Below are 72,089 nucleotides of genomic sequence, written 5' to 3'. Positions count from 1 at the left end.
TCATGTGTGTCTGTAGGGAAAAAATTTGCGTGTGGATCAGTGTCCTTATTCCCCCCTTCAGACTCGAGAGGTAGCAGTGTAGCTATATTGAGAGTCTGAAGCCTAGCAAATGTGATAGTAGAGGGGAGCAACAAAGAACACTGTAGCCGCAAATGTCTGGCCATGGAAATGTGTTTTGGTTGGACCTGGTTTAATATCCCATAAACATCATGTGTAGTTTGAACTGTGAGTGGATACTCTAGGACAATTTCTGATGCTTTGTCCAACAATAGTGAGACAGCAACAACTACACGTACACAGGTTGGCGCTGCTCTAGCTATGGGATCTAACCTTGCTGAAAGATATGCAATTGGTCTTTGTTTCCCTGCATGCTTCTGGGTAAGAACTCCTGTAGCATGGGAATCAACTTCTGCAGCCATAAGCTGAAACGGTTTGGTGTAGTCTGGTAGCCCTAACGCTGGAGCTGAAACAAGGGCATCTTTTAATTGTTGGAACAAAATCTGACCTTCTTTTGTCAACAAATAAGGTTCACTTTTTACACAGTCATACAGTGGTTGCATTAGTTGACTGGCATGTATAATCCATTGTCTACAATGAGACACTATTCCTAAAAATGCTCGTAGCTGTTTATGATTTCTAGGCTCATTCATCTGTCTTATTGCTTCAGTTCTTTGTGGTGTAAGATGCTTTTTACCTTGAGAAATGCAATGACCTAGAAAGACCACTTTGGTCTGACAAACTTGTAGCTTTTGTCTATTCACTTTACACCCTTCTTTTTCTAAAAAACATAGTAAACTCACGGTGGACCTTTCTGCAGTTTCTAGATCTGGGCAGCAAAGTAGTAGGTCATCCACATACTGCAAAATTACTACCTGTGGTTCGGGTTCAAACCTCTGAAGGACTGTTTGTAGGGCATTTGAATAAAGAGTAGGGGAGTGTATCATTCCCTGTGGAAGGCGTGTCCACGCCAACTGTTTGCCCTTAAATGTAAATGCAAACAAATGCCAACTATCTTGGTGTAAAGGAACCGAGAAAAATGCATTTGAAAGATCTATTACAGTAAATACTTGAGAACTGGCTGGTATCTGTGATAGTAACGTATGAGGATTGGGTACAACTGGGGTGATTGGATCTAGAACTTTGTTTATTTCTCTTAAATCATGTACCATACGATATTTGGGCATAGAACTCTTATCAAGAGTTCTCTTTTTGACTGGATACAGAGGAGTGTTAGCAGGTGATTGTATCTCTACCAAAACTCCTTTCTCTTTATATCCCTCTATCTGTTTTGTAATCGCTAGTTCCTGCTGGGCACTCACAGGGTATTGTCTGAGCTGTGGGAGAACAGTTCCTGGTTGCACAGATAGTTTTACAGGAGAGATATGCAATAGTCCCACATCGGTGTCACCCTGTGCCCACAGTGTTTCTGGGACCATTGAGAGGTCTAGATCTGTGGTGTACTCTTTTTCTTCAGCATAATCCTCAAAAGCCTGAATTCTAACATATTGTTCTAATGTTTCTGCATCATCAGGGATAGTCAGTATAACTGTGCCATCTTCCCTAAAATTGATGTTAGCTTCTAATTTCTTTAGGACATCAGTTCCTAACAAACATGTTGGGGCACCTCTGGCATACAAAAATCTGGATGCAAAACATTTAGGTCCTAATGAGACCTCTAGGGGCACAGTATATGGCAGTGTTCGAATTACCCCATCATAACCCTCAGCAAAAGTTGTTTGTTCTGAAATATCTTCCGGATTCGGAAGAAAATCTTGATTCAAAATTGAGGAAGTTGCACCTGTATCTATCAAAAATGGAATCTCTCTCCCCCCCACATTCACCTGTATCATAGGTCTTCTAGCTGGTAGGGAAGTTTGTAACACATCGAGTCAATCTGAATCTGGTATGGGACCATCTATGATGGTAGATTTCTGCTGGTTGTCCGTTTGGGGAGGGTTATTTCTGGGAACAAATTTGCCTGACTTTATATCTGCCAACTTCTTCCTGCACTCTCTTTGGAAATGACCTGGCTTTTTACAGTAGTGGCAAGGAAAGTTGTGTCTCACTCTTCCTCCTGTATTAGCTTGTGCTATTCTAACAGGCTTACGATTCTCTCTCATATCCATGACTATTCCTAAACATCGTTGTTTCACAATATTTGGTTGTTCAATTGTTCTCCAATCTGGAGTAGAGGATTTAAATTTTTCTCTGATTTTCGGATCTAGCCCCTCTATTAATTGTTTTGTAAAAAGTCTCCTTACTGAAGCATCAGTCAAATCCAATCCTTCATCCCTAAAGCTATTTTCTAATTCTTGACTATATTCTTCAATACTTTGCCCAAATTTCTGCATAATCACACCCGTAGATCCCCTTTCCCTCTGTTTTTCTCTCATGAAAATTATTAATGCCTCTGTGAACTGGGTACCTGATGCTTCTGTCTGTAAGGCACCCCCTTCTGCCACTGGTCTATTGGGCTGTAGGTGTGTCAATAATTCCTGAAAAAGTCCGGGGGACATTTTCATTCTACATAATTCTTCCCCGTCCGCCCAGACCCCAGCATGAGTCTGCATGATTTGTTGTATGTATTGTGCAAATCGGATGGGATATTGAGTGGGATCAGGCGCATTATGCAGGAGGGACATACCTTCAGCAGGGGACCAAGGAAAATACTGTCGGGTCTGGTGATATCTAGTTCCCATTACCCCGTCAGCACCAGGTTCCCTAAAGGGTCTTGGTACTACCCTAACAGGGGCAAGTACAGCGCCATGTCTAGGTGTACCACAGACTAGGCAATCATTTCTCCAATCTGGATTTTGTTGTCCACAGTGTGAACATACCCATCCTCCTACCCCACCAAGATTGGGATACAAGGCTGGAAATTGTTTTCCTCCTTCTGCTCCTCCAGATGGTACAAATGATTGGGCTTTTGGATCTAGGTAAGGTGGTGGGATTATGTCACAACTTTTTCCCTTCCCCATAATCCATTTGGAAGTGTCTGGATCATACTTCCAATTCTCCTCTTTAGCTGTTTTTGAGACCTCTATCATACAGTGTATGATTTCTTCCCACCCATTGTCTTTGATAATTCCACCTCGTTCTTTACTGTTTTTCCCATTCTGTACTGAACATAAGTGCTTCTGAAATTCCCAATTTTTCTCTTACCCTTCTAATCTGACTTCTGACTGTCTTCCCACATCTTTCCTGTATGATATCTGCTGCTTCCACTTGTCCTAAGACGGTTTTTGTCTGTTTATTTCCCATTTTTCTTTTTTTTTTTTTTTTCTTTCAATATTAGCTATTTCTACCCCAGGTGACGTTTGGACAATCACTTATCCTAGGTGATGTCTCGTTGCCTTCTCTCCTAGGGAGCTAAAATATTGAAGGGCTGATCTGCTCCATTCTTTCTAATGTGCAGAATGTACTTAAGTGCTATTATGCACGCAAACAGACCCAGCAACACCATACAGATCACAAAACTTTCTGTGTCAGTTAGCATACTTGTCCCAGGCTCATGGACCCGCGTCCTGGGCTCATTCTATCAAACCTTATCCAGAAATGAAGGAGGTTAAGCACTTAAATGAGAGTCAAGCATGGGCGGAGGTCTCCCCGAAAGGACGCAACCACATGACCCAGTTAGGCTGACTTCCGTGTATAAGGCTTATACCCCAACTATTTCGGCTTATTTTTCTACGCACTTTTGCTCTTCTTTCACAACATACCACAACCTTCACACTGTTCACACACTGCCAGGGACAGGACTCATAAATCTATACAATATAGTAACCCGAGTTTTATAGGTATCTACTCACTACTAGACTAACCCAGCGTGACACGGCTCATAGAGATCTTTCGGATAATACAAGGCAAATAAAAGAGAACTAATAATGTCTCTTACCTGGCCAGGTTTTTCAGTTCATTTGCCGTCCATTATCCCAGATTTCCATTGTCCGTATCTGCAGGTGAATCTCGAGCAAATACTCTCATCTCGGGTCCCTGTTCGGTGCGCCAAAGAAATGTTAAGTCCTTCTCAGTCCCTGGCTTACTAGAGGTAGGGATCCTGAGTAAATGACACGCAAACAAGGTATTGTGTGATCATATACAGGGGAAGCCCAGGAGCACATCTCTCTCTCTGGGCTTTGCCCTTCCTTTATATAGAAAAGAATTATTCTTTTACAGACATGCGCACAAGCGCTCATATTTCACTATCTCTTACATAAACAATCTATACCAGTCTTTATCAGTAGAAAGTTACATCATCTGGAAGGTGAATGAAAGGCTGCTATTGAAAGAAGGAATGCACACATGATTACTTCCATAAAAGGAAATGTCAAGTCAGCAGAAATGTATCTTGTTGTAAGCGAGATTTCTCAGGAAGAAGACAAGATGGATTCCTTTAGTTCAGTCTGATCTCCACACCGGCATGGAATCAGAAAAGGGTGTGTGGAGAGAACCCCACGCGTATCGCCGCCGTAGCGGCTTTGTCAGGGGAAGTAAAAATTGCCCACACAGAAAATTAACGACAAGATTATTAAGAACAGTTTATTAAGGAGGTCTAATAACAACTATAACTTCGATTTTTTAAGCAATCATTGTACACCTGGAAATAATTCGCCACCTTCTGATAGTCCTGAACAGGAACAGTTTATTAAAGAGGTCTAATAACAATAATAACTCCGGATTAGTAAACAATCACTGCATAGCTGCAAATTAGCCATTTTACTGCAAATTAGCTATTCTACTTAAGTACTTTAGTTTATCTTGAACCTGGGGGTGGTCCTGTACAGACATTGCCACCATATGATACAGCGCCTCATACGTCCTCTTTTTTATCTCAAGGCAACCCGCCTGTGCATTAGCCAACCCGCCTGTGCATTAGCCAACCCGCCTGTGCATTAGCCAGTGTTCATTTGTGGCGAGCCAGGTCCTTCTGCAATCCATCAAAGAGAAACCACAAGCCGGGATGACTGCAGTGGAACATGGAATTAAGAGCATTGTGAAATCCATTGGTGACTGTTCCAGGGCTGCATCATGATGATTCCATATTCTTATAGGAAACTGAGGATCTCTACCAGCTGCACCCTCAATATATGTAGAAAAAAAAGTATGTGAGCACCTCATTATAGCATTCTTCATCTGGGAATGTGGCAGCAAGCTTATCAAAAACACATCTCACATCTTCAATTGGAATTAGATTCATATTCTGTTTTCAAACCAACATTTTTTATTTTTCTAATGAGACTCTGACAAAGATGAAAATACTGACCAAATACTGCTAGTCTGACGGCAGCCTAACACTGACATTCTGTTTTTTGTGTGTTTTTATTTTAACACATTAGTAGTGCGGTGTATTCTCTAAGGATTGCATGACTAATGAATATTGTAAAAAAAAAAAAAATGTAACTTACAATTAAAAAACACCTTATTTTGTATCACCGTTTCCATAATGACGCGTATAAAATGACTTAATTATTTATGCTGCAAAGTGAATGTCATAAAAAAAGAAACTCTTTTAGGATACTTTTTTTGTTTCTCCCTACTCACATAAAATGAAATCAAATGTTGCATGTACCCCAAAGTATTAGGCTGCCGTCACACTAGCAGTATTTGTTCTGTATTTTACCTCAGTATTTGTAAGCCAAAACCAGGAGTGGGTGATAAATACAGAAGTGGTGCATATGTTTCTATTAAACTTTCCTCTAATTGTTCCACTCCTGGTTTTGGCTTACAAATACTGATGTAAAATACTGACCAAATACTGCTAGTGTGACGGCAGCCTTAGAACTACAGGACTTTCCAGAAAAAAATTCTCCATCTCAAAATATGTTGACTCTCCTTCAGGCCCTGGGATCCATATTAATGTGTAAAATAAAGACTTAAAATAAAAAATATTGATATATTCACCTCTCCGGCGGCCCCTGGACATCACCGCGGGTAACCGGCAGGCTTCTTTGTTTAAAATGAGCGCGTTTAGGACCTGAGGAATGACGTCACGGCTTCTGATTGGTCGCGTGCAGCTCATGTGACCGCCACGCGACCAATCAGAAGCCGCGACGTCATTCGCAGGTCCTAAGTTCCTAGAATGAGGAGTTTAGTGCCTGAGAATGACGTCGCGGCTTGTGATTGGTCGCGTGGCGGTCACATGAGCGGCACGCGACCAATCAGAAGCCGCGACGTCATTCTCAGGTCCTAAACGCGCTCATTTTAGACAAAGAAGCCTGCCGGTTACCCGCGGTGATGTCCAGGGGCCGCCGGAGAGGTGAATATATCAATATTTTTTATTTTAATTCTTTATTTTACACATCACTATGGATCCGATACCGATTCCCGATACCACAAAAGTATTGGAACTCGGTATCGGAATTCCGATACCACAAGTATCGGCCGATACCCGATACTTGCGGTATCGGAATGCTCAACACTAATTAGAGGTTATGTTTTGCTGTTTTCACTTGGTGGTGTACAGAAGTCTTGCCCAATCCAGCACTTATCTGTTATAATTCCACCAGTGGCACTAAAAACCCACTCTGACAGAACTCTAGCAGCAGGGCAGGCCAGGACCTCCAAGGGGTAGAGCCAGTTCATGCCACGTGTCCAGCTTGGATACCCAATAATTAAAAGTCACAGAGGAATCCCGGAGGACGTTTGTATGATCTGCAAGGTACTCCCTCAGCATCTTCCCAAAAATTGCACTTCTTGTGACAGCACACCTTGCCTCTGTGCCGGCACGATGGGAAGGTCTGAGTAAACTGTCAAAGAACTTTGCCACTGTTCCCCTGCCTGAGCTGGATTGTACCTTTGTCTCTCTTACTTGGACTCCTTGGTTGTACAACAAACTCTGATATCTGCTGCCAGTGTTCTCACATGGGAATTTTTTAAGTAATTCCGCTACAAAGGCCCTTTGGTACTGCAACATTTGAATACACCTCTCTGCCTCTGGCAGAAGAGACTGAAAGTTCTCCTTGTAGCGTGGGTCTAGAAGTGTCACAAACCAGTAATGAGTGTCACCAAAAATTTTTATAAAGCAAGGGTCACGTGAAGCGCAACATAAAGTCAGCCATGCAAGACTTCCGTGTCCTCACCAACAGGATGACTGACCATGCTGTCCTCCTCCTCCTCCTCCTCCCTGTCCTCAGGCCATCCCCGCTGAACAGGCAGTATAATAGCTGTGCTTGTAGTACCGTCTATAGCGCATGAAAGTAGCTCCTGCTCTTCCTCCTCCTCTTCATTGCCTAGCAGTCCACGTTGGGAAGACATGAGGCTGGGCTGAGGGTAATCCCCCTGTATGGTTCCTTGCTCCATGTCCTTGTGCTCTGCCTGCAATGCATCCTCTTTCATTGTGAGCAGAGAGGTTTTCAGAATGCAGAGAAGCGGAATGGTGACGCCAATTATGGCATCATCGCCGTTCACCATCTTGGTACAGTCCTCAAAGTTTTGGAGGATAGTACATATGTCTGACATCCATGTCTACTCCTGAGGTCTTATGTCTGAACTGAATATCAATGGCCTTGTTGATGCTGGTAGTCAACAACTGCCCTCTTCTGCTCACAAGTCCTTTCCAACATATGCAGTGTAGAGTTCCAATGCGCGGGGACATCACACACCAGTCGGTGAGCCGGAAGCTGCAAACGCTGCTGATGCAGAGCAAGGACAGCTGAAGCTGTAACTGACTTTCTAAAATAGGCAGACAGATTGCAGACTTTCACTAGCAGATACAGAAGCTCCGGGTAGCTTTTCAGAAAATGTTGAACCACGAGGTTAAGCACATGGGCCAGGCAAGGTACATGTGTGTGCTCACCACCAGGATACAGCGATTGTCACACACGACCATGCCTGGCTCTAGGTTCAGTGGTGTCATCCAAATATCTGACTGATCTTTCAGCGCTGTCCACAACTCTTCAGCATTATGCGGTTTGTCACCTAAGCAGATTAGCTTCAGCACAGCCTGTTGCCGCTTGGCTGAGGCAGTGCTGCAAAACTTCCAGCTCCTGACTGATGTGTTCATTTCACAGACGGAGGCTGAAAAGGAGGTGGTGCAGGAGCAGGAGCTGTAGACTGTGTGGGCAACCCTGATTGACATAGTGCCCGCAATCCTCGGCATGGGGAGGATGTGGTCCATCCCAAGGTCCTACTGGGTCCCAGCTTCCACTATGTTAACCCAGTGTGCCGTCAGTGAGATGTACCATCCCTGCCCACAAGCACTTGTCCCCATGTCTGTCATTAGGTAGACTTTCCAAGTAACAGCATTGTTGAGGGTACGGGTAATGTTGTGGGACACATGCTGGTGTAATACCGGTACGGCACACTGGGAGAAATAGTGGTGACTGGGGACCGAGTACCTTGGGACGACGGCCGCCATCAGGTTGCGGAAAGCTTCCATCTCAATGAACCTAAAAGGCAACATTTCGAGAGCAAGTAGACAAATGTTAGAATTTAGTACTATGTCCTGTGGGGCGATGGCTGAGTATTTCCGCTTGCGTTCCAATGACTGTGGTATAGACAACTGAAGGCTCTGCTGGGACAAGGATGTGGACGGGCTTGGTGATGGTGCTGCTTGACTGTGGGCAACAACAGGTGCAGGGGTAGAGGCATCTTCACATGCACGGTGGACTGGGGATTGGCTTCTACGCAAAACAGTGGAAGAAGCAGTAGTGTCACCTGCAGACAGTGTTCCTGGAGCCTGGGGTTCAGCCCACAAAGTCGGGTGCTTTACTGCCATGTGCCTGATCATGCTGGTGGTGGTCAGGCTGGTAGTCTTGCTACCCCTGCTGATGTGGGCATGGCAGGTGCTGCAAATGGCCTGTTTGGAGTTATCGGCAGAGTCTTTAAAAAATAACCAGACTGGAGAAGATCTAACAGTTGGAATGGCAACTTCCCTCATGTTGGTGTTACGGGGAACAGATGCACGCCTTCTGTCTGTGGCCACTAGACTGCTTCTTCCTGCCTGTTAGGGTGATATGCCTCCTTCCCCATGTGTGCTGCTGTCCTCACTCTGCATGTCCTCCTGCCAGGTTTGGTTCAGTCACTATGTCATCCATCACTTCGTCTTCCACATCCGCACCCTGCTCCTCCTCCTGACTTTCTGGCAATTGTGTCTCATCATCATCCACCTCTTGTGACGTGTGACCATGGCTGTTCAATAATTTGGGCATCGCTACTTGCGATCTCATCTGGCCCCACTTCAAGTTGACCAGCCGAGAGTCCGGAGTCTTGAAAGGGAAAAGTGAACAGCTCTTTGGAGTGTCCAAGTGTGGGATCATTTGTCTCAGGGCACTCGGCATGGTGGGAGGAAGGAGGATTATAGTGAGGAATATCCGGTCCACACTCACGGCTACTCAGACTTGACCGTGTAGAAGACATGGTGGTGGTGGCTAAGTGACTGGAAGCATTATCTGCTATTTAACAAACAACCGTTTCACACTGCTCTGGCTTCAAAAGTAGTGTGCTGCGGTCCCCTAGAAACTGGGACAGGAAGGTCGAGTGAGAAGATGTGAATCTTTGCTGTGGCCCACTTTTAACTTGTCCATGGCCTCTTCCTCTGCATGCACCATCAGCATCACATCCACTTCCTCGTCCCTTGCCTTGCCCATTTTAAATGGATTGCTGAACTATTTCAAAAGCTCAAGACAAATGTATTTATTTGGAGAAAAATTATTTGTGATCAGTATGCCTGCGAAGCTACCATTTTTCCACCACAGATACACCAGGCCTCAGCCTGACCTTACAGACTGTATAAATTTGTTTTCGGTTTTTGGTGATTTTTGAAAAAAAAAAAAAAATGAGTTGAACAAGGCTAGCAGACAGAACTATGCAACTTATGCCTACTAAGCTATGATTTTTCCACCACAGATACACCAGGCCTCAGTCTGACATAACAGACTGTATAAAGTATTTTTTTAGTTTTTCGTGAATTTTGGAAAAAAAATAAAAAATTGTAGAACAAGACTAGCAGACAGAACTATGCTACGAATGCCTGCCAAGCTATGATTTTTCTACCATAGATACACCAGGCCTCAGCCTGACAATACAGACTGTATATATTTGTTTTTGGTGATTGTCGGTAAAAAAATAAAAATGAGTTGAACAAGGCTAGCAGACAGAACTACGCAACTTATGACTGCTAATATACGATTTTTCCACCACAGATACACCAGGCCTCAGCCTGACATAACAGACTGTATAAAGTTTTTATTGTTTTTTGTGAATTTTGGAAAAAAAAATAAAAAATTGTAGAACAAGACTAGCAGACAGAACTATGCTACGAATGCCTGCTAAGCTATGATTTTTCTACCATAGATACACCAGGTCTCAGCCTGACATAACAGACTGTATACATTTGTTTTTGGATTTTGGTGATTTTTGGAAAAAAAATAAAAATGAGTTGAATAAGGCTATCAGACAGAACTATGCAACTTATGCCTGCAAAGCTACGATTTTTCCACCACAGATACACCAGCCGTCAGCCTGAGATAACAGACTGATCTAAATGTGGCCTTGATTTTTTTGGGCACAACAAAATTGTGTCAACAAGTTGGCTATAACACACGCAAAAAAATAATTTTTGGCACACTCACATCTGATGCCTGGGACAAAAAAAATTAGATTTGCACGATGTTCGATTACAATGGCCTGGCTGTAGTGTGCAGCGTGACCAAGCAGATGAATGTAGAAATAAGGGGCTATGGATTGCTTTAGGGTATGTTCACACGTTCCTGATTTCCATCCTTTTTTTTTCAGGACTGAAACCGCAGCTCTTGGCAGAAAATGCAGGTCCTTTTTTGGTCCTTTTTTGTGCTTTTTTGGTGTGTTTTTTGATGCGTTTTTTGATCCTTTTTTTATGCAGTTTTCTATGCAGAGTCTGTGTGTTTTCTAGGAAGTTTTTTAGGGTTAAAATGGCTGAAAATACCCTAACCCTAACCCTACCCCTAACCCTACCCCTAACCCTACCCCTAACCCTAACCCTAACCCTAACCCTACCCCTAACCCTAACCCTACCCCTAACTCTACCCCTAACCCTACCCCTAACCCTATTCTAACCTTAGTGGAAAAAAAAAAAAATTCTTAATTTTTTTATTGTCCCTACCTATGGGGGTGACAAAGGGGGGGGGTGTCATTTACTATTTTTTTATTTTGATCACTGAGATAGGTTATATCTCAGTGATCAAAATGCACTTTGGAACGAATCTGCCGGCCGGCAGATTCGGCGGGCGCACTGCACATGCGCCCGCCATTTTGCAAGATGGCGGCGCCCAGGGAGAAGACGGCCGGACGGACACCGGGAGGCCGGGTAAGTATAAGGGGGGGAGATTAGGGCACGGGGGGGCATCGGAGCACGGGGGGGGGCATCGGAGCACGGGGGGGCATCGGGGCAGCCACACTCCGCCCACGCACTTCCGCCCGCTTCCCCGCACTTCCTGCTGCAGCGGTTCGGCACCACAAACCGCAATAAAACCCGCAGATATATTTTTGATCTGCGGGTTTTACTGCGGGTTTGACCTCACAATGGAGGTCTATGGGTGCAGAACCGCTGCGGCTCCGAAAAAAGAAGTGACATGCTCCTTCTTTTTTCCCGCAGCTATTCAGCGCGGCTTTTTTTTTTAAATTCAGGATCATGTGCACAGCGGTTCCTGTTTTCCATAGGGTACATTGTACTGTACCCTGCATGGAAAACAGCTGCGGAACCGCAGCGGCAAAAACGCTGCGGTTCCGCAGTAAAAAACGCACTGTGTGAACATGGCCTTAGAATAAAAGGAGCAGGTATAAGTTGAAAAAAAATTGCCACAGATAACTGCTGCTAGGTATATATTAAATAAGCAGCAGCAGACAGTAATGGAGCTTTTGGAGGTATGCAGTGAGAGCTATGTACTCACATACAGTGCCTGCAGGCCTTGCACTGATGTGGATATGCGCACATAGACTCCCTTGCCTACCTAGTGCTGCAATTTCTGGACCCCCGGATTAGCCCTAAAAAGGACTGTTGGTTTCTCAGGAGTTGTGGACTGAACAGTTGCAGACCTACATTAACTATTAAAAGGATAATTCTGACCCTATCTCAGCAGCAGCTCTCCCTACACTCGCTAAGTCCGGAGCAGAATGCGGCGATCAGGGCGGCGCAAGGTCTTTTATAGACCTGATGATTCTGTGCGGCCAGCCAATCACTATAATACCACAACAAAGATGACTGCGGCATTATAGTGCAAGGCTGACAATCCCTGAATTGTCATTGGCGCTCTAAAGAACACAAGAATTGCAGGGCGGGGACCCAAAATCCCGCCAAATAATCCCGGAAATACTCGGTGCTCGCCGAGTACACCGAGCATAGTGATACTCGGGCGAAAACCGAGTAGTGGTGAGCACGTTGGCTCATCATTTTTATTTATCTCCAGTATGTGGATTTTAATACTTATGGAATAGAATTTGAAGATTTTATCTATTTCTTTGATGTGCCGATCAACTTTATTTTTCTTTGCCCAAGATGGTCAGAAGATTTGAAATGGCACCTATTGCATACAAAGGTCAGATTTGGTCAGTCACTGCATGGTGAGCGACTTATTCCCTACTTTTTTAAATACTTTATTCTGCTCAATATTAAGTGATAAAAATATTAATGAGGATTATTAAGGTCGGCCCATCATTTCGGCCCTCCACAACAGTCACAGTGTCTCATGTGGCTCCTTGTGAAAATGTATTGGCCACACCTACTTTGGACTGATGAGTCCAAAATAAATGTTTATGTGGGATGCTTGAGTGCTGCTGGTGTCGGGAGCTACATTTCATTGATGGCATTATGAATTCACAGATGTTTTGCTCTATAGTGAAAGAGAAGATGCTACCTTCAATACGTAGCCTTGGCAGATGTGCACATTTTTAACATAATAATGATCCAAAACACAACTCTAAGGCCACTGTTGCATTTCTGAAGATGAACAGGGTGACAGTGATTCAGTGGCCAAGTGTCTCCTGATCTGAACCCAACCAAACACCTATGGGGAATTCTGAAGAGACAAGTTGAACTTGTCATCACTGCCCATCCAGCACCGGGCTCTAAAAGAGCTCGATATTGAAGAATGTAAAAAGATAGATGCTGCAGTATGTCAGTAACTTGTTCATTCCCTGCCTAGAAGACTCAGTGCTGTCATTACAAATCATGGTGGTCATACAAAATACTAGATACTTTATTATATTCCCCGAAAGTGTCAGTTCCAGACTATTGTTTGAGATGTTTATGTAGCATCTATAATGCATATCTTTAAATTCTATTAACAGAAGACTATGCAAGATGGCCGCCCCTATAATCATATACTGAAAATACTATTTAAAAAAAATCTACAAACCACAAAATATATAAAAAATAAAAGTGATTCATTCTCTTCAAAAATGACACCCCCTCTTTTACATTCATGCACTTTATTTGTGAATTTGTTTGCTTGTTTTTTATTCTTTTATTCATGATTGTTTTCCTTTTTAAATAAATGCAAAACACAGTACATGAACATGTAATAGTATAAAACAGGTAGAGAGTAAAAGTATAGTAAAACCTTGTTTGCGTTTGCTCTGGCATAAATAACAATTAATGTATAAGTGTATCACTATAGACAGGATTTAGACATTTATAGGGATGGTGAAGGGCAGTCTCGGACTGGAGCACCTTGGGCCCAAAAGAGAAAATCATTCTTGGGGCCCACTATGTAGCTACATAGAAATAAATGCAAGACCACCGATTGTGTGGTAAAAGGGCTGAAGTTGTGACATACCCCAATTTCCTGGGATGGTTGGGAGGTGTTATTGATGATACACATCGTACAGTGAAAGTATGCTGGATATTGTACCAATGTATATTGTCTGTCTCATTTGCAAAAAAAGTTTCATTTAAAACATATGGCTGAAGAAGAGAATATGAAAAAAGAGGCATGGCTCCTTGTATGAAATTTTTAGGATTCAATAGAACTGCTCACTGGTTATGAGGAAACCTACACATGGAAGCTCACAGGGTGAAGAGACTGATTGCTATGAAAGGCTATATGCAGACAATGTCTGGGAACCTGCCAATTTTTTCCTAGGAGAAGATACTTCAGGAAATTCTGACTTTTTTCCCTAAAATGTCTTTTGCAACTTTTTTTTTATTGTCGCTTCCTGAGCTTTTTTTTTGCCCATTGGAATTTTTTGAGGGTTTTTTCAGAAGTTATTTGCCAGTTTGTTTGTTTTTGTCACTCAATAGACTAACGAAGAGACCGCCAATGTATTTTTGTATTTTAATTTTTATTCCTGACAGGGACTTTTATCCCCATTACTAAACGGACTGGCACGGCGGATGCTGGATTGCTGCTTCATTCATTCTCTATGGGGATATTGAAAAAAGCCAAGAGCAGCGCTCTGTGGAATAAATGGAGCAGCAGTCGAGCATGCACACTACAGATGAATTAAAAGTCCCCTGTGCTACTAATCGGTACACAGTAGTCAGACTCCCACCCCAGCGTCGGACTGGAGCACCTTGGGCCCACCAGAGAAAATTATTCTTGGGGCCCATGTAGCTACATAGAAATAAATGTAAGACCACCGATTGTGTGGTAAAACGTGCTAATATCAGGGTATAATATAAGGTAGTACACGTCTTAATAAAATAGCAGGGTTTGGGGTAGCCCCTTCATAGGATATAATGTAGTCCCCTCATAGGGTCTAATGCTGCCCCCCTCATAGGGTATTATACTGCTCTTCTCATAGGGTATAATGATGCACCCCTCATAGGATATAATGCAGTCTCCCTCATAGGATATAATGATGCACCCCTCATAGGGTATAATGCTGCCCCCCTCATAGGGTATAATACTGCCCCCCTCATAGAGCATAATGATGCAAACCTCATAGGGTATAATGCAGTCCCCCTCATAGGGTATAATGCTGACCCCCTCATAGGGTATAATGATGCACCCCTCATAGAGCATAATGATGCACCCCTCATAGGGTATAATGTAGTCCCCCTCATAGGGTATGCTCACCTCTCCTCGTTTCCATGCTGATTCCGGCTCTGCTCCGGTCTCAGCAGTTGCATTCCCTGCAGTCTGAAAGGCACACAGCGGGTATGCGATGAAGTGACATCATCGCGCCCCTACTGTGTCAGAGGCAGAGGGGAATGATGGGAGAGGGAGCGTCAACTGACGTGCTTTCCTCCATTGTTGCTTCAACTGTATCGGACCTGGTCTGCTGGCCCTGATAGCAGGCAGTGTTAGCCGGCTGCTTGCGGCTAACACTGCCCGCTATTAAAGTGAAATGAATATTCACTCCTCTCCACAACCATGGGCGTGTGGGGAGTAGTGAATATTAATTTCTTTTTAGCAGTGGGGACAGGCTTTAGACACAGCAGCTGGCCCCTGCCTCCTGTCACCCGCTGCTGCTCTGCCGGCACCGAGGGCCCCCATAGCATCTGTGTAGTGTGCCGCTATCGACACATCATTGACTGTGGGCGCCTGGAGCAGCAGGGGGCCCTAGGCAGCTGCTGGCCATGTATGCCAGCATGTGTCTGTGCCTGGGCCCACTGAAGAATCCTCTGCTGGGCCAGTCCGACCCTGGTGATGGGAAACAGGTAATGCAAATTCATACCAAATAGGTTAATTAATGATCTTTATACTAATATTAAAGTAGTTTTTTTTTTTACCTTTAAGGCTATAGCGCTGATATATGCAAAGGTTTATTTTATTACATAAGCAAGCAAACAGTCTTGTATATGTATAGATACAGAATTTCTTTTTTTGCAAGGCTTCGCCACTAACACCAATGTGGTCCAAAAAGTGTGTGTATAAGGTCACATGCAATGAATATTCAACAAATCCATAGAAGAGGCATGGAAACGACCAAGTACTGCAAATATAAAATAAAGTATCAAAAACATCATTGAAAATAAGTAAGATAAAAATATTTAAATGACTCCACCCAATGAAAAAGAGGTGGGACTGCCAGAAACCCTATATATGAAACATATACAGTAGATATGCATACCAAAGTACAGCAGCTGTAAATCCAAAAAATTAAAAAAGGACTTGCATCAGAACAATGTATCATAAAAACAGATAATAATCATAGATATGCAAATAGTCAAGAAAATAATTATCATCAAAAGATCATAGTACAGTCAAATTCACAGGTGTAGCGCCATCAAAAATAGGCGTTCAAAGTTCCCACACCAATTTGAACTATTTTTATCTGATGTATTTTCAATAAAGTTGGTGATGTTTTATATTATCTTTGCACTAATTGGCCGTTTCCATGCCTCTCCATGGGTTTGTTGAATGCTTTATCAATGTCGCATAAGCATGACATATCCATCTGTGATGATTAACCATACCTTATTATGACTCAGATTATGGCATTTAATAGATTATTATCTGGTAATATTCTTGCTACTTCAAATATGTGTTCAAGATTTGGAATATGAACAAATTGGATCAAAATTTATACAGTGCCATGAAAATAATTATATCCTGTGAATTTTTCCACATTTTTTCACGTTATCCCCACAAACTTGTATTGTATTGGTATTTTATGTGATATGCCAACACTAAGAAGCAAGTATTTGTGAAATGGACTAGAAATTAGACATTTTCTAATTAGTTAAAAAAATAAAAATTGGAAAATTGTGATGTGCATTTATATTCAGCCCCCTGAGTCAATACTTTGTAGGATCACCTTTCGCTAAAATTACTTCTGCAATCTTTTGGGGTTTGTCTCTACCAGCTGTACTTCTAGAGGGAGAAAATGTTGCCCATTCTTCTTTGTAAACTAGCTCTAGCTCAATGGGATTATTAGATGGGGGTGTTTAGAAACAGCAATTTTCAAGTCTTGCCACAGATTCTCAATGGCATTTAGGTCTGAACTTTAACTGGGTCATTCACACTCATGAATATGCTTTGTTCTAAACCAGTAGCACAGCTCTGGCAGTATTTGTAGGGTCATTGTCCTGCTGATAGGTGAACCTAGACCTCAGTCTCAAGTCTTTTGCATCCTATAACAGGTTTTCTTCCAGGATTTCCCTGTCTTTAGGTTCATTCATCTTCACATTAAGTCTGACCAGCTTCCCTGTCCCTGCTGAAGAAAAGCATCCGCACAGCATGATTCTGCCACCACCATGTTTGACGGTGGGAATTGTATTTTCAGGATGATGTGCAGTGTTAGTTTTCCGCCATACATAGTCTTTTGTATTTAGCAAAAAAGTTCTATTTTGGCATCATCTGAGTAGAGAACCTTTTTCCACATGGCTTTTTGCAAACTATAAACGGGACTTCTTTTGGCTTGCTTTCAAAAATGGTTTTCTTGTCACTCTTCCATAAAGGCCAGATTTGTGGAGTATACAACTAATAGTTGTCCTGTAGATAGATTCTTTCACCTGATCTGTGGATCTTTGATGCTCTTCCAGAGTGACCATGGGCCTCTTGGCTGTTTCTCTAATTAGTGCCCTCCTTGATTGAGATGCTAGTTTAGGTGGGCGGCTATGTCTTGGTAGGTTTACAGTGGTGCCATACTCCTTCCATTTTTTGGAATCAATCATGAGATGTGTGGAGCTTGAGATTTTTTTTTATAACCTATCCCTACTTTACCTTTTTCCATTTCTGGTGGTGTATTCCTTTGCTTTCATGATGCTGTTTGATCTTTAATGTTCTCAAACAAACGTCTGAGGCCTTCACATAACAGCTGTTGTTATTCTGAGAATAAATTACATACAGGTAGACTCAATTTTCTTTACATTTCATAAATACTTGCTACTTTGTGTTGGTATAGCACATAAAATATATTTCCATTTGTGAGTGTGACGTGAAAAAATGTGGTAAAGTCCATGGGGTTCCAGGGCACTGAACATATGAAAAGGTATAAACTAGAGATGAGCAAATCAGTCAGTGGAGGATCAAGTTTGGAATTTCCTAAATTTTTGTTTCAAGCGTGATCACTTTGAAATTTGATTTGCAGTTCGCAAATAAAGAAAGCTTGATTGACACCATTTCCCACACTGCTGAAGCATCAGAAAGCAGACACATGTATTTTTGAATGACCATGTGGGCCTCCCCATAGTACCCTACAGCTACGACATATAGTGGATTATCATACCTTGTACAGTGGTGGTCAGTACCTGAGCCATCACAGATCAGTGATTTCCAGTGAAGCACAGTTTGTATGGCAGAGTTGTTTTTGTCATTCTGTAAGTGTATAAGTCTCTCTCTTCTGTAGAATGTAAGCTCTTATGATTAGTGGGGTTCTCTCTCTTTCTCTTCTCCCGCACATGTGTATTTAAACAGCAATTACAAGATTTCCAGTAAAGAGATTTGCACACTGCAAATTTTTGGGGAAAACTTGTTGAAACCAGAGAATTACAGTTTCAAAAGATTTGCTCATCTCTAATACAAACCATTTCAGTACATACAGTTTTATGTAAAAGTTTGGGCACCCCTGGTCAAAATTACTGTTATTTTGAGCAGTCAAGGAAGTTGAAGATGAAATGATCTCTAAAAGGCCTAATGTTAAAGATGAGTCATTTCCTTTGTAGTTTAGACCCAAAATAGATATATTTTCACCTTTTACATTTTAAAAATTAAAAAAAGGAAAATTGGTCAATGCAAAAGTTTGGAAATTTGTGTGCTCGGATAACTTTGTCCAAGGCTTCAGCTCTTAATTAGCCTGTTAGGGTTATGACTTGTTCACTATCATCATTAGGAAAGGCCAGGTGATACAAATTTCTTGACTTTATAAAAACCCAGCTTCCTCTAACCTTGTACCAAAAAAACAGCAGCCATGGGTTCTTCTAAGCAGCTGCCTAGCACTCTGAAAATTAAGTTGCCCAAACTTTTCCATGCCACTATAAATATACTATTATGCATATTAGAGCACCCGCTAGGAACGTGGGGTACTCGGACCGGGTCCAGCGGTACTTAAAGGGATGGTCACAGAAGCGGTGACCCAATCTGTGGCCACGGGCGTCCAAGAAAAATGATGAAGGGAGGTGGACAATAAAGTCTATGGGGACTATTCGTAATGCCACCTGTGGTATTTGGCCAGGATGGACGACGGTGCATAAAGGGACCGCTGGGGCAGATGGTAATGCAGCGAGGACGGTTCTGCTCCCCACAAGTGGAGCGGGGCCCCAGGGCTACTGGTGCAGTTGGTAAGGGATGTACAGATGGTAGGGTGCAGGACTGAGGGTCCAGGAAATAATTGGAGGACACAGGGATTTCAGTTTCCTTTACCTTTTACTGTTGAATTGCAGGTGCAGTCCGGGGCACAGGTTACAGGTGTTGATGGGGTCCAGACAGCCTGGGAGTAACTTGGGATCCACCTAGCCAGGTGGGCTCGGAAGCCTTCCTTCTGCGCTTAATTCTCTGTCCCTTGCTGCCTGAATCTTTACACAAGTTCCTCTGTGTTTGTTACTCCTAAACTGTATGGTTGACAGCATGAGCCTTTCATGAGCACTGTCTTCTCACTGGCAGCCCCACCTCCTGACTTGCTGTGCTGCCTCCAGGTGTTAGATGGGCCAGGAGACCTGCAATCTACTGCCCTCCAGTTCTAGTTGCTGGGCCTTTAGTACCCGTGCAACCACGGACTCCGGTGTCTAGTCTCTTTTGCGCTTAATCCTGGGAAGAACCCAGTCACAGCTCCACTCCCGCCTCTCTCCTCACATGCTTCCTCTCCCTTCACTGTTTCACACAGAACTCTCTAACCCCGCCTCCAGACTAGAACTTCTAAAGAAGTTCCCCTGAAACCGGGTTAAGAGCTCCCCCTTCTGGTCTGGAGTGGGGAAGGTATTGTATGTTTGTGTTACCTATTAAGGGGATCCCTCCTTACCTCCAAGCATGATATCACCCCCCGTGAGGAAGGCAATGACTGATCCGTAGAAGCGCTATACCAGAGCGAAATGTCCGTCGTCAGAGCCTGCACACTCCTATCTTAACACACCCCCGAGCCATGAAGGTTTTATTATTATGTGACTGAATAAAGGACAAACCATTTTAAGGATCGGTGAGTGCTGCCTTCTCTTCTTTGTCACATGGGTTGTATGTTTGTGTTACCTGTTAAGGGAATCTCTCCTTACCTCCAAGCATAACATCACCCCCTGTGAGAAAGGCAATACCATTGTGGCAACCAATATAACTGGGCAGGAGGTGTGGGTTAAATTCACGCTGCCTTAATAGTGAAGGTCCAAGGATAATAAATTTAAACAGTGGTTTATTCAACGCGTTTCAAGGTCAGTGCGACCTCTTCTTCAGGAGTTCCACATACAACATCAACCAGACACCTGAAGTGCCACATATATCATATGATAATGACCAGCACAGTAAACATGGAGTGACAGACTGACATAGAGGGAGAAAGGACTTTGCCCAGGAGTAACAGAACAATACAAGTGTCAAATGATACAAAAACCTAAAATGAAGGTAATGCATGGGAAATACTGCGAGGTCTACAGTCGCCATTGCAAAATGCTGTTTACTTTTGTATTGAAGTCACATCAATTAAAAACTCTGCTGATTATAAAAAGAAAAAGTTTATACCTGGTTTTCAACATTCACTGCACAAATTTATGGAATATAAATGAGCATGGCAGGAGGTTTACAAGCCACTCAAAGGACAGATGGATAGATCCATGTTTCTCTATTTACCCTCTATATATAGTCATTTGATGTTGATGCATCCAGTGAAGGTAAAGATAATGTACACTAAGAAATGCTGCATTATCTTGGTAACATGGACATGCATCACGCTTCATTTCAGCTGATCATGGGCTAAAGATGTTTACGTAGGAACAAAGCACAGGTATCTCTTTCATGACCAGCCTGCTTCTTCAATTCTATACGTTTTCCTCTTATCATCAGATATTATGGTGACAGGTGCAGTAGATATGATCAATCCTCTTCAGTGATGTGCTTGGCCAAGCAGACATCCCATCTGTTGATTCATTATGGCAGTGGGAGTGACAGAGGCATAAAGAAACAGGTAGAATCCCTGCTGTGGGATTTCTGGTTTTGTGGCTATGGATTCAACCATCATAGACAGTAGCAGGAGATTTGTGCTAAAATTCTGGAGTTTTGGGCATAAGCTTTATTCTGCGTGACATTTCTTATCTGGAGGAAATTTGGATCTAAAGAACTGACATGAACTCTTCAGGCTGTGCCGTGTCTCTGATGTCACAAAGAGATGTGGGAAATTTCACCCAAAATGTGGCCAGCGTATCTCTCTACTTGAATCCAGATTGGATATCACTTCCCTTCCACTCGGAGATGAGGATCTTTCTGCTTCCTACCGCTGTCTGCTTTGTAGCTGCCATTTTAGTGACACCTCCAATTTTGTTTTCCATCTTCTCCAACTTCAACCTGCGTCAAGAAACTCGGTTCCTTCTCCTTGGAAATGCTCTTTTATCGGATTTAATATATCTGATCCTGTACACCATAAGCAGCATATGTAACATGACCAACATATATATCCCCAAATCCATGTGTGCCCTGCTTCTATTTTCACTGGCTGTAACATATGGTGGTGGAGTGCTCACAGCAGCAGGAATGGTGGTGGACACATACCTGGCCATTCTGTGGCCTCTACATTACGTGATCCTTCTACCTCCATCAAGAACAAGAAAGTTGATCGCCTTGCTCTGGTTTTCTTCGTGCCTCTTTGCTGGTGTCTTGTTTTTAGTCTTGTATTTTACTCAGAAACCTGTTCCATGCCAATATGATCTGTGTTCTCTTCCAGTCATACTCCTTATAACATTACATGGTGACCAGGCCATCAGGTTGTGCCATATTTTTTTCATAATCGGTTTCATTCTATGCTTTTCAATGATTTTGTGCTGCTACATATTCCTATGTTACAAAACCAGAGAAAGTGGTATGTGGAAAGGCGTTTCGTCAAGGGCCAGTGTCACGTTCCTGATGCATCATGTAATACTGGGATTTTACTTCTGTCCTCTACTTCTTCTGTTGGCAGAATCCTTACTGTACATTAATAAGGTGATCAGTGTAGAGATAGGAATGCTGATCACAATGACTATCTGTAATGTCCTCATAGTCCTGCCAAAAGGTGTATCTCCATTCCTATATGGATTCAGATACAGAGAGATATACAAATCTCTCAGGTTGTTCTGTAAATTTAGGCGGCATGGTCTTGTAGCACCAGCTAACAGATATACATGAATGTTACTGGAGTTTAAAGGTGTAGTCCAGCCCCGGGACTACAAAGAACTGGTCCCGGGATCTCCACTTGCTGTTCTGTGCTCCACACATACTGCCTGCTAAATTCAATAGCTAAGCCTTTTGCTTACCTTTTCATTGCTGACAGATAGAGGGGCTGGCCCAACTATTTAAGCAAGCCGCCAGCCAGCCCCCTTCCCACATTGCTTTGGTCTTGTGCTAACATGGAAAACACAAGTGGAATGGAAGTGGAGCTTCCTGTTCCCGGGACCAAAGTGTTGGCCATATTTAATACAGCTGTTTTTCATGCTATATTTTTGGGAGGGTGGGAAGGTGGGTGAGGTTAGTCAGCATCCTTTTGAGGTGAGATGGTATACTAAATGAAATAGTCACTGCAATCCGTTGCAGATCTACTGTATATATGGAGTATGTCCAAGCTCAGTCCAGGGATACTTGGGTTTGTAAAAACATGTTTATTTTGTCATATACAAGGCATAATAATGCAGTGTTAATAAAAAGGTCAAGTAAAGCTCTAAAGGCCTCCCTTAATGACAGTTATATCTAAAATGTGGTACTAATAGGATTATAATTACCATTACAGTGAGGGGTTATTCCCTAAATGAGTAGCTATCTCCTATACTATACAGATCAGGGCCAATGGGACCCCCAGCAATTCCAAGATCAGTACCTGAAAATTGGTCAAGGATGTGAACCTCCTCGTTCTTGGGTTCCAGAGCCCCATACCTTTATATCACTGGAAGTCCAAGAGTTAAGAACCCCAATGGTCACTAAGACATACCCCATCTTATAGGGTATAACTTCATATTTTTGGAATAATCTTTTGATATAAAAAAAAGATATAAAAATGTTAGGACAGTTTTTCTCGGTGATTGATTTGGTAACTGAAAATGTATATTTTGTATATATTTTACAAAAAATAAACCCATAACTGCAGGGCATAGAAAGAAACTATTATTAAATGTTTAAGGCAAATTTTTAGACAAGTCTCAAATGGTTGGGTGCATAGACCCCGATTCATTAAGGCGTTTGTGCCAGAATCCTGTCATAAAACATCTTAAAAAGTTGAAAAACTTTTGAGTAGCATGAGGTTTTGATGTTGTCACGTCAGTTTTGAGCACCTCCATCAAAGTGGGCAGAACTAAGACGGGGACGTGACAAACCTCACCCATCTAATTTATCAACAGATGTGTCATACCTTACTCCAGAAATCTTACTCCACTCCTCGACTAAGGTAAGATTTTTAAGGTGCGCCACTGGTAAGATGGCATGTGCTTCTTAATGAATCAGGCTCCTCTTACTCCACCATGCCCGCTCATTGAGACTTGTGTGTACAAAGCCAGTCTTCGTGAAATGGGGCCATATTGTTTCCATTAAAATGTGGAGCTTTTTACTTATCTTACAACGTTTAAAACGTGGTGAGTGAAAGGGGGCACTGCTATCATCTGTCCAACAGATTTATCAAAATGTATTATAGATATTGCAGGTGTATATTTCACGTTTTTGGCAAATAGTTCAAGATTCGACAAATGGAGCGTCAACAGCTGGGACCTCAGCTACCTGAGAATGGTGAAAGAAGGAGAGATTTTGACAAGTCTCATTTGGAATGGACACCATGTTGTATGTAAATTGCATAATATTTGCATTGCTGTACATACCAGGTTATGATAATGATAATGTGTAAATTTCAATTGTTCATTTCTTGTGGCTCTTTCTGTAATATATATCTCTATTTGTAAAATAAATGTTAACCTTGTTTGCAGTCTAACTATTTTTCCTTTTTCATTTTGCTCACCAATATAGGTATATAATTTTTTAGATTGTTTTTCAGGGTAAAATGTACATTAATTCCTGCTTAATATATTTGCTTATATTTTTTAATTTATTATAAAATAAGACCCTACTTTGAACTATGGGATTGGCACCAGTGGTGTCGCATACGGGCACAGTTATGGATGCCCTGGACAAAGACAGCTTTATTATTGCATTGAGGGATGCCATACCTGTCTTGACCTGCGTGCTAGAAATCTACACTGCACCTCCGTTTGACGCTGTTGATTGTGGATAACTAGACACATTACTTGATAATATTGTGCACATTCCAAAACCACTGTTATATTTGTATGGGCCAGACCTTCTTTGAGGAAATCCTTTCCCCTAGAAATGTTGCATCTTCTAAAGAGGGGAATGGTTGGACACCAGAAATTACTTACCATATTTCCTGGCGTATAAGACGACTTTTTGACCCCTAAAAATTGTCCCAAAAGTCGGGGGTCATCATATACGCCGGGTACGGCGTGTGCAGGGAGCGATCCTGCATTTCGGCGTGTGGTTCCCAGAGTCTGGAGGAGAGGAGACTCTCCTTCAGGCCCTGGGATCCATATTCATGTAAAAAATAAAGAATAAAAATAAAAAACATGGATATACTCACCCTCGGACGGGCCCTGGATCACAGCGCTGCTAGCGTCTCCCTCGGTCACCTGACCGCTCATGTGACCGCGACGTCATCGAAGGTCCTTCACTCACCGCATTCTAAGGAACAGAGGGAGACGCTAGCAGCGCTGTGATCCAGGGCCCGTCCGAGGGTGAGTATATCCATGTTTTTTATTTTTATTCTTTATTTTTAACATGAATATGGATCCCAGGGCCTGAAGGAGAGTCTCCTCTCCTCCAGACCCTGGGAACCACACGCCGTATAAGATGACTGGGTGTATAAGATGACCCCCGTCTTATACGGCAGGCATATCCCAAATTCCATATTTTATATGGAAAAGTTGGGGGTCGTCTTATACGCCCAGTCGTCTTATACGCCAGAAAATACGGTATATATAATGTTAATTAGATGGCATTTTGTATATTGTATATGGATGTGAATATGCAGTGCTTTGAAAAAGTATTTATGCTTCATGAACTTTTCCACATTTTTCACGTTACACCCACAAGTTTATATGTATGTTATTCGTATTTTAGGTGATATAACAACACAAAGTAGCAAGTGATTGCCTTTTTAAAAATATAAATCTGAAAATTGTGACGTCCATTTTAATTCAGCCTCCTGTAGTCTGATACCCCTAAATAAAATCTTGAGTGATCAATTCCCTCCAAAAGTCACATAATTAGTACACCTGTTAGTTTGTGGTACATCTGTGTGTAATTTATTCTTAGTATAACTACAGCAGCTATGTGAAGAGCTAAGGTGTTTGTTTGAGATCATTAGATATCACACAGCATCAGGAAAACGACACACCAGACAGGTCAGGGATAAAGCTGTGGAGAAGAGTAAAGCAGGGTTAGATTTTTTAAAAACTAGCCCAAGCTCTGAACATCTCATGGAGCATTGTACAATCCATCATTCAAAAATAGGGACAACTGCAAACTTACCATGATAAGGCCATCTACATCAACTGATAACCTACCCAAAGAGTACACTAGAAAGTGAAGTGAAAAAGAGTCCCATGGTCACTCGGGAAGCTGCAGAGATTCATAGCTCACGTGGGAGAATCTGTCCACAGGACAACTAGTAGTTGTATACTCCACAAAGCGTATGGAAGAGTGGCAAGAAGAAAAACATTTTTGAAAGCACGCCATTAGAAGTCCCATTTGCAGTTTGCAAAAAGTTATGTAGGGGACACAGCTAGCATGTGAAAGAAGGTGCTCTGGTCAGATGAGACCAAAGTGGAACTTTTTGGGCTAAATGCAAAATGGTATGTGTAGCAGAAAACACTGCACATCATCCTGAAAACAACATCCCCACCGTCAAATATGGTGGTGGCAGCATCATGCTGAGGGGATGCTTTTCTTCAAAAGAGACAGGGAAGCTGGTCAGAGTTGATGGTAAGATGGATGGAGCTAAATACAGGAAAACCTGTTAAAGGCAGCAAAAGACTTGAGACTGCGGCATAGGTTCACCTTCCAGCAGAGCAACGACCATAAATATACTGCAAAAGCTACAATGGAATGGTTTAGATCAAAGCATATTTATGTGTATATGTGAATGGCGCAAAGCCCAGACCTAAATTCCATTGAGAATCTGTGGCAAGACTTGAAAATTGCTGCTCACAGACACCTCCATCTAATCTCACTAAGCAAGAGCTAGTTTGCAAATAATTCAGCCTCTAGATGTGAAGAGCTGGTAGAGAAATCCCCCAAAAGACCTGCAGCAGAAGTGGCAGAGAAACGTGGATCTACAACATATTGACACAAAGTTCTGAATACAAATGCTTGTCACAATGTTCAGATTTATATAGTATATTTCAAACAATTAGAAAACCATGTATTATTTCATTTAAACTCCACAAATACTTGCAACTTTGTGTTGGTTTCTCAAAAAAAATCCTAATAAAATACCATATGTGAAGTGTATTGCACAACCAACTTCGTTCACTAACAGGAATGGATTAGTTTCTCCGAGCATGCTCAGGTGGTGTTCGAGTATTTCAGTGTGCTCCGAGATTTAGTTTATGTCGATGCAGCTGCATGATTTGCGGCTGCTAGACAGCTTGAATACATGTGGGGATTGCCTAACAAACAGGCAATCCCCACATGTATTCAAGTTGTCTAGCAGCCGCAAATCATGCAGCTGCATCGACATAAACTAAATCTCAGAGCACGCTGAAGAACTCGGAGACCACCCGAGCATGCTCTGAGAAACTCGAGTAACGAGCACACTCACTTTATCACTAGAAGGGATCAAATTGAGTTAATCAGAGTGAACAAGGTTGTAAGTATACAGCCTTGTTGCCAAGAAAAACATTTCTAAGGGGTAGGGGATAAACAACTGACATGTTTGGTACAAGGATTAGGCAAGTTACAGTCAAATCGGTGTAATCTTTTACCCAATATCAGATATTGGGGCACCCTATGCAATATATATATTGGACTATCTTAACCCCTTTAACCTCAAAGGTGGTTTGCACATTAATGACCAGGCCAATGTTTAGAATTCTGACCACTGACACTTTATGAGGTAATATCTCTGGAACGCTTCAACAGATCCCACTGATTCTGAGAATGTTTTTTTCGTACTATACTATACTTCATGATAGCGGTAACATTTCTTCGGTATGACTTGCGTTTATTTGTGGAAAAAAAATCCCTTAATCCCATGGAAAACTTATGGAGAGAGTTGAAGCTCCGAGTTGCCAAGCGACAGCCTCAAAATCTTAATGATTTAGGGATTTTCTGCAAAGAGGAATGGACACCAAAATTCCTCCTGACATGTGCGCAAACCTCATCATCAACTACAAAAAACGTCTGACTGCTGTGCTTGCCAACAAGGGTTTTTCCACCAAGTATTAAGTCTTGTTTGCCAGAGGGATCAAATACTTATTTCTCACTGCAATATGCAAATAAATTTATAAAATGCGATTTTCTGGATTTTATAGACTGTTCATGTCTTTGTCAGTGGGCAAAATCAGCATTTGATCAAATACTAATTTCCTCCACTATATATGACAGAATATATCAAAAAGTGACACCATTCTAAAAACTGCACCACTCAAGGTTCTCAAAACCACATTCAAGAAGTTTATTAACCCTTCAGGTGCTTCAAAGAAATTTTTGGAGTGTTTGAAAAAAAATGAACATTTAACTTTTTTTCACAAATAATTTACTTGAGATCCATTTTTATTATTTTGACCAGCGTAACAGGAAAAAATGGACCCCAAAATTTGTTGTGTAAATTCTCCTGAGCATGCCGATACCCCATATGAGGGAGAAACCACTGTTTGGGTGCACAGAGCTCGGAAGGGAACGAGCGCCATTTGACTTTTTGAATGCAAAATTTGCTGGAACAATTGGTGGACGCCATGTTGCATTTGGAGAGCCTCTAATGTGCCTAAACAGTGAAAATCCCCCACAAGTGACACCATTTTGGAAACTAGAACCCTTAGGGAACTGATCTAGATGTGTGGTGAGCACAGTGAACCCTCAGGTGCTTCACAGAAGTTTATAATGTTGAGCCATAAAAGTAAAAAAAATCTAATTTTCCCCACAAATATGTTTTTAGCCCAAAATATTGCATTTTCATAAGGGTCACAGGAGAAATTTCACCATACAATTTGTAGTGCAATTTCTCCTGTGTATACCGATACCCATAGGAGGGAAAAAACTGCTGTTTGGGCGCACAACAGGGCTCGGAAGGGAAGGAGGATCATTTGACTTTTGAATGTAAAATTTCCTGGAATCATTAGTGGACGTCAAGTCCCATTTGGAGAGCCCCTCATGTGCCTAAAGAGTGAAAAACCCCAGAAGTTACCCCATGGCACCAAAATTTGTCCAACAATTTCTACTGAACTTGGCCATATCCCATATGTGGCTCTACAGTACTACTTAGCCATGCGTAGAGATTCAGTAGGAGCGGAGCACTATTTACCTCCTGGAGGGCAGATGTTCCTAGAACAGATTGCAGACTCCATATATAGAGCCCCTAATTGCTAGAAGAGCAAAATCCCCCCTCAAGTGACCCCATTTTGGAAACTATACTCCTTGGGAAATTTATCTACAGGTGTAGTGACGATTTTGACTCCATGGGTATTCTCCAGAAACAAGCAGCAATGAATGTTGCCGAGTGAAAATTGCAAACTGCCATTGTAGCGACCAGTATGCCTTAGTGACCTGTGCGTTGCAGTCACCAGTACATTATGCCCAGCCCGTGCTTCTGGAGGCATGCACACCCATAAGTTAGGTGATCTCTTATTGCCAAACATGTGGACGTGGTATGTGGTTATAATAATAATTTTATTTATATAGCGCCAACATATTCCGCAGCGCTTTACAACTTATAGAGGGGACTTGTACAGACAATAGACATTACTGCATAACAAAAATCACAGTTCAAAATAGATACCAAGAGGAATGAGGGCCCTGCTCGCAAGCTTACAATCTATAGGAAAAGGGAGACACGAGAGGTGGATGGTAACAATTGCTTTAGTTATTCGGACCAGCCATAGTGTAAGGCTCAGGTGTTCATGTAAAGCTGCATGAACCAGTTAACTGCCTAAGTATGTAGCAGTACAGACACAGAGGGTTATTAACTGCATAAAGTGTATGAGAACATGATACGAGGGACTTTTTTTTTTTTTTTTTGGTTTAGGTACACTGTGGGGCTCAGAAAGGAGGAGGTATTTGGATTTGTGGAGAATGTGCTGAGGGGCCACTTTTCCAGTGCATTTGTACTACCACTAACGTGGAAGCCCCCTAAATTTCGTTAACAGATGACAGACCTGAGTGGGGACTTGCTTTTTTGTGGATTGAGTTGAAGCTTTTATTGGGAACATTTTACATGACGTTTGGGATCACATTTATAAAGCGCTCTATGCTGACCACTTATTTTGGTGTTTCCATCTACAGCTCTGATGTGATTCAGATTAGACCCCCCCAAGGAATTCACTATAATGAGGCAGCAGAGTTACTCTGGACTCCGTCTGGCCTCTGTTCAGCAGTGTTCTTCTTTTCAGTAGCGCACAAAACTGTGGCCAGAGGTTCCGTATGTCAAAGATTTACACGGAGATCCCGGTGCAAGCACTCAGCGCAGAGTGCAGGATAAATGTGTGCCGAGCCTTACTGCAATCTTTGGGAGGCAGAATGAAAAAAACAACAGCAGGTGAAGAATTGGTTTTCTTTATTTTTTACGCTGTTCCTCGTGTGGTATAAGTGATTAGTCAACTTTATTCTTCGGGTCGGTGTGATTACAGCTAAAGCAAATTTATATCAGATTTTTATGTTTGGTTACTGTCACACACTAAGGCTAAGTTCACATTTTCATATATGTGCGCAGCGTATTATCTGTATGCGCATATGCAGTTTTGCCTGCGTTCGCATTGTTTATGTGCGTGCGTTCGATATTTCCAGGAGGGCGTGTCTCAATGGGCGTGTCTCAAAACAGTTCCTGGACATGCACAGTCCAAAGTACGCAAGCGCATCGAACGCATGTGAACGCATGCATTTCCATAGACAGTAATGCGTTTTTTGACGCACTCATCCACATGTGCATGTCTATGCATATTTGACGGATTTTTGACACCTCTAAAAATGCAACTTGTTGCGTTCGCCCCGTACCGCCGCACACTGCGAAACAACACATGTGTACGCGAAAGCATGCGAACACATGCAAACGCATGTCCATGCATACACAATGTTAAATATATGTACGCATGACGCATGCGGATCTATGCAAATGTGAAACCAGCCTAATAGATGCTTTCTATTGCAAAAAATAGTTTTTGCATCACCACATATTGAGAGCTATAATTTTTCCATATTTTGGCCCACAGAGTCATGTGAGGGCTTGTTTTTTGCGGGACGAGTTGTTGGTACCATTTTCAGGCACATGACATTTTTTTGATCGCTTTCTATTCCCATTTATGGTGAGACAGAATGAACAAAAAATAGCAATTTAGGAATTCTTTTTGGGGGGGTTTATGCTGTTCTGTGTAAAATTGATAAGGTTTATTCTTCGGGTCAGTATGATTACAGAGATACCTCAAACTATTTTATAGAAAAAGTTATTATTTTTGCATTGCTTTCTTTTCAGAGCTATAACTTTTTTATTTTTCCTCTGATGGAGCTGTATGGCAGCTTGTTTTTTTGCGGGACAAAATGACATTTTCGGAAGTACCATGTTTATCCATATCCATCTTTTTTTTATCGCGTTTTATTCCACTTTTTGTTCGGCAGTATGATAAAGCATAGTTTTTTGCCTTGTTTTTTTACGGTGTTCACTAAAGGAGTTAATTAGTAGGACAGTTTTATAGGTCAGGTCGTTGCAGGCACGGCGATACCAAACATGTGTACTTTTATTGTTATTTTGTTCATACAAATATTTATTTATAGATGCAATATCTTTTGATTTTTTGTTAGTTTTTTTTTTAATATATATATACAGTTCTGGAAAAAAAATAAGAGACCACAGCAAAATGTTCAGTTTGTCAGATTTGTTCTCTTTGTAGGTATATGTTTGAGTAGAATGTAAATTGTTCTTTTATTCTATAAACTTCTGACAACGTCTCCGAATTTCCAAGCAATAAATTTTGTATTTTTTTTCTGACAAAGAAAAATGGTCAAAATTTAAAAAAAACAAAAAACACTGCTTTCAGACCTCAAATAATGCAAAGAAAACAAGTTCATAATCATTTACAAACAACAATACTAATGTTTTATCTCAGGAAGAGTTCAGAAATCAATATTTTGTGGAATAACCATGATTTTTAATCACAGCTTTCATGCGTCTTGACATGCTTTCCACCAGTATTTCACACTGCTTCTGGCGCAAAAATGTAAGCCGTTCTTCTTTGTTTGATGGCTTGTGACTATCCATCATCCTCTTGATTACATTCCAGAGGTTTTCAATTGAGTTCAGGTCTGGAGATTGGGCTGCCATGACAGGGTTTTGATGTGGTGGTCTCTTAAATTTTTTCCAGAGCTGTATATATATACAGTACAGACCAAAAGTTTGGACACACCTTCTCATGTAAAGATTTTTCTGTATTTTCATGACTATGGAAATTGTAAATTCACACTGAAGGCATCAAAACTATGAATTAACACATGTGGAATTATATACTTAACAAAAAAGTGTGAAACAACTGAAAATATGTCTTATTTTCTGGGTTCTTCAAAGTAGCCACCTTTTGCTTTGATGACTGCTTTGCACACTCTTGCAAATTATTTAGAAACTTTTTTTGTTACTGTTTTACTTTGTCCCACTATAGGACTATCATACCTATGCTTTGCAAACTGTCAGATCTGCACTGACAGAGAAAGTTGCTGATCATGCACTGCGCACGATCAAGCAACTTTCCTAACTCTGGTGACCCGTATGTCGTCATGACGGCATCGGATCATCATGGCAATTATCCGACCGAAATGCAGAGGGGCTGTTATCCCTCTGCCAGCTCCCGGAATGCTGTGATTGCGTTCGATTGCAGCATTTTGGGGGTTAAAGTGCCGGGAGCGGTGCATCACCTCTCCTGGCACTTAGTGCCGGGAGGCCGCTGTTGGAATCAGCTGACACTCGGCGGCGATCGCCCGTGCACCACCGTGTTACGATGACATAATAATCCATCCCTAGTCAAATAGGCCCAGAGCACAGGGATGGATTATTACATCAAATGTCAGAAAGGGGTTATTGGAAGTAGAGGCAGCTCTAAAACTTTGGTAGAAAGGGAAGAGAAAAAAGTATGACATTTTAAAGCAATAATGGCATTTGCAAAAATGTTTCTTTTTATGTAAAGAAAAAAAACTGGAGTAATTCATCTCCTTTTCTAGGACAAAATGTGTTAAATGTCTAGTTTTAGACTTAAAGGGTTAGTCCCGACTTTAAATTTTATTAATATATCCACAAAATAGGTTATAACTCGCTGATTATTGGGGTCTGACCAATGGGATCCCCCCATGCCGATCATGAGAATGGAGCTCTGCAGAATGGAGTGGTGGGCCAGAATCACACTACCTTTGAATACGCGCAACTGCTATGTGAGAAAACATCGTATAGCACTCGGACCAGTGTTAATCTATGGGGCAGCACACATCACCATTTATTTTCTCAGACGTATTCAGCGTGCGAGTAAAATCACAGCATGCTGCGATTGTATGAGTATATCATCCGAGACTCACAAATGCAAGCCTATGGGTGCGAGAAAAACTCGGACGCCACACTGACCATCCATGTAGCTTGTGACAAATATGCATACATTTTCCTGATGGCAGGAAAGTGCATCAGCCAAGAACAGGAAGCTTAGCATAAATATTTTCCTAGCAACCTATAAAAAAGCCAGGAACACTCCTCCACGGATCAACAATCACTGGGTAATGCTCCCCAAAATGTTGAGACAAGACCTAATAGAAAAGAACCCGCTCAGTTGTGTTGAAGGTTAGCCTAGAATTTACTGAATAGCACCAATTAAAACATAACTTTTAATATAATAGTATAAAATATATTCAATACCAATACGTATAATTTTAATAGGGTCTTTGATAGGGTCTTTTAGGGACAGGGAGGGATAGTTGTCGGTGAGCGGGGGCGCCATTGCGCAGGTTGAAGGGTGCCAACCTCCGCTTGTAGGAAGGAAATCCATAACGATTTAATAGGGTGATCTTTTCCATCCCTTCCACTGCAATAATATTTTTCTGTACAGACCCAGATCGTAAGGGGTTAAAATTATATGTATTGGATATATTTTATACGATTACATTAAAAGTTATGTTTAAATTGGTGCTAATCGGTCAATTCTAAAAAAAATTTGGGTACCTATTCATTTGATTTACGGTGAGCAGTTGAATGTTAGCCTGTCACACATGTTTGACACAAACCAGCAAAACCAATACACCAGCAGAGCCTTTATTTGAAAGATTGGAGGAGGGAACTTGTTGGGGAACCAATATATAGTCTCCTTGATTATGTTTTTTTTTTTCATTTCAGGCCATTGAGCCATTTCACTTCAATGGGGAATGTCAGTGAGAAATGTCAAGCCAAACGCATGTCATACAGATGGCATATGGATAAATAGGTCGGAGAAAATCGCATCATTGCAACACAAGGATGACCATACAGAGAACACTCATGCAACTCTCGGCAGGGAGACTCGGACTGATTTTCCATATGTTTAGTGTGACACCGGCCGTAGCTGGATATACACATCTTTGCGCCATTTATTCTCTATGAGACTAGTGGAGATAGCTGAGCACATAGCTTGGAGGTTCTTTGCATTCCCCTAATGAATGAGTGGAGCGGTGATGTGCCTGTCCGGCCCACGCTCCATTCAGACAAGGCTTTGGTGGCTAGACTCTAACCAACCTGGAAGTTATCACCCAGCTTATACCTTTCATATATTCTTAGAAGGTGATGAACTGCTTTAGGCCTATTAATTTGTTTTTAGGCGGAAAACCCAATAGGTTAAGAAATTATATTTTTTGCAATAATGATGACTCAAGAATGAGGGTCTATGGTTTCTGCTCGATATAAGCAAATAAATTCATAGGACCCTGTTCCAGAAACCAGTTCAGTACTCTGGGGCTGCTAGACAGGAGCTCTGTCAATCTTCTCTTCTCTGCTGGCTTCTACGGCTCCTCTTTTGATTAGCCTTGCATGACATTGTGCATGTCTCATGATGATGTTGTGCCAGACTGGCAAATGAAAAGATCCATAGATGCCAGCAGGTAGGAGGCAGTTCACAGGGCACCTATCCAGTGGCCACAGAGTACTGATCTGGCTTTCTGTCCAGGGTCCTACAAAGTGAATCGCTCATCTGTAGATTCTCCAATATTTAAGTTTAAGACATGGAAGGATAGTTCACAATTTTCAGATAAATTTTATAATTCTATTTTTGATTTATGCCAAGTGATAAATTATGGGCAACAAGTGTAAATTTGGCATAAATTTTCTTTTATACATTCTGCTGTTCACAGGAATGATTGTGGAATATAGACACAGCAGAATATAAATCGATTACCTGAACAAATACAGCATACACATTTACAGCAGCTGAAATTAGAGATGAGAGTATCGATCTACTGATGATTGAGTTCTTGTCAAATTTCCTGAAATTCTGAATACTTTTTGCAGTTCAATGCGGGCTTCCCATACTGCCCTGCAGTTATGATATGCGGTGAATTATCATACATTTTATAGCGATGATCAGTACCTGGGGCCATCACAGGTCAACAATTCCAGGTGGAGCACAGTTTGTACAACAGAGCCATTTTCCATCCCCAGTCACTGGCTAAGCCTCTCTCCTGTAGAGTGTAAATTCCATATCCAGCGCCGTTCCGCTCCTCTTCTAAGTCACATGATGGCAATTCAGACTCTCTGGATCACTTCATGCTCTGTTTATATTTCAATTCAAGCCTACAGAGCCTCATTCTGACGCACCATATAATTACATTGTAAAAGCCACTTTCATGTCAGACAGAGTGCATTGTGACCGGAGAGTCTGAAGAGAGGTGGCGTTACTGAGAAGAGGAGCAGAATGGTGGTAGGTGAGTATATTAACACACTGACACTACAGTACACACACAAATGCACATGTTTTGGAGAAAAATAGTGGGGGGGCTACTTTAATTTTTACCATTTTTTCTTTCCTACAAAACGTGGCATAGCAGGTTGTCCTTACTGGGGTTTTTCCTCATTAAAATTATTAGTACAAATAAACATTTCTGGAAAACTAGCTGAAAATTCCAAATAATCTATAGAATTTTGTGTTTAATAAAGTTATTACAAGATACAGCAATAAATTACAAATGCAATTCAAAATTTAAAATGTATGAGTCATTATGGGTAGTCATCTATATGTCATCTACATGAATCTGTGCGCACTCTGTTTCGAGTAAACCATTGTTTTATTGTGGCAGATAACTCTCGGTAACGAAGTCCATATAGTAGGGGTGACAAGGCTCTTGGCATCATCATCATAAGTCCATTATTACAAGCAGATATCCATATTCTTGCATCCATGCCAATAAGTCTGTTTTTGAACATCATGATTTCCGCTGTCAGGATAAAAGCAGGGACGATATAAAGACACAGCAGGATGGAGTGCGTCAGTAGAGTGATTCGAGCTCTGGAGAAGCGGTTTACCCAGATTCCTGACTTCCGTGTCATTGTGTATAACTTTATGTAAAAATAAATAATCATTACAGAACAAATCAATAAGAAAAATATGGCTATGGCACAGACTACAGTCACTAAATTATTTTTCTTTTGGTTAGGACCATGGTACAGCAAAAGGCAGACATTTTGAACTTCTTGAAAGTTTCCTTCAAGTGTTTCAGATATGAAAAATACTACCAAGGGGAGCAAAGTGGAAAAAATCCATATGGCCAATAATATCTTCCTTGTCCGTTGCATTGAGAGAAGAGAATAATAATGTAAGGGGAAACAAATGGCTATATATGTATCGACTACCATGGCTGTAAAAGTCAAAACACAACTGGTATAGGCTGCAAATGTGAAGACAATCATTGAAGAACAGACAGCCTTGTTCAGACACCATCGGATAATATTACATGTAGAGATGATTGAGTTAAACAAAATAAAGATGAGGTCTGAAACCATCACATTGGCCAGAAGAATGTACCTAGTCTCTTTGCGTAGAGTGTCCTTCTTTAGTATGCTAACAAGGATCATTGGGTTGACCAGTAAGGTGACAATGCTGAAGATGGCTGATGGAATTAGAAATGTCCACATCACAGAGGCGGATTCGGAAATGCATTGTGTTATGCTATTGTTGAAGGAAACATTGGATGTGATCGGTGACGATAGGTTGGAGGCATATGTTGTGCAGTTGGCATAATCTATGAGCATCTTGTCTTCATCATTCAGAGTTTATTACCCATGTAGATAAGATCTTCCTAACATAGTCATAGTCTTCAAGATAGCTAAACTCAACCTGTATGAAAGAGAAAAATTTGATAAGTGGTAAAATGTCATAAATAATTGGAGTTCGGTTTTACTAGAATTTACAGTACTGAATAATGTTTTTGTGTTTATAGGGAAGCTATCATCAGGAAATGACCTATTGTTTTTGTATTGCATGTATACTTTTTACAATTGTAACAGTGCCCAGGGAGGTAGCCGTAGATGAGTGTTATGAGTCCGACACCCCAGCACGTCACATGTGATCTGCTAACAAGGGCCTCCCTTGGACCTCTCAAGTCAGCCCAGCACTGGATTCACATCTTCCTTTAATTCTTCCACAAATATGTTTCACCTCCTTCAAAAAGAACCTGAAGACCCACCTCTTCAGACAAGCCTACAACCTGCAGTTACCACCGATCGACCAAACTGCTGCATGACCATCTCTACCCTCACCTACTGTATTCTCACCCATCCCTTGTAGATTGTGAGCCTTCGCGGGCAGGGTCCTCATTCCTCCTGTACCAGTTATGACTTGTATTGTTTAAGACTATTGTACTTGTGTTCATTATGTATACCCCTCCTCACATGTAAAGCGCCATGGAACAAATAGCGCTATAACAATAAATAATAATAATAACCTACGTGCCTACTGAACTTGATCTCAGTTGCCTCTACAGTTCATTAATGATTCTTACCGCCTTGTGCCTCTTAGCTCACTTCTCACTAGCTCTGCTCTTTAGCTCCTCACTCCAGACTCCAATCCACTAATTCCTTCACTACTTCTTGTTCCTGAAGCTACCCAGAGATTCCCAATGCTGCCATGATGTGCCATACTTCTAGTCAACTCTCACACACGTCTCTGTTCTCTTGTTGCTGGTCAAAATGTAACCATTTCCCTATTTCTATACAAGTGTGAAAAGGAAGACCGTGACATCTTGGGATCAGGGCCGGACTAGCCATCGGGCAGTCACCTGATGCTCCCTCTCCCATCATTCCCCGCTCTGCCTCTGACACTGCTGGTGCGTGCGCACTCACTGTGTCCCAGGCAGTGCAGCGGCAGCCACCGAGACAGGAGCAGGGAGCACCGCAGGCACGAGGGGAGGTGAAGAGTGTTTTTTTTTTACTGGACTGTGGGACCATTCTCGGGGGGAGGGGGAGGAGAGATGTGGGCTGTGCTGTATACTACTATGTGGGCTCCGCTATATACTACTATGTGGGCAGTGCTGTATACTACTATGTGGGCTCTGCTGTATACTACTATGTGGGCAGTGCTGTATACTACTATGTGGGCAGTGCTGTATACTACTATGTGGGCAGTGCTGTATACTACTATGTGGGCTCTGCTATATACTACTATGTGGGCAGTGCTGTATACTACTATGTGGGCAGTGCTGTATACTACTATGTGGGCTCTGCTATATACTACTATGTGGTCTCTGCTATATACTACTATGTGGGCTCTGCTATATACTACTATGTGGGCTCTGCTGTATACTGCTATGTGAGCTCTGCTGTATACTACTATGTGGGCTCTGCTATATACTACTATGTGGGCTCTGCTACATACTACTATGTGGGCTCTGCTGTATACTGCTATGTGAGCTCTGCTGTATACTACTATGTGGGCTCTGCTATATACTACTATGTGGGCTCTGCTATATACTACTATGTGGGCTCTGCTGTATACTACTATGTGGGCTCTGCTGTATACTACTATGTGGGCTCTGCTATATACTACTATGTGGGCTCTGCTATATACTACTATGTGGGCTCTGCTATATACTACTATGTGGGCTCTGCTATATACTACTATGTGGGCTCTGCTGTATACTACTATGTGAGCTCTGCTGTATACTACTATGTGGGCTCTGCTATATACTACTATGTGGGCTCTGCTATATACTACTATGTGGGCTCTGCTGTATACTACTATGTGTGCTCTGCTGTATACTACTATACTGTATGGGCAGTGCTGTATACTACTGTGTGGGCTCTGCTGTATACTACTATGTGGGCTGTGCTATATACTACTGTGTGGGCTGTGCTGTATACTACTGTGTGGGCTGTGCTGTATACTACTGTGTGGGCTCTGCTGTATACTGCTATGTGGGCTGTGCTGTATACTGCTGTGTGGGCTGTTCTGTATACTGCTACGTGGGCTGTACTGTATACTGCTACGTGGGTTGTGCTGCATACTGCTACGTGGGCTGTGTTATCTGCTATGCGGGTTGTGCTATATACTATGGGGGTATATTATATTCTATGGGGGAGGCCGTGTTATATACTATGTGGCTGTTATATACTATTGTGGGGGTATATTCTATTCTGTGGGGGAGGCTGTATTATATTCTATGGGGTGGCTGCATTATACTCTGGGGTGGCTGCATTATATTCTGTAGGGTGGTGGCTGCATTATACTATATGTGGGCTGCTTTATGCTGTATCGAGGACTATGGGGAATACGTTATACTATATGAAGAACTATGGGGTGCATTATACTATGGGAAGTGAACTGTACTACATGGATGACTATGGCGGTGCATTATACTATATGGAGCACTATGAGGAGTGTATTATGCTATATGGAGGACTGATCAATGTATTTTAATATATGGAGGACTATAGGGAGTGTATTATACTATATGGAGGACTGTGGTGCACATTATAATATATGGAGGACTATGGAGTGTATTTTACTAAACAAGAAAAATGCTGCATATTCAGATTGTTTTTGCTGGAACAAAAATCATTGTTCTTAGCAGCACATCGCCGGTGTAAACTGTAGATGTGCTGCTGATAACATGATACTGTTTGGTGATCTGTTAGTGATCTATTAGTGATCGTTCTGTCCCATCATTATTCCTCAGCTGGTGGAAAGAGGCCGGGAAACAAGCGTTGAACAACGTCAGTATTGTTGATCAAACTCATTTAGCGGCCTGAACTCAGGGCTTATAAATACAACCGAAATGCTTTTGTGTGATGTGCAATATGTTAGCATTTGGGGCCCCATTTTAATCTTTGCCTAGGCGTAGGGCTCCATTATGCCTAAAACCGGCCCTGCCTACAAGTGTACAAAGATATTATACAGTTACCATGTGACAAGTGGGCCTGTGTAGCTTCAAATGCCAGGGCTGAATTTTAGCCCCAGTCCGGCCCTGCTTGGGACCGTTAGTACTGCAGCCCACAGGGAAATTAGCAATTGTTACCACAAGAAAACATATCAGGAACAAAAAATTATTCACATCCTACATATTCTATACCACAGTAGCATTAATGTCTTCAGGGGGGTACAAGGCAGTTGGTCCACCTCCTCACACATTTTTGACAATTTTATTTTTGTTAATATCACACTGCTGACTGGGCTTATATAGACTCTAATGCTCTGATTTTTTTGGAAATCTACTTACCGTACACTTTAGCCAGAATTAAAGTGTATAATGAACCTGTTCAAAGGACATTTTTAAGGGTGGGGGAGCAGGGTGGCATCACCTATTGTGATTGGTGGATCCTATGTTATCAGCTGTGAACAGAGGTGCTAACTCTCATTGTAATCCTGACTCTCAAAAGTCTCCCTGAAAAGCAAGAAGTATCTGTTTAATAAAGCCCCAGTGGTCAGTGTGAAAACTGTAAAATAACTAAAGGTACCGTCACACTAGACGATATCGCTAGCGATCCGTGACGTTGCAGCGTCCTCGCTGTGTGACAGGCAGCAGCGATCAGGCCCCTGCTGTGCTGTCGCTGGTCGGGGAAGAAAGTCCAGAACTTTATTTGGTCGCTGGACTCCCCGCAGACATCGCTGAATCGGCGTGTGTGACACCGATTCAGCGATGTCTTCACTGGTAACCAGGGTAAACATCGGGTAACTAAGCGCAGGGCCGCGCTTAGTAACCCGATGTTTACCCTGGTTACCATCCTAAAAGTAAAAAAAAACAACCACTACATACTTACCTACAGCTGTCTGTCCCCGGCGCTGTGCTCTGCTCTCCTCCTGCACTGGCTGTGAGCGTCGGGCAGCCGGAAAGCAGAGCGGTGACGTCACCGCTCTGCTTTCCGGCCGCTGTGCTCACAGCCAGTACAGGAGGAGTGCAGAGCACAGCGCTGGAGGACAGACGGCTGTAGGTAAGTATGTAGTGGTTGTTTTTTTTTACTTTTAGGATGGTAACCAGGGTAAACATCGGGTTACTAAGCGCGTCCCTGCGCTTAGTTACCCGATGTTTACCCTGGTTACCGGCATCGTTGGTCGCTGGAGAGCGGTCTGTGTGACAGCTCTCCAGCGACCAAACAGCGACGCTGCAGCGATCCGGATCGTTGTCGGTATCGCTGCAGCGTCGCTTAGTGTGACGGTACCTTTATTTTGCTTTTTTTTAAAATTAAGACGGTGATATGATAAAAAAAAAGTATTGCCAAATTTGATTTAAAAAAATACAGGTCACACAAAAACTGATGGAAATAATTAGTAATTTTCTGATGATAATTTCCCTTTAAACCAGAACCAGCACCTGGGGAGTTCGGGGTAGTGCTGGGGCCCTCAGGAAGCCCAAACAGCTCTGTGTACACTGCATGTATGGAGCTGGGTCAGGAGCTGAGCCTGTCCCATACAGTGCAAGTGATGGCTGTGCTGTACAGCTGACACTTCAGTCTAACTGCTCCGATTGGGGCTAGCTCAGATCACAACAGTTTAATCGTATTAGATGCCAGAACCTTAGTCTCAATGGTGACAGCAGCGTTAAAAAGTTAGGAATGTGGTGCCAAAGGCATTGTTACGGCAGCCAGGGGCCTACTGAAGATCCTATGTCTGCCATGTCTGTACATATATAAAGCCTAGCACATCAATATTGTAGTATCACAGTGTATTGTACAAGCAATTATAGTTTCAAGTCTCGAATGGGCACAAATAGTATATAGAAGTATGTAAAATATAGAGGAAAAAATATAATATATATTATTCAAATATATAATATATTATATTATCTAAATCACCCAACTTTTCCAGAATGTTATTCAATACTGAAGAATAAAAAAATAACATTTGGCATCCCTACATGTGTAACTGTTTAACCCCTTTCTGCCATCTGACGTACTATTCCGTCCATATGACCTGGGCCCTAATTCCCATGGACGGAATAGTACATCAATTGCGATCAGCCGCGCTCCAGGCACTTTAATCCCCGGAACACTGCGATCAAACAAGATCGCAGCACTCCGGTGGCATAGAGAAACATCGTGAAGGGAGGGGGCTCCCTGCGTGCTTCCCTCAGACCCTCAGAACAACACGATGTGATCATGTTGTTCTGAGGTTTTCACTGCAGACCCCCGGATCCAAGATGGCCACAAGGTCCTTCTGGGTCCCACAGGTGGGTGGCTTCTCAGTGCCTGCTGAGAGTAGGCATCGGCAAGCCTCCTTCACTGCCTGTCAGATCGCTGATCTGACACAGTGCTGTGAAAAGTGTCAGATCAGCGATCTGACTTTATACAGTGATGTCCCAACCTGGGACAATGTAAAAAAGTTTTAAAAAATTATTATACTGTGTCAAAATATATTTTAAAAAATTCCTAAATAAAGAAAAAAAAATATTGTTCCAATAAATAAATTTCTTTATGTAAAGAAAAAAACAATAAAAGTACACATATTTAGTATTGCCGTGTCTGTAATGACCCAACCTATAAAACTGTCCCACTAGTTAACCCCTTAAGTGAACCCCTTAAAAAACTAAGGCAAAAAAACAATGTTTTATCATTATTCTGCCGAACAAAAAGTGGAATAACACGCGATCAAAAAGATGGATATAAATAAACATGGTACCGCCGAAAACCCGCAAAAAATGAGCCATCATACAGCATCATCAGCAAAAAAATAAAAAAAAGCCATGCAAAAATAATTATTTCTATATATAAAATAGTTTTTATTGTATAGAAGCGCCAAAATCTAAAAAAATATAAATTAGGTATCGCTGTAATCATACTGACCCGAGGAATAAAACTGCTTTATCAATTTTAACACACGCGGAATGGTATAAACGCCCCCCCCCCCCTAAAAGAAATTCATGAATTGCTGTTTTTTGTTCATTCTGCCTCACAAAAATCATAATAAAAAGCGATCAAAAAGCACCATGTGCCCGAAAATGGTACCAATGAAAACATCGTCCAGCAAGAAACAAGATGTGGAAACATTTTAGCTCTCAAAATGTGGTGATGCAAAAACTATTTTTTGCAATAAAAAGCATCTTTTAGCATGTGACAGATGCCAAACATAAAAACCCGTTATAAAAAATCAATATAAATAGTAAATCAAATCCACCTTTATCACCCTTAGTTAGAGAAAAATAATAAAATAAAAAAAATGTATTTATTTCCATTTTCCCATTAGGGTTAGGGCTAAAGGTAGGGTTATGGTTGGGGCTAAAGTTAGGGTTGGGGATAAAGTTAGGGTTGGGATTAGGGTTAGGATTAGGATTACATTTATGGTTGGGATTAGGGTTTGGGGTGTGTCAGGGTCATGGGTGTGGTTATGGTTAGGGTTGGGATTAGGGTTAGGGGTGTGTTGGGGTTAGGAGTGTGTTGGGATTAGGGTTGTGATTAGGCTTAGGGGTATGTTCAGGTTAGACGTGTGGTTAGAGTTAGGGTTGGGATTAGGGTTAGGGGTGTGTTGGGGTTAGAGTTCGAGGTAGAATTTGGGGTTTCCACTGTTTAGGCACATCAGGGGCTCCTCAATCACGACATGCCATCCGATCTCAATTCCAGTCAATTCTGTGTTGAAAAAGTCAAATGGTGCTCCTCCCCTTCAGAGCTCTGCCATGCACCAAACAGTGGTTTACCCCCACATATGGGGTATCAGCGTACTCAGGACAAATTGGAACACAACTTTTGTGGTCCAATTTCTCCAGTTACCCTTGGGAGAATAAAAATTTGGGGGCTAAAAAATCATTTTTGTGGGAAAAAAAATATTTTTTATTTTCACGGCTCTGCGTTATAAACTTTAGTGAAACACTTGGGGGTTTAAAGTTCTCACAACACATCTAGATAAGTTCCTTGGAGGGTCCAGTTTCCAAAAGGATGTAACTTGTGGGGGGTTTCCACTGTTTAGGCACATCAGTGGTCTGCAAATGCAACATTCCAAAACATCACTACTTCCCTTCCAAGCCCCGATGCGTGCGCAAACAGTAGTTTTCTCCCACATATGGGGTATCAGCGTACTCGGCACAAATTGGACAACAACATTTAGTGTCCAATTTCTCCTGTTACCCTTGTGACAATACAAAACTAAGGCTAAAAGATCATTTTTGAGGAAAAAAAATTTTTTATTTTCATGGCTCTGCATTATAAACTTTAGTGAAACACTTGGGGGTCCAAAGTTCTCACAACACATCTAAATAAGTTCCTTTAGTGGGTCTACTTTCCAAAATGGTGTCAATTGTGGGGAGTTTCCATTGTTTAGGCACATCAGTGGCTCTCCAAACGTGACATGGCGTCCAATCTCAATTCCAGCCAATATTGCATTGAAAAGTCAAATTGTGCTCCTTCCCTTCCGAGCTCTGCCATGCACCCAAACAGTGGTTTACCCCCACATATGAGGTATCGGCGTACTCAGGACAAATTGCACAACAACTTTTAGTGTCCAATTTCTCCTGTTACCCTTGGTAAAATAAAACAAATTGAATCTGAATAAATTTTTTGTGAAAAAAAGTAAAATGTTCTTTTTTTTTTTAAACATTCCAAAAATTATTGTGAAGCACCTGAAGGGTTAATAAACTTCTTGAATGAGGTTTTGAGAATAGTGTCACTTTTGGGTACTTTCTATCATATAGACCCCTCAAAGTGACTTCAAATGTGATGTGTTCCCTAAAATAAAATGGTGTTGTAAAAATGAGAAATTGCTGGACAAGTTTTAACCCTTATAATTCCCTAACGAAAAAAAATGTTGGTTCCAAAATTGTGCTGATGTAATGTAGACAGGTCTGAAATGTTACTTATTAAGTATTTTGTGTGACATATCTGTGTGATTTAAGGGCATGAAAATTCAAAGTTGGAAAATTGCTAAATTTTCTAAATTTTTGCCAAATTTCCATTTTTTTCACAAACAAATGCAAGTCATATCAAAGAAATTTTACCACTATCATGAAGTACAATATGTCATGAGAAAAGAATGGCAGAATCACCGGGATCCGTTGAAGCGTTCCAGAGTTATAACTTCATAAAGGGACAGTGGTCAGAATTGTAAAAATTGGCCTGGTCATTAACATGCAAACCACCCTTGGTGGTAAAGGGGGTTAACCCCTTCCCGACCCATGACGCCACGTAGGCGTCATGGAAAGATCGCGTCCCTGCAGATCGGGTGAAAGGGTTAACTCCCATTTCACCCGATCTGCAGGGACAGGGGGAGTGGTAGTTTAGCCCAGGGGGGGTGGCTTCACCCCCTCGTGGCTACGATCGCTCTGATTGGCTGTTGAAAGTGAAACTGCCAATCAGAGCGATTTGTAATATTTCACCTATTATAACGGGTGAAATATTACAATCCAGCCATGGCCGATGCTGCAATATCATCGGCCATGGCTGGAAATACTAATGTGCCCCCACCCCACCCCACCGATCGCCCCCCCAGCCCCCCAATCTGGCCGGTACACTGCTCCGGCTTCCCTCAGTACAGGGCTCCGCTCCCCCCCCGTGCTCTTGTCTGCTCCCCCCGTGCTCCAATCACCCCCCCGTGCTCCAATCACCCCCCCTGCACTCCGATCCACCCCCCCGGTGCTCCGTTCCACCCCCCCGTGCTCCATTCCAGCCCCCCCGTGCTCCGTTCCACTCCCCCCGTGCTCCGTTCCACCCCTCCCGCGCTCCGATTCCCCCCCCCCGTGCTCCGATCCCCCCCCCGTGGTCCCCCCCCACCCCATCACACTTACCGATCCAGCCGTGGTCCCGTCCGTCTTCTCCCTGGGCGCCGCCATCTTCCAAAATGGCGGGCGCATGCGCAGTGCGCCCGCCGAATCTGCCGGCCGGCAGATTCGTTCCAAAGTGCATTTTGATCACTGAGATATAATCTATCTCAGTGATCAAAATAAAAAAAATAATAAATGACCCCCCCCCTTTGTCACCCCCATAGGTAGGGACAATAAAAAAATAAAGAAATTTTTTTTTTTCCACTAATGTTAGAATAGGGTTAGGGTTAGGGTTAGGGGTAGGGTTAGGGGTAGGGTTAGGGTTAGGGGTAGGGTTAGGGGTAGGGTTAGGGTTAGGGGTAGGGTTAGGGCTAGGGTTAGGGTTAGGGTTAGGGCTAGGGTTAGGGCTAGGGTTAGGGTTAGGGGTAGGGTTAGGGCTAGGGTTAGGGTTTCGGTATGTGCACACGTATTCTGGTCCTCTGCGGATTTTTCCTCTGCGGATTTGATAAATCCGCAGTGCTAAACCGCTGCGGATTTATGGCGGATTTACCGCGTTTTTTCTGCGCATTTCACTGCGGTTTTACAACTGCGATTTTCTATTGGAGCAGTTGTAAAACCGCTGTGGAATCCGCACAAAGAAGTGACATGCTGCGGAATGTAAACCGCTGCGTTTCCGTGCAGTTTTTCCGCAGCATGTGTACAGCGATTTTTGTTTCCCGTAGGTTTACATTGAACTGTAAACTCATGGGAAACTGCTGCGGATCCGCAGCGTTTTCCGCAGCGTGTGCACATACCTTTAGAATTAGGCTATGTGCACACGGTGCGGATTTGGCTGCGGATCCGCAGTGGATTGGCCGCTGCGGATTCGCAGCAGTGTTCCATCAGGTTTACAGTACCATGTAAACATATGAAAAACCAAATCCGCTGTGCCCATGGTGCGGAAAATACCGCGTGGAAACGCTGCGTTGTATTTTCCGCAGCATGTCAATTCTTTGTGCGGATTCCGCAGCGTTTTACACCTGTTCCTCAATAGGAATCCGCAGGTGAAATCCGCACAAAAAACACTGGAAATCCGCGGAAAATCCGCAGGTAAAACGCAGTGCCTTTTACCCGCGGATTTTTCAAAAATGGTGCGGAAATATCTCACACGAATCCGCAACGTGGGCACATAGCCTTAGGGTTAGGGTTGGAATTAGGGTTGTGGTTAGGGTTGGAATTAGGGTTGTGGCTACAGTTGGGATTAGGGTTAGGGGTGTGGGGGGGTTAGTGTTGGAGATAGAATTGAGGGGTTACCACTGTTTAGGCACATCAGGGGTCTCCAAACGCAACATGGCGCCACCATTGATTCCAGCCAATCTCGTATTCAAAAAGTCAAATGGTGCTCCCTCACTTCCGAGCCCTGATGTGTGCCCAAACAGTGGTTTACCCCCACATATGGGGTACCAGCATACTCAGGACAAACTGCGCAACAATTACTGGGGTCCAATTTCTCCTGTTACCCTTGTGAATCTAAAAAAATGCTTGCTAAAACATAATTTTTGAGGAAAGAAAAATGATTTTTTATTTTCACGGCTCTGCGTTGTAAACGTCTGTGAAGCACTTGGGGGTTCAAAGTGCTCACCACATATCTAGATAAGTTCCTTGGGGGGTCTAGTTTCTAAAATGGGGTCACTTGTGGGGGTTTCTACTGTTTAGGCACATCAGGGGCTCTGCAAACGCAACGTGACACCCGCAGACCATTCCATCAAAGTCTGCATTTCAAAAGTCACTACTTCCCTTCTGAGCCCCGACGTGTGCCCAAACAGTGGTTTACCCCCACTCATGGGGTATCAGCGTACTCAGGAGAAACTGGACAACAACTTTTGGGATCCAATTTCTCCTGTAACCCTTGGGAAAATAAAAAATTCTGGGCTAAATAATTATTTTTGAGGAAAGAAAACGTATTTATTATTTTCACGGCTCTGCATTATAAACTTCTATGAAGCACTTGGGGGTTCAAAGTGCTCACCACACATCTAGATAAGTTCCTTTCGGGGTCTAGTTTCCAAAATGGGGTCACTTGTGGGGGGTTTCTACTGTTTAGGCACATCAGGGGCTCTGCAAACGCAACGTGACGCCCGCAGAGCATTCCATCAAAGTCTGCATTTCAAAACGTCACTACTTCAATTCCAAGCCCCGGCATGTGCCCAAACAGTAGTTTACCCCCACATATGGGGTATCACTGTACTCAGGAGAAACTGGACAACAAATATTGGGGTCAAATTTCACCTGTTACCTTTGGGAAAATTAAAAAATTCTGGGCTAAATAATTATTTTTGAGGAAAGAAAACGTATTTATTATTTTCACGGCTCTGCATTATAAACTTCTATGAAGCGCTTGGGGGTTCAAAGTGCTCACCACACATCTAGATAAGTTCCTTTCGGGGTCTAGTTTCCAAAATGGGGTCACTTGTGGGGGGTTTCTACTGTTAAGCCACATCAGGGGCTCTGCAAACTCAACGTGACGCCCACAGAGCATTCCATCAAAGTCTGCATTTCAAAACGTCACTACTTCACTTCCAAGCCCCGGCATGTGCCCAAACAGTGATTTACCCCCACATATGGGATATCAGCGTACTCAGGAGAAACTGGACAACAACTTTTGTGGTCACATTTCTCCTGTTACCCTTGGGAAAATAAAAAATTGCAGGCTAAAAGATCATTTTTGAGAAAATAATTTTTTATTTTTATTTTCATGGCTCTGCGTTATAAACTTCTGTGAAGCACTTGGGGGTTCAAAGTCCTCACCACACATCTAGATTAGTTTCTTTGGGGGTCTAGTTTCCAAAATGGTGTCATTTCTGGGGGATCTCCAATGTTTAGGCACACAGGGGCTCTCCAAACGTGACATGGTGTCTGCTAATGATTGGAGCTAATTTTCTATTTAAAAAGCCAAATGGCGTGCCATCCCTTCCGAGCCCTGCCGTGCGCCCAAACAGTGGTTTACCCCCACATATGGGGTATCAGCGTACTCAGGACAAACTGTACAACAATATTTGGGGTCCAATTTCTCCTATTATCCTTGGCAAAATAGGAAATTCCAGGCTAAAAAATCATTTTTGAGGAAAGAAAAATTATTTTTTATTTTCATGGCTCTGCGTTATAAACTTCTGTGAAGCACCTGGGGGTTTAAAGTGCTCAATATGTATCTAGATAAGTTCCTTGGGGGGTCTAGTTTCCAAAATGGGGTCACTTGTGGGGTTGCTCCAATGTTTAGGCACACAGGGGCTCTCCAAACGCGACATGGTGTCCGCTAACATTTGGAGCTAATTTTCCATTCAAAAAGTCAAATGGCGCGCCTTCCCTTCCGAGCCCTGCCGAGTGCCCAAACAGTGGTTTACCCCCACATATGAGGTATCGACGTACTCGGGAGAAATTGCCCAACAAATTTTATGATCCATTTTATCCTACTGCCCATGTGAAAATGAAAAAATTGAGGCGAAAAGAATTTTTTTGTGAAAAAAAAGTACTTTTTCATTTTTACAGATCAATTTGTGAAGCACCTGAGGGTTTAAAGTGCTCACTAGGCATCTAAATAAGTTCCTTGGGGGGTCTAGTTTCCAAAATGGGGTCACTTGTGGGGGAGCGCCAATGTTTAGGCACACAGGAGCTATCCAAACGCGACATGGTGTCCGCTAACGATGGAAATAATTTTTCATTCAAAAAGTCAAATGGCGCTCCTTCCCTTCCGAGCCTTACCATGTGCCCAAACAGTGGTTTACCCCCACATGTGAGGTATTGGTGTACTCAGGAGAAATTGCCCAACACATTTTAGGATCCATTTTATCCTGTTGCCCATGTGAAAATGAAAAAATTGAGGCAAAAAGAATTTTTTTGTGAAAAAAAAGTACTTTTTCATTTTTACGGATCAATTTGTGAAGCACCTGGGGGTTCAAAGTGCTCACTATGCATCTAGATAAGTTCCTTGGGGCGTCTAGTTTCCAGAATGGGGTCACTTGTGGGGGAGCTCCAATTTTTAGGCACACGGGGGCTCTCCAAACGTGACATGGTGTCCGCTAAAGAGTGGAGCCAATTTTTGATTCAAAAAGTCAAATGGCGCTCCTTCCCTTCCAAGCCCTGCCGTGCGCCCAAACAGTGGTTTACCCCCACATATGAGGTATCAGCGTACTCAGGACAAATTGGACAACAACTTTCGTGGTTCAGTTTCTCCTTTTACCATTGGGAAAATAAAAAAATTGTTGCTAAAAGATAATTTTTGTGACTAAAAAGTTAAATGTTCATTTTTTCCTTCCATGTTGCTTCTGCTGCTGTGAAGCACCTGAAGGGTTAATAAACTTCTTGAATGTGGTTTTGTGCACCTTGAGGGGTGCAGTTTTTAGAATGGTGTCACTTTTGGGTATTTTCAGCCATATAGACCCCTCAAACTGACTTCAAATGTGAGGCGGTCTCTAAAAAAAATGGTTTTGTAAATTTCGTTGTAAAAATGAGAAATCGCTGGTCAAATTTTAACCCTTATAACTTCCTAACAAAAAAAAATTTTGTTTCCAAAATTGTGCTGATGTAAAGTAAACATGTGGGAAATGTTATTTATTAACTATTTTGTGTCACATATCTCTCTGGTTTAACAGAATAAAAATTCAAAATGTGAAAATTGCGAAATTTTCAAAATTTTCACCAAATTTCCGTTTTTATCACAAATAAACGCAGAATTTATTGACCTAAATTTACCACTAACATGAAGCCCAATATGTCACGAAAAAACAATCTCAGAACCGCTAGGATCCGTTGAAGCATTCCTGAGTTATTACCTCATAAAGGGACACTGGTCAGAATTGCAAAAAACGGCAAGGTCTTTAAGGTCAAAATAGGCTGGGTCATGAAGGGGTTAAACTAATAAAATATTGTATCTTTAGCCACTATGGTGAATGCCAAAATGAAAAAAAAAATTAAATGGAAGAATCACTGTCTCTGGTCACTTTGCTTACCCAAAAATAAAATAAAAAGTGATCAGAAATTAATTTGGACTCTAAAAATGTAATGCTAAAAAACTACAGCTTGTTCTGCAAAAAATAAGCTATAATACAACTCTATTGAACAAAAAATATTAGTCAATGCAGATTTCCTAAAAAGGTTAAAATGTTAGAGGACGGTCAACCAATTTCACTAATAGAGATAAACAGGTGTAGAAAACATGTAGATTTTATATCAATTGAAGAGATGAATTGAATGTCGACACACTCAAGCAAACTCTCCTCAGTACCTGACTATAAAATGATGACATTGTCTATAATAATAATAATATTTTTTATTTCTATAGCACCAACATACCATGCAGCACTTTACATTACAGAGGGGACTCCCACAGACAATGAAAGACATTACAGAGAAAACACCTAATCCAACAGATGCCAAGATAAGTGAGAGCTCTGCCCGCAGGCTTACAATCTACAGTATGAACTAAATCAAAAAGGTGTGATCCATGTCACTATATTGTGTTACTAGAACACTATAAGCCAGGTTGAGCCACTATGAGTTCCTATGTTATTATAGATGCAAAGTGGCCAGATATGAGCACAACAATTATATGTTAGAAAAATATAATGTTTATTACAACAAACAATTTCCACATTCAATAATAATAAATGCCTCTCGTGTTAAGGACGTGTATGCATATGCCAATGAAGCAGTGGAATGGTTTTAGCAGGACAATTATACAGAAGGGGTCCATGTAATATTACCCAATACACACATCGCCTCCATGATTCTAAACTTTCTGTTCCACTAAGAAAACTACAAGTAAGTATCCACTTAAATGTAGCTATCTCTTCATATACCAATCTTTACTGTCCATCAGCAATGGAAAAGCCTGGCAGAAGTGAATTCTTTAAAAAGACCACGCAGGTAAACATAGTAGCGATAAGCTGACAAATGAGAACATTGGTTTTAGAGCTGCAGCACTTTATCTGAGTAGAAGAGGCATCTATTTAACTGGGTACATTTAATTTTTAAACACACTTCTGGACTATGCCCTTCACCACAACTTCTTCCTATCCAATGGGGGGTTCCTCCATTAGCTCAGGGGCACCGCTATGGGAGCCCTTGTGCCCCCAGTGATGAAAATTTGCTACTGGTCTGGTGAGAGTAGCTTATTATTTTCTTTGAGATCAATGAAAATTGGACATCATCTGTGGGCTTTTGACTTAGGTTCATACTGTAGATTATTATAAACCAGACTGAGCCACTATACCTTCCTATGTTATTAAAAGAAAAACAAGAAAAGAAAGCTGACCATAAAGTCCAAACAATAGTACGGTGATAATGTAATATTTATTAATTTCAATAATACACAGGAAATAAAAATGGGAACAACAAATCAATGTGTACAAAAATTGATTAAAAACAAGGCCGAACACCCAGGTGAGAAATTTTGCCATAAACCATAAATAGTGAGATGTAACCAGACCAAAAATGCCAATATGAATGTGCTCCCAGTTATGAAAATTTACTACTAGGCTGTTGAGAGTAGCATATTATGTTCTCTGAGATCAATGAAAATTAGATGTCGTCTGTGAGCTTTTGTCTTAGGTTCATACTGTAGATTATTATGCCTTCCTATGTTATTAAAGATGCAAAGTGGCCAGATATGAACACAACAATTATACTTCAGAAAAATATAACCTTTATGACAACAAACAATTTCCACATTCAAGAATAATAAAACAAATGCCTCTTGTGTGTCAATATCCATAAGCGTCCTTCACACAAGAGGCATTTGTTTTATTCTTGAATGTGGAAATTGCTTGTTGTATTAAAGATTATATTTTTCTGACGTATAATTGTTGTGTTCATATCTTGCCACTTTGCATCTTTAATAACATAACAAGGCATAGCGGCTCAGAATAGTTTATAATAATCTACAGTATGAACCAAGGTCAAAAGCTCACAGACATCCAATTTTCATTGATCTCATAGAACATAATATGCTCCTCTCACCAGCCCAGTAGCAAATTTTCATAACTGGGGGGCACAAAGGCTCCCCATAGCGGTGCCCCTGAGCTAGTGGAAGAACCTTCCATTGGATAGGAAGAAGTTGTGAAGGGCATAGTCCAGAAGCATGATTAGAAATTAAATGTACTCAGTTAAATGGATGCCTCTTGTACTCAGATAATGTGCTACAGCTCTAAAACCAATTTTCTCATTTGTCAGTGTATTGCTACCATGTTTACATGCGTGGTCTTTTTAAAGAATTTATTTCTGCCAGGCTTTTCCATCTCTGATGGACAGTAAAGATTGTTAGTAGTGTAGCATATCCATGATCCGTCAAACTCAATCTGACAGGTGCCCTGCCCCTATCAAAGTGTATCAAAGTGTGTAACCCCTCCCCTCCTCCTGTCAGCCAGCTGTCCCTGAGGCTGGCTGATTTCCCCCTTTTGATATCGTTTGATATACTTTAATTTCCCCCTTTTGATATCGTTTGATATACTTTAATTTGTTGCAGTTTGATATTATTCACGTATTTGTTTTATATTTTTATACGTAGCTCGAGTTTGATTCTGTAAGCTGTATTTTATTCACAGTGTATCCATATAGTTCAGAACTTAAAGCTGTTTATTTGTGTCTCTACACGTATTTGTTTTATATTTTTATACGTAGCTCGAGTTTGATTCTGTTAGCTGTGTTTTATTCATGTATCCATATAGTTCAGAACTTATAACACACCAAGCTGTTTATTTGTGGCTCTACTGAACACTAGTACTAAATGGCAAACATTAACTAAATGTTTATTTTCACAAACAGAAAATCTGCTGTGGGTCAGAGGTTTTTAACACCTAGGCCAATTGTTGTTGTATTTGCTTTCCCAATAAATGCTTATTTACACAAACCAAAAAGACAGATTTTCTGTTTGTACCTGTATTGTACCTGAAGGTTATGTAGGGTCATCTGCGGGTCATTTGCCCAGGCATTGTGTATTATTTATGTTTTTATAACGCAGAATGTTTGATATTTGCTTTCTCTTTTTTGTGTCTGTAGATGTCATCTGAGAAGTTATTTGTGTTTCTACTGAGCATTAACTAAATTGGGGTCAGCTGTGTTATCTGAGGGTCAGATATTTTTGTACAAATTCATGCTGTTTGGTGATCTTTGTGAAGCAGAACTTTGTTTTATAACACATTTGTGCCTGTAGATGTTATCTGTGGGTCATCGGTGTTATCTGCGGGTCAGCTGCCTGGAGGTGTTATGGTATATAATTATATTCTAGAATCTGTACGACTACCTACAGCGTGTTATGTTCATTAAAATGTTTTATTGTTGTTTGTGCCTATATATATATATATATATATATATATATATATATAAAATATGACCCAATGTTACAACACAAGTAAGAAGCGGTATGTTTTATACGAATATAAATTTTATTTCTCACAATAAAACAACATCTCAAAGACATTTCAATACTATAAAAAATTCTTACAGAATATAAAAAGTAAAAACATTAAATAGTACAATGAACAATTACACTTCTAACAAAATAATTAATATAGCGTTACAAGACGAGTACAGCATTTATCTAGTACATTCTTTACATCGTGAGCCACATGGTTTGTAGCATCGGTAGAGACCTTTTTTTAGGTAGCAAAGTTCCACGTGTGGTACCTAATGACGGGGAATGTAAAGATTGAATTGTACGGGGTGCCGCCGCTAACTTCAGCGGTGTAGATACAGAGCGTGTCTCACTGTTGGTAATTTTTAATTCATCTAAAAGCTTCCTAGTAGCGGGGTTACCCACAACTGTAGACGGCATATTTAGCTTGGCCATAGCCTGCATAAATGAATCCCAACCCGGCGGTAAATTTCTACTGTTCAGAGCATGGCTCTGCGTTGTACTACGTACCAAATCCAGTAAGTTAGACCCTGGTATTACGGATCCTTTGAAAATAAATTCAGCATTATTATTCCATGCTGTGACATTTTTATTCTGCAGCAGCCTGTTTAGTAAAAATTCAGCATTCTTTTTATATCTTTGGTTTATATGTCCGACAATTTCAGCGATCTCATGATTTTTATCAGAGTCGGTATTTGGCAATTGCTGCTGACCAGGATCAGGAGGGCTAACGAGATTTAAAGCCGTTACTTCTTTTGAGCTGTGCCTCGTATGTACCAAGTAGCGTTGTAGCACAGAGCTATACATTTTAATTTTCACATCATCGGGAATGTCACGACGATGTAAAATGTCGCTAATCTCACCATCAAGGCGCCGAATAACACTGTCGCGTATGTTATCTGTGGTACCGGGTCTTAGTTTGTCTAGCTCCTGTTTGGGGACTAGATACATTTTCGCTGCATGCTCCATTATCTTCCGGCGATCAGGCTTGTTATTATTGGGATTGCAAAAGCTAAAAGAGGACCGATAAACCCGCCGGCCTGTTTTAGTAGTCGCTTCTTTTTCTTTATGGGCTGAGACCTGTCGCTCAGGGTTCTTATAGCTTTACGCCACTTCTTTAACCCCTTCATGACCGGGGGATTTTTCGTTTTTCCGTGTTCGTTTTTCGCTCCCCTCCTTCCCAGAGCCATAACTTTTTTATTTTTCCGTCAATTTGGCCATGTGAGGGCTTATTTTTTGCGGGACGAGTTGTACTTTTGAACGACATCATTGGTTTTAGCATGTCTTGTACTATAAAACGGGAAAAAAATTCCAAGTGCGGTGAAATTGCAAAAAAAGTGCAATCCCACATTGGTTTTTTGTTTGGCTTTTTTGCTAGGTTCACTAAATGCTAAAAATGACCTGCCATTATGATTCTCCAGGTCATTACGAGTTCATAGACACCAAACATGACTAGGTTATTTTTTATCTAAGTGGTGAAAAAAAATTCCAAACTTTGCTAAAAAAAAAAAAAAAAAAAAAAAAAATTGCGCCATTTTCCGATACTCGTAGCGTCTCCATTTTTCGTGATCTGGGGTCGGTTGAGGGCTTATTTTTTGCGTGCCGAGATGACGTTTTTAATGATAGCATTTCGGTGCAGATACGTTCTTTTGATCGCCCGTTATTGCATTTTAATGCAATGTCGCGGCGACCAAAAAAACGTAATTCTGGCGTTTCGAGTTTTTTTCCCGCTACGCTGTTTAGCGATCAGGTTAATACTTTTTTTTATTTGATAGATCGGGCAATTCTGAGCGCGGCGATACCAAATATGCGTAGATTTGATATTTTTTTTATTGATTTATTTTGATTGGGGCGAAAGGGGGGTGATTTAAACTTTTATGTTTTATTTATTTTTTTCACATTTTTTTAAACTTTTTTTTTTAACTTTTGCCATGCTTCAATAGCCTCCATGGGAGGCTAGAAGCAGGCACAGCACGATCGGCTCTGCTACATAGCAGCGATCTGCTGATCGCTGCTATGTAGCAGAATTGCACGTGTGCTGTGAGCGCCGACCACAGGGTGGCGCTCACAGCGACGGGCAATCAGTAACCATAGAGGTCTCAAGGACCTCTATGGCTACAATGGAGACGCATCGCCGACCCCCGGACATGTGACGGGGGTCGGCGATGACGTCATTTCCGGCCGCTCGGCCGGAAGCGGTAGTTAAATGCCGCTGTCTGCGTTTGACAGCGGCATTTAACTAGTTAATAGGTTCGGGCAGATCGCGATTCTGCCCGCGCCTATTACGGGCACATGTCAGCTGTTCAAAACAGCTGACATGTCCCGGCTTTGGTGCGGGCTCACCGCGGAGCCCTGCATCAAAGCAGGGGAGCCGGCATCGGACGGTATAGTACGTCCGATGCCGGTAAGGGGTTAATATACCTTTCTGGCGCTCTTTCAGCGGAATCCTGCCTTTTAAGATATTTAAAGCAATCTCGCCTATGGCTGTAATTAAATCATTGCTTGCATCGCGCAAAATAGACTTTCTGACAGCGGGGGTTGCTTTCACTAGGGTTTTTAAGAGAGCCCAGTTACGCCGGAGCCTCTCAGACATCTTTACATCACAATGCCCACAGCGTAGAATGTCTGATACCGGGTAAAATTCACTTTTTAGAAGTGTTTTTCTTCTGAACATAGACAGCGGGCAACGCGGGTGGAAACAACCCAATCCTTAAACGCAGATCCTCAGGAGTATTAGCTCTCAAATCTACAAGCAAATACCCGTAAGGCTCCCGCGTGGCATCCTCAAAAGCTTCTAGGAAAAAACGTGTTTTTCCGGGATACATCTGACGAGCTAGAGTTAAAATTTGTAATTTATCTCGGGGGTTATTAAAAAGCACCATGTACTTTGTGTTTAAATTTATCGTACGGCTTTTCTTGCCCTGACAAAATATGTTTTGCACCAGGTAGAAAATGCTGAGATTTCTGTGGTGCACATACTTGGTAAAGGCTTTTTCTATCTCACAATTCTCACTAGCACTCTCCATGAGATCATCAACAATCGCCAAATTCACCTTCTCCGGTGGGAATAATTCGTCATCTACGAATGTATTCGGCAGACCCTCCACAAATCTGGCGTGGGGAAAAGAGAGAGAGATTTCATCATATAGTTTTTGCCAACACGAATAAAACCATACAATATTATCAGGTTTCTGAGAAAAATTAGCTTCAATATTATATAGCAGCTGTTTTACAAAATAGCTCTTTCCAGAATTAGATGGGCCTGCTAGAATGCAAGAGAAAGGGTGCTGCAGACGCGTATCCATCACAATACTCGACTAATACCCAAAAGGTAATGTTGTGAAATTGTCTAATAGTCGGCACTTTGTATAAACGCACTTTTGTGTTTTGCGTAATGGCCTTGTTTCAATATCCCAGTACTTTTTATTTCTCACAATGGACGCCTGCTGTACGACAATTGGGATTAGGCGACCCAGCATTCTGCAGACTTAAAACATTTTTTGATAAATGCAACCGTTTTGTCCCCAGAAATAGCGAAACAGAGCATAAATGTAATGGTTTGCGCTGTCCTGTATGTCGCAGACATATAAATAAATTCGATGCCCATCTTTGTTACATGCGGAAGTATGTAGCACAGGATGAGTCAGATTGCTATATCTTTTATGATTTTGAATGTATGCAGGAGACAGGCACGCACATCCCGAATTACATTTATGCTACAACGCTGTATGGCCACCCCTCCTGGGAGTTTGAGGGTGATACCTGTACACATGACTTTGTACAGTTCTTTACAAGCGGTAAATTTTCAGATCATACATTTATTGCCCACAATGGTGGAAGATACGACGCATACTTTATTGTTAAGGAACTGATTTCTGAAAAACTACAAGTACAGTTGATAACCCAAGGTGGTCGTCTCTTGTGTGTGTCGCTACCCGATTTGTCTATAAGGTTAATAGACTCTCTAAATTTTATCCCCATGAAACTCAGTAAATTACCACAGGCCATGGGCTTTTCAGGAGGCAAAGGACATTTTCCACACTTTTTCAATACCCGAGAAAACCAAAACTATGTAGGTCCCATACCTGATGCAAAATATTATGGGGTGGAGTACATGTCACCTGGTGAGAAGGTAGAGTTCCTGGAGTGGTATGAGACACAGGGAAATACAACTTTTGACTTCAAGGCCGAGCTAAAATCTTATTGCAAACAAGATGTTGAAATTTTGAGACACGCCTGCGCGATCTATAGAGAGCGTATTATGCAGATGACCCAGAAAAATGTTAAAAAATACTGTAAGCGTCAAAAGCAAAGGATTGTAGTGAGCAGATGTGTTGATCCTTTTCAGCTCATCACCCTGGCCTCGGTGTGTATGACAATGTACCGGTTTAAATTTCTTCCAAAAAAGACAATCGCCATTTTACCTGGTGATAATTATCACAAGGCAAAAAAGCGCTACTCGACACCCGCTATACAGTGGCTCATGTATGTAGCCCACTCCGAGAACATCGACATACAGCACACTTTGAGAGGCGGTGAAAAACAGGTCGGAAAGTATTTTCTAGATGGTTATGCCTATGTTAGCGGCCAGCACATAGCCTTTGAATTTCAGGGGTGTTTTTACCACGGATGTCCCGTGTGCTATAATGAAAACGACACAAATAAGGTCACAAGCACGTCCTACGGCCAGTTATATTACACCTTTTTAGCTAAAAAGCGTTACTTACAGTGTTGCGGGTACACAGTAAGACTGATGTGGGAACATGAGTGGAATGAAATGGTTGAAAATGATTCTAACCTTCAAACATTTCTTCGCCAGATGGAATTCCCCGTTCCTTTAGACCCCCGTGATGCGCTTTATGGCGGGCGAACTAACGCCATTAAGCTCTATCACCATCTGGAAGAAGGGGAGACTTTACACTACTACGATTTCACCAGTCTGTACCCCTTTGTAAACAAAACTAAAACATACCCTGTAGGCCATCCAGACATCATCTACGACAATTTTGGATTCATTAAAAAATACTTTGGCATTGCTAGAGTCAAGGTCTACCCGCCGAGAGATTTATTTTTTCCAGTTCTACCGGTAAAACTCAACAAAAAAATTAATGTTTCCCCTTTGCTACACATGCGCTGCAAATTCCCAGGCAGATATTTGTGCCCACAGTGATGAAGAACGGGCGCTGACAGGCACCTGGTGCACTATAGAGCTCGAGATGGCTATAGAAAAAGGGTATCGGATCGCTCACATCTATGAAATATGGCATTTTCCTAAAACCACTGATGATCTGTTTGCGCCTTACATTAAATTACATCTTAGGGATAAGCAGGAAGCCTCTGGTTATCCTAGCTGGTGCACTGATGACGCCAAGAAACGGCAGTACATTGACTCTTTTCTTGAAAAAGAAGGTGTCCAATTACGGCCTGAAAATATAGCTGTCAATCCTGCTAAGCGACAGATCTCCAAGCTTTTCTTAAATTCTTTATGGGGAAAGTTTGCTCAGAGATCTAATCTATCATGTACCAGCATTGTTAGGGATCCAGATGAGCTTTTTAAGTATTTGTTCCTGCCTTACTATGACATTTCGATGTTACATTTCCTTGATGATGACACCGCAACCATTAACTGGAAATATGCAAAAGGCCATCACACACTCAACAAAAACACAAACATTTTTATAGCGTGTTTTACAACAGCGTATGCTCGGTTAGAGCTCTATTCGCTGCTGGACCGGCTGCAGGAGAGGTGCCTTTATCACGACACAGACTCAGTTATTTTTGTACAGAGAGATGGTGAGTGGCAACCGCCTTTAGGCGATTACCTGGGGGAGCTGACCACTGAAATACCCGATGGTACACACATCACAGAATTTGTATCCGCTGGCCCCAAAACTTACGGCTACAAACTCAACACCGGTAAAACTGTCTTAAAAGTTAAGGGGATAACACTAAATGTTGGTAACTCTCAATCTATTAATTTCAACAGTCTGAAAGATCTAGTTCTGGACTAACCGCGCAATTCTGCCGCAGAAACTCAGAAACGTATTGTCGTACAGCAGGCGTCCATTGTGAGAAATAAAAAGTACTGGGATATTGAAACAAGGCCATTACGCAAAACACAAAAGTGCGTTTATACAAAGCGCCGACTATTAGACGATTTCACAACATTACCTTTTGGGTATTAGTCGAGTATTGTGATGGATACGCGTCTGCAGCACCCTTTCTCTTGCATTCTAGCAGGCCCGTCTAATTCTGGAAAGAGCTATTTTGTAAAACAGCTGCTATATAATATTGAAGCTAATTTTTCTCAGAAACCTGATAATATTGTATGGTTTTATTCGTGTTGGCAAAAACTATATGATGAAATCTCTCTCTCTTTTCCCCACGCCAGATTTGTGGAGGGTCTGCCGAATACATTCGTAGATGACGAATTATTCCCACCGGAGAAGGTGAATTTGGCGATTGTTGATGATCTCATGGAGAGTGCTAGTGAGAATTGTGAGATAGAAAAAGCCTTTACCAAGTATGTGCACCACAGAAATCTCAGCATTTTCTACCTGGTGCAAAACATATTTTGTCAGGGCAAGAAAAGCCGTATGATAAATTTAAACACAAAGTACATGGTGCTTTTTAATAACCCCCGAGTTAAATTACAAATTTTAACTCTAGCTCATCAGATGTATCCCGGAAAAACACGTTTTTTCCTAGAAGCTTTTGAGGATGCCACGCGGGAGCCTTACGGGTATTTGCTTGTAGATTTGAGAGCTAATACTCCTGATGATCTGCGTTTAAGGACTGGGTTGTTTCCACCCGCGTTGCCCGCTGTCTATGTTCAGAAGAAAAACACTTCTAAAAAGTGAATTTTACCCGGTATCAGACATTCTACGCTGTGGGCGTTGTGATGTAAAGATGTCTGAGAGGCTCCGGCGTAACTGGGCTCTCTTAAAAACCCTAGTGAAAGCAACCCCCGCTGTCAGAAAGTCTATTTTGCGCGATGCAAGCAATGATTTAATTACAGCCATAGGCGAGATTGCTTTAAATATCTTAAAAGGCAGGATTCCGCTGAAAGAGCGCCAGAAAGGTATATTAAAGAAGTGGCGTAAAGCTATAAGAACCCTGAGCGACAGGTCTCAGCCCATAAAGAAAAAGAAGCGACTAGTAAAACAGGCCGGCGGGTTTATCGGTCCTCTTTTAGCTTTTGCAATCCCAATAATAACAAGCCTGATCGCCGGAAGATAATGGAGCATGCAGCGAAAATGTATCTAGTCCCCAAACAGGAGCTAGACAAACTAAGACCCGGTACCACAGATAACATACGCAACAGTGTTATTCGGCGCCTTGATGGTGAGATTAGCGACATTTTACATCGTCGTGACATTCCCGATGATGTGAAAATTAAAATGTATAGCTCTGTGCTACAACGCTACTTGGTACATACGAGGCACAGCTCAAAAGAAGTAACGGCTTTAAATCTCGTTAGCACTCCTGATCCTGGTCAGCAGCAATTGCCAAATACCGACTCTGATAAAAATCATGAGATCGCTGAAATTGTCGGACATATAAACCAAAGATATAAAAAGAATGCTGAATTTTTACTAAACAGGCTGCTGCAGAATAAAAATGTCACAGCATGGAATAATAATGCTGAATTTATTTTCAAAGGATCCGTAATACCAGGGTCTAACTTACTGGATTTGGTACGTAGTACAACGCAGAGCCATGCTCTGAACAGTAGAAATTTACCGCCGGGTTGGGATTCATTTATGCAGGCTATGGCCGAGCTAAATATGCCGTCTACAGTTGTGGGTAACCCCGCTACTAGGAAGCTTTTAGATGAATTAAAAATTACCAACAGTGAGACACGCTCTGTATCTACACCGCTGAAGTTAGCGGCGGCACCCCGTACAATTCAATCTTTACATTCCCCGTCATTAGGTACCACACGTGGAACTTTGCTACCTAAAAAAAGGTCTCTACCGATGCTACAAACCATGTGGCTCACGATGTAAAGAATGTACTAGATAAATGCTGTACTCGTCTTGTAACGCTATATTAATTATTTTGTAAGAAGTGTAATTGTTCATTGTACTATTTAATGTTTTTACTTTTTATATTCTGTAAGAATTTTTTATAGTATTGAAATGTCTTTGAGATGTTGTTTTATTGTGAGAAATAAAATTTATATTCGTATAAAACATACCGCTTCTTACTTGTGTTGTAACATTGGGTCATATTATATATATATATATATATATATATATATATATATATATATATATATATATATATAGGCACAAACAACAATAAAACATTTTAATGAACATAACACGCTGTATGTAGTCGTACAGATCCTAGGATATAATTATATACCATAACACCTCCAGGCAGCTGACCCGCAGATAACACCGATGACTAGGGTTGAGCGAAACGGATCGTTCATTTTCAAAAGTCGCCGACTTTTGGCAAAGTTGGGTTTCATGAAACCCGACCCGATCCCTGTGTGGGGTCGGCCATGCGGTACGCGACTTTCGCGCCAAAGTCGCGTTTCGTATGACGCGCTTGGCGCCATTTTTTTCAGCCAATGAAGGGGCGTGGGCAGAGTGATGACATAGGTCTTAGGGGCGTGGACGCCTATCGCCATGTTGTCGCTTGTGCGCTGTAGCGATTTGCACTGTGTAACACCAGCTTTTCAGTTCAGGGACGGACGGATGGGGGAAGAGAGAGAGAGAGAGAGAGAGAGAGAGAGAAAAAAAAAAAATTCCCATTGGCTTTGCATTGGGTTTCGTGTTTCGGTCGATCCTCGACTTTTCGCCATAATCGGCCGATTTCACTCGACTCGACTTTTGAGATAGTCGGGTTTCGCGAAACCCGGCTCGACCCTAAAAATGTCAAGGTCGCTCAACCCTACCGATGACCCACAGATAACATCTACAGGCACAAATGTGTTATAAAACAAAGTTCTGCTTCACAAAGATCACCAAACAGCATGAATTTGTACAAAAATATCTGACCCTCAGATAACACAGCTGACCCCAATTTAGTTAATGCTCAGTAGAAACACAAATAACTTCTCAGATGACATCTACAGACACAAAAAAGAGAAAGCAAATATCAAACATTCTGCGTTATAAAAACATAAATAATTCACAATGCCTGGGCAAATGACCCGCAGATAACCCTACATAACCTTCAGGTACAATACAGGTACAAACAGAAAATCTGTCTTTTCGGTTTGTGTAAATAAGCATTTATTGGGAAAGCAAATACAACTACAATTGGCCTAGGTGTTATAAACCTCTGACCCACAGCAGATTTTCTGTTTGTGAAAATAAACATTTAGTTAATGTTTGCCATTTAGTACTAGTGTTCAGTAGAGCCACAAATAAACAGCTTGGTGTGTTATAAGTTCTGAACTATATGGATACATGAATAAAACACAGCTAACAGAATCAAACTCGAGCTACGTATAAAAATATAAAACAAATACGTGTAGAGACACAAATAAACAGCTTTAAGTTCTGAACTATATGGATACACTGTGAATAAAATACAGCTTACAGAATCAAACTCGAGCTACGTATAAAAATATAAAACAAATACGTGAATAATATCAAACTGCAACAAATTAAAGTATATCAAACGATATCAAAAGGGGGAAATTAAAGTATATCAAACGATATCAAAAGGGGGAAATCAGCCAGCCTCAGGGACAGCTGGCTGACAGAAGGAGGGGAGGGGTTACACACTTTGATACACTTTGATAGGGGCGGGGCACCTGTCAGATTGAGTTTGACGGATCATGGATATGCTACACTACTACTATTGTTATATGAAGAGATAGACATTTAAGTGGCTACTTACTTGTAAATTACTTGTAAATTCCTTTAGTGGAACAGAAAGGTTAGAATCATGGAGGCAATGTATGTATTGGGTAATATTACATGGACCCCTTCTGTATAATTGTCCTGTTAAAAGCAGTCCACTTCTTTATGGGCGTTAAGGTAAGGAATAACAAGAAGGAATCACCTTTCTGATCTATATTGCTTCTATTGTGTGTAAAGTATGCTGTGACCACCAGGGCCGTATTATTAATAAGACTGACTATACTAGAAATGTTTGCAAATTTATAAAAGAACAAAAACTGAAATATCACATGGTCATAAGTATTCAGACCCTTTGCTCAGTATTGAGTAGAAGCACCATTTTGAGCTAGTACAGCCATGAGTCTTCTTGGGAATGATGCAACAAGTTTTTCACACCTGGATTTGGGGATCATCTGTCATTCTTCCTTTCAGTTCCTCTCCAGTTCCGTCAGGTTGGATGGTGAACGTTGGTGGACAGCCATTTTCAGGTCTCTCCAGAGATGCTCAATTGGGTTTAGGTCAGGGCTCTGGCTGGGCCAGTCAAGAATGGTCACAGAGTTGTTTTGAAGCCACTCCTTTGTTATTTTAGTTGTGTGTTTAGGGTCATTGTTTTGTTGGAAGATGAACCTTCAGCCAAGTCTGAGGTCCAGAGCACTCTGGAAAAGGTTTCCAGCCAGAATATCTCCGTACTTGGCCGCATTCATGTTTCCTTCAATGGCAACCAGTCTTCCTGCCCCTGCAGCTGATAAACACCCCCATAGTATGATGCTGCCACCACCATGTTTCACTGTTGTGATTGTATTGGCAGGTGATGAACAGTGCCTGGTTTCCTCCACACATACCACTTAGAATTATCACCAAAAAGGTCTATCTTCATGTCATCAGACCAGAGAATCTAATTTCTCATAGTCTGAGAGTCCTTCATGTGTTTTTTAGTAGACACTATGTGGGCTTTCATATGTCTTGCACTGAGGAGAGGCTTCCGTCAGGCCACTCTACCATAAAGGCCTGACTGATGGAGGGCTGAAGTGATAGTTGACTTTGTTGCACTTTCTCCCATCTCCCTACTGCATCTCTGGAGCTCAGCAACAGTGATCTTGGGGTTCTTCTTTATCTCTCTCACTAAGGCTCTTCTCCCATGATTGCTCAGTTTGGCTACATGGCCAGGTCTAGGAAGACTTCTGGTGGTCCCAAACTTCTTCCATTTAAGTATTGTGGAGGCCACTGTGCTCTTAGGAGCCTTGAGTACTGCAGAAGATCTTTTGTAACCTTGGCCAGATCTGTGCCTTGCCACAATTCTGTCTCTAAGCTCATTGGCCAGTTCCTTTGACCTCATGATTCTCATTAGGTCTGACATGCACCGTCAGCTGTAAGGTCTTATATAGACAGGTGTGTGCCTTTCCAAATCAAGTCCTATCAGTTTAATTAAACACAGCTGGACTCCAATGAAGGAGTAGAATCATCTCAAGGAGCATCACAAGGAAATGGACAGCATGTGACTTAAATATAAGTGTCTGAGCAAAGGGTCTGAATACTTAGGACCATGTTATAATTCAGTTTTTCTTTTTTTAATAAATATGAAAAAAATTCTATATTTCCGGGGTTTTTTTCAGTCAAGATGGGGTGCAGAGTGTACATTAAAGAGAAAAAAATGACCTGGAGGAAGACACATGTGGTATCGAAACATGTCGTCCATAAGGGATTGAATGTATGCAATATTGTTACTGAAGAAATATGGAACTTTTTAATGGATAAACAAAAGGTATATTTTACTCTACCATTGGACTGATCGCTGGAGAAACAAAATTTTTTTTCTTTACATGTGTGGATTTATCCCAATCCGTTTTCCGTGCGAACTGTAACCACAGGTTGGATGCATTCCTGTTTCTTCAAAGCGTTAAGCTGGCCTTGCCAAAACCAAAAACTTTGTTTTATGTATATATATATATATATATATATATATATATATATATATATATATATATAATATAACACTGGGAGCGTCACTCTGTCCGAAGCCTTTATAGACTGCGCCGGCGCAAGCGTCGGCGCAGTCTGGGCCTCACAGAGTGACGCTCCCGGGAGATCGCGGTATGCGTTCACACTGAACGCACACCGGGATCTCCAACAGAGAAGCAGGGACCGCCAGGAGGGTGAGTATCGGCCATATTCACCTGTCCTCCGTTCCAGCGCTGAGCGCTGCCATCTTCCCGGTCTTCGGCCTGTGACCTTCAGTTCAGAGAGTGCGATGACGCGCTTAATGCGCGCTGGCGCCGCCCTCTGACTGAACAGTCACAGCCAGGAGACCGGGAAGATGGCGGCGCCCAACGGTGGAACGCAGGACAGGTGAATATAGTAAGTGCTGGGGGGCCTGAGCTGGCGGCGATACCGGCACCTGACCCCCACAGCGCGCCGGTGTCCCCGCCTGCTCAGGCCCCCGGATGGGTGCAGCACATGACAGGATGGGGATGCAGGATAGGTGCAGCACATGACAGGATGGGGACGCAGGATGGGTGCAGCACATACCAGGATGGGGACGCAGGATGGGTGCAGCACATGACAGGATGGGGACGCAGGATGGGTGCAGCACATACCAGGATGGGGACGCAGGATGGGTGCAGCACATGACAAGATGGGGACGCAGGATGGGAGCAGCACATGACAGGATGGGGACGCAGGATGGGTGCAGCACATGACAGGATGGGGACGCAGGATGGGTGCAGCACATGACAGGATGGGGACACAGAATGGGGACGCAGGATGGGTGAAGCACATACCAGGATGGGGACGCAGGATGGGTGCAGCACATGACAGGATGGGGGCGCAGGATGGGTGCAGCACATGACAGGATGGGGACGCAGGATGGGTGCAGCACATGACAGGATGGGGACGCAGGATGGGTGCAGCACATACGAGGATGGGGATGCAGGATGGGTGCAGCACATGACAGGATGGGGAAGCAGGATGGGGACGCAGGATGGGTGCAGCACATACCAGGATGGGTACGCAGGATGGGTGCAGCACATGACAGGATGGGGACGCAGGATGGGTGCAGCACATGCCAGGATGGAGACGCAGGATGGGTGCAGCACATGACAGGATGGGGGCGCAGGATGGGTGCAGCACATGACAGGATGGGGACGCAGGATGGGTGCAGCACATGACAGGATGGGGACGCAGGATGGGTGCAGCAAATACCAGGATGGGGACGCAGGATGGGTGAAGCACATGACAGGATGGGGGCGCAGGATGGGTGCAGCACATGACAGGATGGGGACGCAGGATGGGTGCAGCACATGACAGGATGGGGACGCAGGATGGGTGCAGCACATGACAGGATGGGGACACAGGATGGGGACGCAGGATGGGTGCAGCACATACCAGGATGGGGACGCAGGATGGGTGCAGCACATGACAGGATGGGGGCGCAGGATGGGTGCAGCACATACCAGGATGGGGACGCAGGATGGGTGCAGCACATGACAGGATGGGGCGCAGGATGGGTGCAGCGCATGACAGGATGGGGACGCAGGATGGGGACGCAGGATGGGTGCAGCACATACCCGGATGGGGACGCAGGATGGGTGCAGCACATGACAGGATGGGGACGCAGGATGGGTGCAGCACATGACAGGATGGGGACGCAGGATGGGTGCAGCACATGACATGATGGGGACGCAGGATGGGTGCAGCACATGACAGGATGGGGACGCAGGATGGGTGCAGCAAATACCAGGATGGGGACGCAGGATGGGTGAAGCACATGACAGGATGGGGGCGCAGGATGGGTGCAGCACATGACAGGATGGGGACGCAGGATGGGTGCAGCACATGACAGGATGGGGACGCAGGATGGGTGCAGCACATGACAGGATGGGGACACAGGATGGGGACGCAGGATGGGTGCAGCACATACCAGGATGGGGACGCAGGATGGGTGCAGCACATGACAGGATGGGGGCGCAGGATGGGTGCAGCACATACCAGGATGGGGACGCAGGATGGGTGCAGCACATGACAGGATGGGGCGCAGGATGGGTGCAGCGCATGACAGGATGGGGACGCAGGATGGGGACGCAGGATGGGTGCAGCACATACCCGGATGGGGACGCAGGATGGGTGCAGCACATGACAGGATGGGGACACAGGATGGGGACGCAGGATGGGTGCAGCACATGACAGGATGGGGACGCAGGATGGGTGCAGCACATGACAGGATGGGGACGCAGGATGGGTGCAGCACATGACAGGATGGGGACGCAGGATGGAGCAGCACATGACAGGATGGAGACCATATACCAATATAAATGCTCGCCACCCGGGCGTAGAACGGGTTCAATAGCTAGTATATATATATATACCAGACCAAAAGTTTGAACACAGCTTCTCATTTAAAGAGATTTTTCTGTATCTTCATGACTATGAAAATTGTACATTCACACTGAAGGCATCAAGACTATGAATTAACACATGTGGAATTATATACTTAACAAAAAAGTGGGAAACAACTGAAAATATGTCTTATATTCTAGGTTCTTCAAAGTTATCACTTTTTGCTTTGATGACTGCTTTGCACACTCTTGGCATTCTCTTGAAAATGAGAAGGTGTATCCAAACTTTTAGTCTTTACTGTACATACAGTAAATCTTGGAAAACTTAAAAACTATTTTAATCACATTTAGAAAACAAATAAAAATTGGTTTAAAAAAAATAAGTCTTTTTTTAGATGGGACAACTAAAACCGCATCTTTATACTGGTTTCTAGGTTAGACAGACTACTTACAAGTTTTCATAATTTGAAAGCATTATTTACAAATGGTAATTATCAGAAACAAATTACAGAAAGTGATTTACCCCATTACCCTCTATTAGCAATATGCTCTCTATGAGGTGTGAACTCTTGACTTCAGTGGAGTAATTTCAAACTTATACATCCCAATACAAAATCTCCAACAGATCCCCCACAATCATGAGTTTGTAACAAAAATGGATTTCTCCTATCCTCTGGGCTCCAATGCTTGGGTGTGACTGCCTTTCCTGCATCTACTAAAGTTATGCCCCTGTTTGACATATTATATACCATAAAATTTGTTATTTGGGTATGAAAAAGACACTGAATAAAATTGTTTAAAGGAGCAGCAGAATAGAAGAGATCAATTAAATTTCAAAAAAGTCAATTTTTATCACTTTATAGCAATACCCAAATGTTTTGTCTGCTTCTTAGCAGGTTGACAAATGTAACAGTAAATTACTCAATAGCGTATAATTCAATGTTTATTTTGGCATTTTGTAATTTCTATATACAATTTAGTTTTAACCAGATAACCAATTGCGGTAAATGTACGGTTCGTGTACTTGGCCTTTAACCCCATGATATATGAGAGAGGTTTGGTTGCCAGCTATAAGATACAGTAGGACCCTCGGAAGAAGACATCGGGAGTTTGTTACTGCTTTACTCTTCTATTTTGCTGGATACATAGCACTCAATGAGCTCTATACAGTGTGCACAGAGGTATTGGCAATGTTGATCCGATAGCGTAATACCTATGGATTGCCATTTCAGCTGAGGATCAAAGGAAGCCATCCAACACTGATATCTTTATACTCATATAGGAGTAGAAAAATAATTAAAAAGAATTAAAATATTGAAAAGAAAAGAAAAAATAAACATTTTTGGTATAGCCACATCTGCAAAAGTCCAATCCACCAAAATCTAAAAAATTGTAACAAATGGAAAAAAATCATAATACCAAAAATGCTATTTTTCGATCCACACTCATCCCCCAAAAATACAATGAAAAGCAAGCAAACCATTGTGCATGTACCACAAAATGATAACGATGAAAAAAAACAGCCACGCAAAAAAAAATTCAAACAGCTGCATCAAAAATGAATAACAAAGTTTTGGGTAGCACAAACTACTTATCTTTTTTACAAGTTCAGAAATCTTTTTTCAAAGTCGTCAAAATTGTACTGAAATGAAGAATCATGTTGCCAGGTCACAACGAATGAGATAGAAAACTATTTTTTTCTCATTGGTCAGTACATTATAAGGGAAAATGAAATGAGATGTAAAACTTGTTCCACAAAAAAACAAGAAGGGGAGGAAAAATAATTCAATTGGCCACAGCGGCAAGGAATTAAGAGTGAGGTTTTACTGAAAAAGTAATTTTTTTCTGTTAATTTATACATCTGGATTACTTTATAACCTAACAGAGACTCACATGTACAGCAGTGTAGTAATAGCTTCTGTCTATGGTGCACAAGACAAAATTCTAGGAGTAGTTGAATTCTCTTCATATGTTACTGTACACAGCCCCATATTCAGGACTAAAGGATGAAATGGGAATGGTAAAAAATACAAATGCTCTATATCTTCGTAACATTCAGATAATACTAATGGAAAATCATTTTCTAATTTCTTCTACAATACTCTCAATGATTATCAGGCTTGAGGGTTCCTACCCTAAAGTACGTTTATTAACTATAACTACATTATTCTTTCTTTTTCTACAAATACTGGACTTGACTCATTCAAGTTATCAGAACCTGTTGGTAAATAATGTATGTGGAACAGTTTGTTTCTAGGACACCAAGTCCAAAGACCATCTCTGATTATTGAAATAGACCAAAAGGACCTTGAGACTGGATTAAGCTTAAGATCAGATAAGTTAAGTCCAATGCAACATTAACTATTATTGACTACAATGATCGCTTTGTGACATCATTTCTAAGTTTTAGAATTTTTCTTCCCAACACAACTTGAACTTTACATGTTTTTCCCCCCATAGCTTTTCAGATATTATCTCAGTTGCCTAAAAGGTTCCCTGACAAAACCATATCAAGTGCTCGATAAGTAAAATAAGACATAAAACTATACATCTATAACTACACCGTCACCGACACGGCATATAGACTTTATGTGACAAATAGTCTTTTTATGGATTTTACAATTAGGCAACCGGCATATTCTGGATACAAAGAACTATACATGAAAAGAATGCTTTATATTACACCTACCTTTATTTTAGAAATTTATATTCCTGGCAAATTTACATGAAAGAATATGGAACGCCCGCCAAGAATCCGTTATGACAAGAGAACTCATTAATAGTAGCATTCTTCCTTATAGAGCACTGCGCTCACCTGCCGAACTGCATGGGAAATCACTTTCCCTCCTGCGCCTCAATATGTAATGAATTGGTTATCAGCAGATAACACTTTGTTGACTCATTTAGCTGACTAATGTAGTTATTGCTGGGATCTATGCAGCACCAAGGGGACATTGTCCATGGTTACTTGCTGTTCATTACATGTGTGCAAGGGTGTGCAATGTGTGTGACAGTAATACTCAGAAAGGAAACCATTTCCAATCAATGACAAGCAATGTGGAAATGAATAGTTGTATAATCCAAATAATCTCCTTATACATTCAGGGTGAATTCACATGGAGTTATTTTGCCAAGGATCTATTACAAATCTGCATCAAAATCTTCCATGTGTGTTGAAATATGGATTTGGATGTAGATTTCACCCCAGCATTGCAGTGAAATTAGAAGCATACTGTAATTGAGATGTTGTAGATTTAATATCCGCACGGTGTATCAATTTTCTGCAGTGAATAGATGAGCTTTGCTATAATGTTATCCTCTTTGCTGCGAATTTAACAAGATATTCAGGAGTACTGACGCGCAAACTCCTAGATGTTCGTGTCCGATGGGTTCAGACAAACATTTAAAAAGAGCAGTTCCTAAACCCGAACCCTGACTCCAGATAAATGGGGGCCCGCACATCAGTTGCTTGCCATGTTGTTATCTGCATGACAGCACGGCAAACATTGCCTGTGATCGATGGTAAGATAATTCCTGCCGATCAGAGAGTTGCAGATCCCACGCTGTCATATGACAGCGTGAGCCAGCAGCTGTGACCGGCGGTAAAAAGTTTAGCACTGGTCACAGGCATCAGCTGATGAGAGAGTACTACTCATCACAGGCTTCACCTGCTGTCGCTGATAACAGCGAGAGCAGGAGCCTCTTATAGGAGTATTCATCAGCTGGCGCCTGCACTATAAATAAATCTATAAAAAAAAGTGTGGTCTGTTCTATTTTTTGATAACTAGCCAGGCAAAACTGACAGCTGTGGGCTGCAACCCTCAGCTGTCAGCTTTATCATGGCTGGTTATCAAGAATAGACAGCTGGGGACTGGTATTCTCAGGCTGGTAAGGGGTCATGGATATTGGCCCCTCAGCCTAAAAATAGCAGCCTTCAACCGCCCCTGAAAAGGTGCATCTATTAGATGAGCCAATTCTGTTGCTTTGCCCAGCTCTTCCAACTTGCCCTGTGGCGGTGGCAAGTGGGGTTCAAATTTGTTTGTTATTTTTAAATAAATTTGTAAAACAAAATTTTTATTTCAAATAAAGGACTTTATGCTGGGTGTTTTTT

At 42.0% G+C, this 72,089-nt stretch overlaps 2 protein-coding genes across 3 annotated transcripts; one reads left to right on the top strand and one right to left on the bottom strand.

Moving 5' to 3' along the window:
• Window positions 1–21,014: 21,014 nt before the first annotated feature.
• On the top strand, window positions 21,015–22,227 carry LOC138680881 (probable G-protein coupled receptor 148). Its single transcript, XM_069768099.1, has one exon. The coding sequence runs from the start codon at window positions 21,126–21,128 to the stop codon at window positions 22,158–22,160; it is 1,035 nt and encodes a 344-aa protein (XP_069624200.1). The 5' UTR covers window positions 21,015–21,125; the 3' UTR covers window positions 22,161–22,227.
• Window positions 22,228–35,271: 13,044 nt separating this feature from the next.
• On the bottom strand, window positions 35,272–70,817 carry LOC138680880 (probable G-protein coupled receptor 148). 2 transcript variants are annotated; one of them, XM_069768097.1, is made up of 2 exons: window positions 69,872–69,895; window positions 35,272–36,559 (listed from the first exon to the last, which is right to left on the bottom strand). In XM_069768097.1, the coding sequence occupies exon 2, from the start codon at window positions 36,472–36,474 to the stop codon at window positions 35,464–35,466; it is 1,011 nt and encodes a 336-aa protein (XP_069624198.1). In that variant the 5' UTR covers window positions 36,475–36,559; window positions 69,872–69,895; the 3' UTR covers window positions 35,272–35,463. The 2 variants fall into 2 exon arrangements, with proteins under 2 accessions (XP_069624198.1, XP_069624197.1); XM_069768096.1 differs by lacking the exon at window positions 69,872–69,895 and adding an exon at window positions 70,668–70,817 and having other exon boundaries at window positions 35,273–36,559.
• Window positions 70,818–72,089: the final 1,272 nt, after the last annotated feature.

This window comes from Ranitomeya imitator, chromosome 5 (assembly GCF_032444005.1).
Source record: "Ranitomeya imitator isolate aRanImi1 chromosome 5, aRanImi1.pri, whole genome shotgun sequence".
Lineage (NCBI taxonomy): Eukaryota > Metazoa > Chordata > Amphibia > Anura > Dendrobatidae > Ranitomeya > Ranitomeya imitator.
The sequence above is the reverse complement of the archived record's forward strand: the minus strand, read 5'-3'. Positions and strand labels throughout refer to the sequence as shown.

Excerpts from the sequence above, each read along its gene's own strand:
- LOC138680881 (XM_069768099.1), top strand. The coding sequence starts at position 21,126 with ATGAACTCTTCAGGCTGTGCCGTGTCTCTGATGTCACAAAGAGATGTG.
- LOC138680880 (XM_069768096.1), bottom strand. The coding sequence starts at position 36,474 with ATGCTCATAGATTATGCCAACTGCACAACATATGCCTCCAACCTATCG.